The sequence below is a fragment of the Cryptomeria japonica genome, chromosome 6 (genome assembly GCF_030272615.1).
Source record: "Cryptomeria japonica chromosome 6, Sugi_1.0, whole genome shotgun sequence".
Lineage (NCBI taxonomy): Eukaryota > Viridiplantae > Streptophyta > Pinopsida > Cupressales > Cupressaceae > Cryptomeria > Cryptomeria japonica.
Genome location: NC_081410.1, coordinates 657593012 through 657665100, shown reverse-complemented (window position 1 = coordinate 657665100; position 72089 = coordinate 657593012). Strand labels below are relative to the sequence as shown.

Genomic DNA, 72089 nt, shown 5'->3' with positions numbered 1-72089 from the left:
AATGACATCTGTCCCTATCCTTTTGATAGGAATCTTTATATGCCACCCTTTCCACGTGGGTTTGAAACACCCAAATTTGAAAAATATAGAGGAAAGGGGGATCCCCATGATCATGTCCGAGAATTTCATTCCGCTTGTCTTGAAGTGGCGTATGAAGACACCTACCTAATGCGCCTTTTTCCCCAAAGCTTGGGAGGAACAACCACATCATGGTTTTCCCGACTACCGGGTGGCATTAGAACATTTGAGGAACTCATCCAGAAGTTCCTATCTCATTACTCTCATAACATTGAACGCGACATCGCCATGGCTGATCTGTGCAACACCAAACAAAAACCAGGTGAACTATTCTCAATATTCCTGCAACGATGGCGCCAAATGTCTAGCAGACGTTCTCTTCAGTTACCTGAACGAGAACTAGTGGAAATTTTCATTTCCAACTTAAATGAAGAAATGGAATTTCACCTGGATGTCAAAGACACAGATTCTTTTAACGATATGATCACCAAGGGTATAAAATATGAACGGGCACTCATCAAAAAAGGACTCATCAAAATCTTTAATGAACCAAAAGATGGTCCTCGCCCACGCTTCAATAGCGATAAACCAAACTTCTGGAATAAAAACAAGAATATCGTCAACGATGGAGTTGTGGATGCTCGGACTATCCAAAATGCACAACCTGTGGTTCGATTTGCAGGACAAAATCCTCCACCTCAGAATAACACAAATGTTCCTTCCAATCAAGGTCGCATCACGTCTCATGATGAACCTAGACCTCGTCAGCAAAAACAAAAACGCACATACACTCCCTTAGGGGAACCCATTGAAACAGTGTTGCGACAACTCATTTCTCAAAATTTGATCACTCTACCTAAGCTATCAAACTATGAGCCTCAGGTCAAACCGGCATGGTGGAGAGATACTGAACACTATGAGTTCCATCAAGGAAGAGGACACAAGACAAGTAATTGTCACCGATTGAAAGATCTCATTCAGGATCTTATTGATCGAGGAGAAATTGAAGTTGAAGGACATGACCCAAAAACAACCAATAATGATCATCAGATGTTCAAGAATCCACTTCCATCACAAGATCAAAGGGATCCTTCCACTTCCAGATGAGGCACTGATACCACTGATTATACGCAGGCTGCGTATAACTACACTGTAAATCACCTGTATGATGCCAGTGAACAAATTGCAACTATCACCTTCAAAAATCCCACCTCAAATTGCAATGTTGTTACACGTCGTGGCAAGGTCACCATAAAGGCAGCTCCACAAGGCACCACCTCCATCCCAAAGCAATACAATCTTGTGGAATAATTAGACAAAACCCCTGCACTTATATCCATTTTGGAGCTTTTGCGTCTGTCACCCTCTCATAAAACAATCTTGGATCAAGCACTCCAAGAGGCGTCAGTCCCTGCAAACCTGAACACGGACCAATTTCAAGCCATGGTTGGAAATCTAAAGTCATCACCTTGTCTCACTTTTTCTTGAAAGTGACAACTCTTCCTTCCAACAACCTCATAATGCCTCGCTACACATTGAAGGATTTATCAACCAGCATAGGATTAAGCGAGTCTTGATAGATAATGGAGCAGGCCTAAACATTTGTACACTACAGTTGGTCACAGCATTGGGATATGTAATAGAATCAGTGGATCCTCGCAAGAAGATCACCATCAAGGCCTATGATGATGCAGAGCATTCATCCAAAGGAGCTGTGGTACTACCAATCCGAGTGGGCCCTATAGTAAAGCACATCATCTGTCAGGTTCTGGACCTTCCTCTGCCATACAATCTATTGTTAGGAAGACCTTGGATACATGCCATGCAAGTTGTTCCATCTACCTACCATCAATGTATCAAGTTCCCACATAACGGTACAGAGATCACAATCCTGGGCGATGCAAATCCCTTTGCATTTTGCCATAATATCAGCCATCAACCAGAAATTACTGTTCCTAATAATAGGGAAGCCATTTCCTCCACATCATATATAAGTCCAGCCTCTCTTGCCAGTTCAAACACCACTATACCCAAGCAAGAAAAGCTTAAGATGAAGATAGCAGAGGAAGGTCCTGGGGAATACAACTTGAGTCAACTCTTTTGTGTGGGACAAATACCCACTTCTCCTAGAACTCATGGTAAACCACAGCAGTTACTCCAGCAACCACTAAACATACCAGCATGTGCTTTGACACCTTTCATTCTTGGAAAGAGTCAAGAGGAAGAAACACAAGATGAGGACCTAGCGGACTGGATCTATAAAGATCCCATCACCACTGATAAACCGCGAGTTACACTTCCTACAGAACAGTATGGCAAAGGCCTCCTCATTATGCAAAGAATGGGATATGATGGTCAGAGTGCTTTGGGATACTGCAAACAAGGACGATATGAACCTCTGCTACCAGAATTCAAGCCCAAAGGTAATACAGGCCTAGGCTTTGAAAAAGAGATCCTTCCTAAACTCAGATTCAAAGGAAAACCCAGCAAACCATTTTGCCCACCTACTACAAAGAGGACACCTTTCATAATCAAAGCACCATCAAGCACTATCCCCACTGCCCCATCGAGGCTCACAACTCCACCGCAACCATCACCAATGCCAAACATCCCACCAATCGAATCAGTAATCCCATCCGCGACAGCCATCACATCAATAAAACCATTCGCAGCAACAACTGTATCCGAACCCACAGCAACATCTATGGCACCAATAGTTCCACCAGAAGCCACTGAGTCACCATTACCAATACTTCCAGTAACAAATCCTTTAATCCCCATCACAGTTCCTGTAGCACTGATCACTACAAAGATACATAAACCAATCACACCTATCGTGTTTAACTCTAAAGACATCCCAGTATGGTATAGCAATCGGATGTTGGAGAGTGATTCAGAGACCGACTCACATGAGTGGGAATTTGATTCTGTACAACTTAACACTTCAGATGAGGAAGACACATCACCACCTCCGCCACGCAAAGACATCCCTGTTTACGGAGAAGCACAGATAAAGACCACTTGGGTACCTGAGCTGGAAACATCTTCCACAGACCCTATGTCTCATCCTACACCTGATTCTGACAAGGAGAGTACCATTAACGACCTTCACCATAACGTCTTAACCCTCACTGATACATCTCCCGCACTTAACCTAATCGATGAAGTAATGCCCATTGTCCACCCTGAACTCATCGAATGGAACCAACCAAATCCCCCATGTCTTGACCTCTTCCAAAACGATGAGGCTATCATTGACTTTTTGGAATTACAGGATAATCTACCAAGCGGGGATCACAAAGCTGGATTCGCCATTGAACTTAATAGCGTAGCATACTTCGGGGCGGATGCCAAACCTTTTAGCTGCAAAAATATAACAATGAAACATGGATCTTCCAGTGAAAACCACACTGTGGCACTGTTTGATCCCACAAAAGTAAAAAGAAAGAGTGTATCCAACGGTGAAAACCTCTTTGAGGCACCTGAGGATGAAGGGTTTGACATTCTCCTTGCTAATGCACAACAGGAACAATCAACGATTCTCATCGAGGAAACCAAAGAATACAATGTGGGGACTCCTGAAAATCCTCATATCATACATCTGGCATCTCTTCTCACTCCAGAGGAACAACCTAAATTTATAGAGTTCTTCCAGAAGCATCAGATCAACTTTGCATGGTCATATGCAGACATGCCTGGGCTTGATCCTGATTTAGTCATGCATCACCTCACCGTAGCAGAAGGAGCCAAACCTGTCAAGCAGAAGCTTCGTAAGATGCATCCCCAGATTGCAGTGCTAGTCAAAACAGAACTCAAGAAACTCCTAGATGTTGGTTTCATTAGGCCAATTGATTATGCAGAATGGATCTCCAACATTGTGCCTGTCAGCAAACCAAAAGGGGGCATCCGCATTTGTACTGACTTCAGAGATCTGAATAAGGCATGTCCTAAGGATGACTTTCCCCTACCAAATATCGACATCATAGTAGATCTAACAGCAGGACATGCGATGCTTTCACTCATGGATGGCTTTTCCAGCTACAATCAGATAAAGATCGCACCCGAAGATCAACATAAGACAGCCTTCACATGTCCATGAGGCACATACTGCTGGAATGTAATGCCTTTTGGTCTAAAGAATGTAGGAGCGACCTATCAAAGAGCAATGACCACCATCTTCCATGACATGATGCATGACATGATGGAAGATTATGTTGATGACTTACTAGCAAAATCACTCACTAGAGAAGGGCATCTCCACATCTTAGATAAAATCTTTGATAGACTGGAACAATACCATGTTCGACTCAACCCAAAGAAATGTGTCTTTGGAGTAACCTCCGGGAAGCTTCTAGGATACATTGTCTCAAGCAAAGGTATTGAGGTTGACCCAGCAAAGGTTAAGGCAATAATGGACATGCCACCTCCAAAGAATATCAGTCAGCTAAGGACATTACAAGGGCGGCTTCAATCCATCCGAAGATTCATTGCACAATTGGCTGATAAGTGTCACCCATTCACACACTTGCTACACAAGAACATCCGCTTTCAGTGGGATGCCAGATGCCAACAAGCATTTCAGACGCTTAAAGACTATCTCATGAATCCACCATTGTTGATGCCACCAGATCCAAGTAGACCGTTGTTACTTTATATCTCAGCGACAAGTACAGCATTAGGTGTATTATTGGCACAACATAATGCAGAAGGCAAAGAATGTGCTATATACTACATCTCTCGCACACTGGTTGGCTATGAACTCAATTACACACCTATTGAGCGAGCTTGCCTAGCAGTAATCTTAGCAGCCACTAAATTGCGACACTATCTGTTGACACACAAGGTACAACTCATCGCAAAGATTGATCCACTCAAGTATTTACTCAGCAAAGTAGCATTGACAGGTTGCTTGGACAAATGGGTAATGATTCTAAGTGAATTTGACATCGAGTATGTGGACCGTAAAGCTATCAAAGGGCAGGTCATTGCAGATCAGTTGGCCGATGCACCACTCATAGGCGATCATCCCCTCATTTCCAATTTTCCAGATGAAGAGATATTCATGATCACAGAAGTACAACCATGGAAACTATATTTTGATGGTTCATACACTAGGCACGGCTCAGGGGCAGGCATTTTGTTTATCACACCTCAAGGTGACAGCATCCCGAAGTCTTACAGGCTCACATTTCCATGCACAAATAACATAGCAGAGTATGAGGCCTTGATCACAGGACTCAGGTTAGCCGTACAGTGGAAATTACAAGAACTACAAGTATATGGCGACTCCCAACTAGTCATTTGACAAGCAACAAATGAATATCAAACCAAGGATGATAAACTCATGCCATATAAGCAAATGGTGGACACTCTAAAGACATCATTTACTACTATCACTTTTGAGCAGATACCAAGAGATCAGAATCGAGCTGTTGACGCCATGGCTACCATCGCATCTCTACTAGATCTTCCACAGAATTCAACACGCTACGAGTTCTTGGTAGAACAGCTTTGGATCCCCGCTTATGATATCCCCGAATCCGAAATGATATGTCGCCTTGTTGGTTCCGAATCCCCATGGTACGGTGAGTTCTACACCTATCTTCGCGATCATACCCTTCCTCCCAACCAATCGAATAACCAACGAAAAACCTTCATTCGCCAAACTGCTCGATATACCATTATTGCCGAAACCCTATACCGACGCGGTCTTGATGGTACTCTCCTTCGATGTCTGGAACAAGGTGAGATAACAAAAGTTTTGGAAGAGGTACATGAAGGAATTTGTGGGACTCACTCAAGTGGTCCATCACTAGCCAAGAAGATCATGCGAGCTGGATACTATTGGCCAGCTATGGAAAAGGATTCCTACTACTTTGTCAGGAAATGCAAGAAATGTCAAGTTCACGGTGACCTGATACATGCACCAGCATAGGAACTGCAACCAATCACAACACCATGGCCTTTTTGTCAATGGGGCCTCGACCTTGTGGGTAAGATTCATCCATCTTCATCCAATGGCCATAAATTCATTATTACCGCCACTGAATATTTCACAAAGTGGATCGAAGCTGTTCCACTTACCCAAGTCACCGGCAAGCAGATCGCCTCATTCATCCTCAACTACATCATCTGCCGGTATGGTGTACCCATGTCCATCGTCACAGATAACGGTCTTCCTTTCAAAAATCAGGATGTCCGTGAACTTTGTGAGAAATTTCATATCCAACACCGCTTTTCCACTCCCTATTACCCACAAGGCAATGGTCAGGCCAAAGCATCCAATAAAAACATATTGAGAATCCTAAAGAAGACAGTCAATGATGTCGGTCGTGATTGGCATGTTCAATTGAATCCAGCATTATGGGCATATCAAACTAGCATTCGAACCCCTACAGGTGCAACTCCTTATTCATTGGTCTATGGTGCAGAAGTTATCTTACCTATTGAGGTTGAGATACCATCATTATGAGTTTCCTTGCATAATCTCATCGATGATGAAGCATACAGAGTCTCACGCCTTCAGGACTTAGAGTTACTTGATGAGAAGCGACAAGTTGCATACAATCACCTCAAAGCTTATCAGCAGCGCATGAGTAGAAGCTACAATCACCGAGTTAGACCTCGTACATTTGAGGTAGGTGATCTTGTTCTTCGAGAGAATCCTCGCAACCAACCAAACAGAGAACATCAAGGCAAGTTTGAATCAAATTGGCTCGGCCCATATGTTGTCACTGCTGTATTCGAGTCCGGGGCATATCAGTTGGCTACATCAGACGGAGAACCACTCGCAGATCCAATCAATAGCATGCACCTCAAACGGTTTTATACCTAAGGTGTACAAGGCATCAAGCTCCCCTGCATATTAGAAAATACCAAAAACATTCAGAAAAATGTCCTAAAGAAAATACCAAAAACATTCAGAAAAATGTCCTAAAGAAAATACAAAAACATTCAAAAAGGTAAAGAAAAATCATGCATCCAAACGGTGAACAACCACTCCAGTGGCACCTTGGGTAAGTACGATAGCGAAAACTTGGCAAATAGGCGCCACTCGTAAAGGCAATGGCTCCAATATCTTTCAGGCTCATTGCAATCACATTCATACATACACACATCCATCCATCTAACCATGGCTTGTTATTTGATCTGTAATCCAAGAAAGTACTTCATGCGTCTGGCATCCCGCTTTTTCATAAATCATGTCCAACTTGGGGGCAATGCCCTTACAATCTAGATGATGGAAGTGGATTCTACATTACTGGTGATTCATTGGCAAAAACATTCAAAAATGTCTCGCAAAATACAAAAACATTCAAAAATGTCTTGCAAAATACAAAAACATTCAAAAATGTCTCGCAAAATCTAAAAACATTCAAAAATTACTCACAAAATCCAAAAACATTAAAAAACTATTACACAAAATCCAAAAACATCGAAAAACCCATCAAAAATCACACAAAAACATGGCAACACCTTGTACATATTCATTCAAGCAGATGCAAAACCAACATTAACACAGTACTCACACAATGACCATTTATCAATCGACCACACAATCAACATCAACAATCAAACTGTCTTTAAAAACAAGGATGCATCCTTCCTTACCAAAACAAAGACAAAAGTGACGTTTTCTTTGACAAGAAAATTATGTTAAGCTATCAAATGCTTGGTTGATTCGTGAGTAATTCATTTGTTTATCTGTATCGGGATCTTTCAGCATTGTTTTGTATCGTTTGCGCATTATTTCCAATGAAGTTTTGGGGCATGTACTAATGGTGTCTACGTGGGAAGTTCACTAAGCTACGTAATCTTATGCCAAATACAGTCATAGATCATTACGGCTTGCTGACTACAGCGTATACCTCGACCATATGAGCATGAACCATTACCAAGGATCTTTATTCTTTATTCTTTATGTATATACTGTTTGTTTGCAGGTACAGTGCTCTTCCTTTGGTTCTTCCTACCTCATCCAAACTGGATAAAGGTTTTTATCTCTTAGTATGGTATGCACTTGTCTCGGGATATGATCAGCCTAAGATCAAGGAGGATGATCCAAGTCATGCATGAACAGGGATAATCTTTGTCTGTTCCGCAAGCAATACTCAGGTCAACTTGATCCATTATATCAAGTTGCTTGTATTAACTTGCTATATAAAATCCATGTAAGAAATACTCTGGTCATCTTGAATCTTTATGTCAAGTTGCTTGTATTTTCTTACAACATTTTAAAGCTCAATGATGAAAATAGAGCACTATGGATCGTCATTCCATCTCATCTGTATATATTGCATTTCATTGCATTCCACCCATCCATACATTCATAATAGCTGCATATCATGCATACATAGTCATAATAATGCATACTCTATTTTACTCATCTTCTTCCATAGGACTCGGTCGTAGTCCTCCATATCTTCTATCTAACATCAAATCCCCCCTCACCCTCCCTATCTTGATCATCAACATCATCCTAATCCCTTCATCGCTTCCCATCCTCACTCATCCACAAAATTAAGCCAGTTACTCTATCTACACAGATACATCGACTCCCACACACCTAGACTATCAACAGATACTCTGATCAAGTATCTTTGGGTCTCAACAGGTAATCGATTATGGTAATCCTAGACTACATCAGGCATTTATCATAATGACCTAGTCTCAACGGGGTTGCCATGATTCCCCACAACCATCCATCACACGCACACATTATCAATTGATCAAACCAATCAAACACAATCCAACTGACAATTACATCAATTGTCTAAGTCTCAACGAGTATTTTGCTTCATATACCTTGACTTCATCGGGCAATTACATCAATTGTCTAAGTCACCATCAGGTCACTTTGATTCACTTACTCAGACTTTATCATGTCCAAGCGACCAATTGACATCAACTGTCACGCTTTGACTTGACTGGGGCAATTAAACCGATTACACCAGATTGTCCAACCAATTTTGATCAATTGTATAGCATCAATCCAAACCCCACACTACATCTGCTATGCATCTCTTGCATGACCTCAGGGTACTCGTTGGCTTGTTGTTTCTTCATATTCACTCCATTTTCTCCCATTCTTTCATCATTAGTTCTAATTTCTTCTATTCTACCTCCCCTCCGCTTTTCATTCTTTTTCGAGAGATCGCTCGATTTTTCAAAAAAAATCGGCCCATCCCTCGAGGGGGCATACCACCCATTAAATTTACATTTTATGGGGCATTTCTTCACACCTATTTTTCTTTCTTTGAAACGACGCGATAAACTGCACCGTCTCAAAGAGGGGCAAATGTAGTCACATAAATCTGTCCACTTAATTAAATGAATACTTAGTATTTATTTGATTATTTAACCATCAATTAATAATTAATTAAATTAATATTTAATTAATTCATCTTAACCCTCTTCTCCTATTAATTAAATAAATTATTCAATTTATTTGATTTAATTCACTTAACCAAATTCATACCATTAATTAAATAAATAAATCATATTTGTTTAATTAAATCTTCTCTCACATTTAAATAAATTAATATTTATTTAAATCCCCCAAAATCCCACCTCTCAAATTTAAATAAATTAATATTTATTTAAATCCCCCAAAATCCCACCTCTCACATTTAAATAAATAAATCATTTATTTAAATCACCTTTATCCTCCACCCACTTGTATTTTCCTACAAAAACAAGTTGCACAATTATTTTAAATAAATAATTTATTTAAATCACCTTTATCCTCCACCCACTTGTATTTTCCTACAAAAGCAAGTTGCACAACTATTTTAAATAAATTATTTATTTAAAATCCTATTTATCCTCACCCACTTGAAACCTTTAATGGTTTCCCTTAAAGTATTCAAACTTGATGGCTTCCTTCTATAGTCTTCTTAAGACTTTAATGGTTTTCCTTAAAGTCTTCAAGCCTTTAATGGTTCCCCTCAAAGTCTTTAAGCATTTTAATGCTTTATCTTCCTTTTTCTCATTTAAATAAATTAATATTTATTTGAATATTTATCCAAATACAGCTTGCACACATTTATTGAAATAAATGAATTTTTATTTTAATAAAATCCTATTTTCCCTCACCCACCAAATCCACTTGCAAAATCTAATCCCCTTCTAGATTCTCCTAACCCCTTCCTAATTAACTTAATCCATCCCCTAATTATTGTCACATTCCTAAGCAAAATGGAGTCACTTCTCAAAGCCTAAAAGTCTTTGATAACCATTAAAGGCTTTCAACCTTCAACCACTAAATGTCTCAAAGTCTTGGATAACCTTTGAAAGCTTCCAACCTTCAACCACTAAATGGCTCAAAGTCTTTGATAACCATTGAAGGCTTTCAACCTTCAACCACTTAATCCCCGAAGTCTCCAATAACCATTAATGGTTACCTCAAACCCTCCCACATGGTTAAAACATTTGTTTTGACTCAACCTCTACCCAACCCAAAGGTCTCATCAAGCCTTTAATGCTTTGACCATGATTATCTCTTAATCATTTGCACAAAGGTTTATCCTTGCATTAACTCCTAATCCAGTGGGTAATCCTAATTTAGGCTTGACCCTTACCTTCTAGATAACCATGAGGTCTCCTCAGGCATTTAATGTCTCCAACCTCTTCTCTCAACCCAATCTTATGTTGACACTTGTCACCATTTCATTGGTGCAAATTATGCACATGGATCCCCAACTTTCAAGCTTGACCCTTGATTAAACCTTTCAATCCTGGCCATCCATTGCTCCATTTTTCCTATAAATAGAGCCCATTCCTTCATAATCCAGATCCTGAAAACTTGTATGCATTTAGGCTATAGACATTTTTAGAGAGCATTTAGCATAGCATAACTAAAATCTTGTCTTTTTGGTAAAATCAATCATTTTAGCATCAATAGCATAGTATTTAGCTTTTCATTTCATATTTGAAGCTTAATATTAAATCTCAATCCTCCATAAGCATCCATAGTGCAAAAAGCTGCCGAGAGCTACACTCATTTGGGACTTGGAGAGGAGAGGAACAAGGGAGGAGCAACTATGAGCATCTTGATTAGCTATTTTATTATATGTTTATATGCTTTCTATTTCATGCTTAATATCTCTCTTGATATGCCTGTTTAGGATAATCTTTTGTTGCTAACACTAACGTTTGTTTCTTGTGCTCTTGTGTGTGTTGCCATCAAACAGATTTTCTAATCCTTTTTACAGAGCATCAATGTTTATTTTAAGAGATTGGATAATGACAATTATATTATCTTGTTACTTTATGTTGATGACATGCTTGTTGTTGGGTCTAACATGCATCATATATATGAACTTAAACAAAAATTAGCAAGGTCATTTTGCATGAAGGATTTGGGTGCAACTAAGAAAATCATTGGTATGAGGATTTCATGGGATAGGAAAAAATAAACATTAACTTTGTCCCAAATTGAGTATATAAAGAAGGTGTTGAAAAGATTTAACATGCAAAATGCAAAAGCAGTTAGTACACCTTTAGCTAGTCGTTTTAAATTGACTAAGGAGTTGTGTCCAAAGACACAAGAAGAGGTAAATAAAATGTCTAACATTTTGTATTCACCAATTGTTGGCAGCCTAATGTATGCGATGGTATGCACACAACTAGATATTACACATGTAGTGGGAGTTGTGAGTAGGTATATGAGCAATCCAAGAATGGAAAATTGAAATGTTGTCAAATGTATTCTTGGGTATTTGAGAGGTGTTGGTTGAAAATTTTGGAAACCAGATGAGTTTATAAAATTGTGGTTTCAAGCACAGTGTGTGAGATTAAATCTCTTCTATTCTTCTAAGGGGAGGCTCCTCGTTTAACTTACTACTCTATTTATTTGGAATAAAATATAATTTATGGTTTCTAATCTAACTTGGGTGGTACGTCATCCTATTCTCTTTCTCCAGAATTGATGTTACTCTCTCCTCTTTCTTCAAGAAAGAATTTTTAATATAAAGCAGTAATAATTCTTACACTTTCAATGTTACAAATTAACCCAAAATGTAGGAATGATCAAATACAAATAAGTAAAGAAGCAAAGTTTCCATGAAGGCACAAAGTCCCCCATTTCTTCTCTAGAATGGGAAAAAAATGTTCAATCCCAAAGTCTTGTAGTCACTATAATCCTATCAACCTTTTGCAAATAACTTCTGTAGCCCACAGTTGTGTACTAAGACAACAAAGTAAAGCACGAAGTCTTTATCTTGATATCCTATTACAAGTTTTGATAATATTTTCTTGGAATAACAATATGAAGCTCAAAGTCTTCAGGTTATTATCTCCTTCTACCAAGATGACAAAACAAAGCACAAAGTCTTTGAAATTCTATCTTACTACAATTCAACTAACTTTATCTCAAAAAAACAAGATGAATCTCAAAGTCTTCAAAATGTTACCTCTTGCACTAATTACTATTAAACGAGAGTTGAAATATGACACAAAGTCCACAAACCAACAATTGTTTCTACTCTTTAACAATATTTCCTCAACAACACCTTTACTTGCGCAAAATAAGAATTTACAACAAGAATGACATAAGAACACTCTCACCACAAATCACAATGAATCCAACACAAAGTCTGAATGCCAAAGCTTTCTTCTTATTTGATCAAGTTTGTTAAACAACAATAAGAACACAAAGTTTCACTTTTGCTCTTCACTTCGGCAGAGTTTCGACATATAGATTAAAGATAATAGATGGATCTAAGATTATAATGAGCAACCTCATATATATATATATATATAGAGAGAGAGAGAGAGAGAGAGAGAGAGAGAGAGAGAGAGAGAGGTGCAACATGCCACTAGGAAAATTACAACTAATTTGTGACCAAGTCAAAGGTAGAGTTCGATTTGACTTAGGACACATGGAAGTTCTAGATGTAAAAATATGAATACAAAATGACACTTAAAGTGTCGAAGTCTTATTACAAAAAAACACTAGGCTAGAGATGCATAAAAGTGACTAAGTGTCTGGAGCTTGTCTTGTTTCCAACATTTTTCACCAATGGAGTCTTCATGTCCTCGTTTGGTATCCTATATTTCACAGTCATCTGGTCCCACTGTGTTGAATCTGGCATTTGGAGTGGACTTGCAGAAATGGATTTGAAGAAATCCCAAATTTGGACAAAAATGACCAAAAGGGGTCATGAAGTGCATTTCAGACTTATAAGTCCGATTTGCATTTGCGAAGAGTCAACAGTGATAAATGTGCATATCGGACTTACAAGTTCGATTTGCACTTATGCAAAAACAAAGGGAAGAAAAACTAACTCTTGGTGCAAATAGGGGTTATAACTCCGATGTACACCTGGGAAAGGATCATGGTGCAAGTCGGGGTTACAACCCCGATTTTAACCAACACTTGGCAAAAAGAAGCAAAGGAAACGGTGTAGGTTGGGGTTATAACACCGACTTACACCGTTGGGAAAGGACTCGGTGTAGATCGGGGTTATGAACCCAATCTGCACCATTAGGTAAGACCTCGGTGTAGGTCGGGGTTATGGCTCTGATCTACACCATTTTGGGTAGACTTGGTGCAGGTCGGGGTTATAACCCCGCCTTGCACTTGAAAAGGAGAACTTCGTGTAAGTGGGGTTATAACCCCGACTTGCACCAAAATAGGAGGACTTGGTGTAGGTTGGGGTTATAACCCCAACTTACACCGGAAACATGAAGGCTATAGAGTGGTGTAAATAGGGGTTACAAAAGCGATTTGCACCAGACAATTTTTTGAAGAGAAGTGTAATTCGGGGTTGTAACCCCGATTTACACCAAAACACAAAACTAACTTAAAAGGCCTAAAAAGGGAACAGAACCTTCGAATCAAGAATCGAGGGTCCTAAATCACATGCGAGGGGGAAAAAAATTACCTCAAAAAGCATGCGTAGAGTGCGTGGACTACAAATTGGGCAAAATTTGTAGGGGTTGTCCTGTTTTTGTGACAACCAAAAATGAGGACAACAAGAGGTACTACTACGAAGGCATTATGTTTTAGAGGATAAAACTTTTCTTTACGAGGATATGTTGACTCTGATTTGGTAGGTGATATTGATACAAAGAGGAGTACCACAGAGTATATTTTTACTGTAGGGGGAATTACATTTAGTTGGATTTCTAGACTGCAAAAGGTTGTTGCACTTTCAACCACCGAAGTTGAGTATGTGGTTGCTATTGAAGCTAGCAAGGAGATGATTTGGTTACAACATTTTCTAGAGGAATTGGGCAAGATGTAGGAGGATAGCCTATTTTACTCTGATAGCCAAAGTGTCATTCATCTTGAAAAGAATTATGCTCTTCATTCAAGGACAAAAGACATTCATCTCAGGTACCACTTCATACGGTCTATTTTGGAGGATGACCAGTTACGGCTTGAAAAGATTCACACAAATGACAATCCTGTAGATATGTTCACAAAGGTAGTCACACGGGAGAAGTTGATTTTCTTATCAGTTTCTATTGACCTTCTTGACTAAAAATCATGGAATTAAGGAATAGCCAAGTCCAGGTGTTTTATCTAGTGGGAGTTGCAAGTGTAGCAATTATCCAAGATCAATCTCCAAGTGGGAGATTGTTTGGTGTGGAGCCCGATCAATCTCCAAGTGGAAGATTGTTGGTATGTGGTGACTAGTCATGCAAGTACTGTACACTCATAATGTATCCTCGTTGGAGTTTGGGGTTAGGTTAGGCCCTGAGCTAGGGCTCGGGGGTGCAACATGTATGTTACCGACATTGAAAAACCCTAGAAAATGATGACTTTGTATGTTGTCCTAAAAATTGCATGTTATAAGCAACTAGAACAAAAAAAGACATTGTAATGGTGTATTGTTTTACTGGATAATAAGAAAAGGTTGGACGATTGTGTTTTGTGGATGCAGCCCATCTTGGGTGAACCACGTTAAATCTTTGTGTTACTTGTGTGGTGTATGATTCTTCATCTTTGTGTATTCAAATCTGCATATAATTATTAATTTGTATTTTTCTCTGTATCTTCCTAAACCCTAATAGTTTGTATTATGTTGTTCGAGCAGGAAAACATCCATGTCAAGGCAAGTGGTTTACTAGTGAACAGATTGCCACATGCTTGAACCCTCATTTGTTGCAACGGGCTAGTGCGATGGGGCCCATTGCCTTTGAAGGGGGGAGGAATTATCTAGAGGCTTTTGAGGATGATCTAGAACAATTTGGAGGTGATAAAATTGAGAAATACCAAATATCGAATTTTTTGATATTTTTTACATTTTAGTAAATCGCATTTTCAGAGATCTTCAAAGCAGAATTTGGGGTTGAAAGTGTCACCAGTCCCTTAACTTGATAAGCTAAAGACCATCATGTTAAGGGACTGAAATTAGTTTTCTTCAATACCTTTCCAATGGTGTAAGTTGTTTCAAATTTCGAGTTACAAGCTGAAAGTTATAGCCCCACCAAGTTGGGGTACCTAAATTCCTAGTTTTTTTGAAAATTTGTAATTTGTTGTTATTTTATTTTGCAAAGACTCTTCATTTCGAATCTTTTGGATTCCAGAGACTATTGGAATTCCATGTTGTTGAAAACTAAGTTTTGGATGAGATAATGTGACTTTTTATGCATACAACTCTAGCTTTTTGAGTTCTTGCTATTGTCTATCTTGTTGAACAATACTTGTAGGTTTCCGCTTACCTTGTATTGTTAACAAAATCCTTATTGAATTTAGATCATTTTATCATGCATTTTGCACATGTTATCATTTAAAAATCAAATTATTGTCATTTTGTTTTCATTTTATTAGTTCCATGATGCATTTATTTCATAGACCTGATAGTGGATTAGCCTCCCTTGTTTCACTCTATCCTTGTCTTAAGGATCCTCCTACCCATAAGGACATTTTAGTGCAAAAAGAGACTATTAACACTTATTTCAAAAATTTCCCTTCTAAGGATGGAGTTTTGATTAATGATGTTGACATTTCTCCTAAAATGTGCCTCTCCCATAATGATATCCTAGAGGAAGAGGATGATATCATAAACACCTTACTTAATGTTACTTTACCTTCCATACATAGTACCTCTCCTAGAGAAAAAGTATTGATGGAGATTGCTAATACCTTGGAGCAAGAAGAGGAAATTATTAGCACCTTCCATGATGCTCTCCTTCCTAAAGATGAATCCTTGGAGAACAAAGAGCTTAATCAAGTCAATACTATTCACGTTTCTAATTATGAGAAGCCTTAGCCCAAGAAACCTCCCAATATCCTAAAAGTTGCAAAATACATATGTGAAAGAGGTGATATGGAAAGACAACTAGAACAAACATATGGTTATGAAATACATCACAAATTTAATGCTTGCGTAAAAAAGGAATATCCCATTGTTCTTATCACTTCCCTTCCTTCTACCTAATCTTGTTGAGAAACTCCATGATATCTTAGCTAATATTTCCCTTTGGGACTTGATTCAAACTTCACCTTCATACCATAAGCTGATCCAAGAAGCCTTACAAAGGGTGGTTCTTCATCCTTCTTCTAAACCAAATGATATTACATTCTCACAAGATGATTTGCTTGCTATAGAGGTTAAAAGTAGAGATGATCCCCTTATGGTTACTCCTTGTATACTTTATGAACAAAAGTAAGAGGTACCTTAATTGCTGATGGGTCATCACTTAACATTTGTTATATTGACTTATTAGATAAGATAAAATTGGAATTATTCTTCTATTAAACCCGATCCTCTTTGTGTTCATGGCTTTGATAATGTTCCTATAGAGTCACTTGGTATGGTCATATTACCTATGAAAGTAGGACATGTGACTTTGCCTACTCCTATTCATGTCATGCCCAACAATATTAGTTATAACCTTCTTCCAAGTACACCATGGATCCATGCTATAAAAGCAATCCCTTCTACTCTTCATCACGCAATCAAATCTATATATAACAATGGACTACACACAATCAAGGCCGATCCTAATCCTTATGGTTTCATTCATGATGAAGTGGGATGCACTTCCCCCTTTAATGCTATGATTCCTTCAACAACATAATCTCCTATCAACGATGCTTCTTCAACAAGGAACTGGGGTACATTAAACTCTACACCCTCCTTCAATGGGTATAAGATCCCTCTATCTAAGAATGAAGCCTCAAAAAATCCTTGTGTGTCATTTGTCCAATATTCTTCTAAATCAATTCCCACCTCTCCTTCCAACACATGTATTGATTATGATGGGGGCTCTTTAGACTTTGACACTAATAACGAACCCTCTCCTCTAGACATTTCAACACATATATCTAATTCTACACATGGATACAATGGACATGGTTTATGATGTGTACAACAAAGTTTTGACGGTTACACGAAATCTACACCACACTTTTCCAAATAAGGTCTAGGTTTCCAAAGTTGTATTTTCAATTATCAACATGGGATTGTTGCATGCTCATGTTTCATCCCCATTCTCCTTGGAATTATTGTTCATCCCAATGATGAATCACAGAGTGTGATTCAAAATATTGATGATAAAAACTGCATACACAATCGAATCTAGAAGAAATAAGAGAATTATAGGTTGTTGCATTCCTAAAACTAGACATTTTCTATCATGCGTCTTATATAGGTTGTTGCATGCTCGAAGCTAGACCAAAGTCTTAGACGAGTTGCCTCATTCCTGAAACTAGACAATGACATATATAGAAAGATGAGTTGACTAGCAACTTGTTAATGGATCCTTGAGGGTTAATCCTTCTGCTATGCTAGCAAGACTATCTTGTTGGTCCTCCCCAGATTTGAGTTGGACTAAAGTCAATTTTGATGGTGCTTCCCACGGTAATTTGGACCTTCAAGTTTAAGATGTGTAGTCAAAGATTATAATGGAAGGATCATTACTAGGTGCATGCAACGCTTGAATTTGGGAACTAATAATGAAGTTGAGGTTAAAGATGCATCATTGGCAATTCAAGTAGCTAAAAAATTAAAGTTGACATAATCTATTTGGAAGGAGACTCCTAAATAATTACTCAAGCTATTATTTGAGGAGAAGCTCATAACTGGAAGATAGACAAATAGATCAAAGGGATCAAAGACCTTCTCCATGCTTTCCAAGAATTCAGGATATCTCACATCTTAAGGGAAAGAAATATGGATGTCGATGAGTGTGCTAATCGAGGCTTTGAATTGCAAGTTGGAGATGTTAGGTGGGAAGAATCCCCCCCTAATGGTGTGACCATGTAGATAATTTAAAACATGTCTTGCAATGGTAAGAATGAGGTTTACTACACAGGAAGGGCGCGCAGAGGCATTAAGTGCAGACCTTTCCAATTACGAAGTCCAACATATTTCAAAAAGCATGATGATCAGGAAATCTTCACAAATTGTGAGAAGATGAGATAGGTTCAAACCAAGGCTCTTAGTGGACAAAGGTGGCAACGAGTATTGTCATTTCAAGCATGCGAGCTTTGAAAATGTCCTTTCTATTTATTTTGGCCACCCTTGAAAGAACAATGCATTAATGAATCTATTGTAAGGACATTGAGGTAGGTGTTGGCTTCATTGGCAAGTTTGAGTTTTAAGGTGGTACAGATAACCAAAAGAGCATACTGATGCTTAACGTTTTATCTATCGAGATGAGTTGTAGGGAGTGAACATGGAGTCAAATTTCTCCTTTCAAGCCATGCGACCGATGATGGCATTCTGGGGCCAGATCTTTGATGAGAGATTAGCGAACATATTTATGTTCAAGGAGAAAATATTTCTCACAAGGGTCAAGATAGTTCTCGGGGATGAATACATGCGAGGAGGCTTCAAATATCCCATAAATGCTGAAGTCACCTCCATGTTCGCTGCTTGGTGCTTCAAATTGGAGAGCAAAGAATAGGCAGAGTGGATCATGTGAGGCTGCCTCCGTGAAGAATGGTGTGGAGGCCTAGACAATTTCCTGTGTATGTCAAGGGCTAGTGTTGGGTTTATGTGCACAAACGGAACATGGATACATGTTAGTGACTTCAAACCTCCCTTGCACTCTTACCTCCTATGGAGCACAAATTGCAATAAGGAGGTAACGCACGCCTCTGCATAAATAGGGATGCATGGGGTTAAGGAATTCTTGAACATGTGGGAAAAACATGAAATACAAGTGGAGATGGAGAAGTGGGGTGATTATGAGGCGAAATATTCTTAGTCGGGAGGCTCTACATCCTCAAAATGCAAGTGAGGACGATCGAGGAAGTCAAGAAAGAGATAGTGTCATCACACATTATGGATAGGCTTTGCTCCTGAAGATAATGATGATATTGAAGATCCAGAGGAGCGGATGGAGCATGTCGAAGCTTCCGGTGGGAAAGGCAAGGAAATTGTCTTGGTGACTTAGTGCAAAAAATTTATGATCTTTTTGCTATTGTTTGTTTTAAACGCATAAATGTATAAACAACTGTAATATTCGTAGCTTATGGGGTGGGAGACTGTTCTTCTTTTCTGCATATTTAATGTGGGGGTATTTTCTCAGACCTAGTAGGTCGGCATATACTTTATTTATTTATGATGTTGAATACTTCGATGATGTAAGTTTTGTTGCTTAATCAATACAAAAAAAATTATTGATAAAAAAAAAGATGAGTTGACTAACATAACACAAATTGCTAGACCTTTCAACTCTTCCTTTTTTTTAACTTTTTTAAGGTAGGTTGACTAACATAACACAACTTGCTAGACCTTTCAATCCTCCTTGTGCTGCATTTTTTAGGACAAGTGGAACTAGCATAACATAACTTGCTAGAATATTCTGACTCTTCTTTCCTCCATGGATCACCTAGCATAACACAAATTGCTAGCCTGTTTAATCCATGTTCCTTCTTTCTACAAGTCCACTTGTGCTCTTGCAATAACATGCCGAGAATGATATTAGTGGTTAAGACATACTGATTATCGAGGTCTCTTCAACTAGTTGACTTGGAACATTGTGTTTTTGTACTAACATTGTTTGGTTTTGTTTATATTTGAAGGTTACTTTCATAGATTTATAGGATCCTATGCTTGGGAGCTTGGCCATCCCTTAGTATTATCCAGTCCCTCGTTTGTCTTGTTCTCAAATGCTCTAAATCTTCATTTCTACTTTATCGAGATCACAATCATACTCTGCTAAAGTGGGGGCTAAATGTGGTGTCATAAATTGTACACCTTTATTAGTGTGTCTAATTTTACACTCTCCTAGCACCCGTTTTAGTATTTCCCTTTCCTCTAGGTGCATAATAAGACTTCTTTAGGCATTTAATTAACAATTAGATTAAACTTAAGTTAATTTTAATCAATTCACATTCCATAAATTGGGCACTTGATCTTAGGTGTGCCCCTTTTTATTATTTCATCCTAATTTAGTCTTAATCTTACCTTGATTTCAACTTACAAGACATATTTCACATATATTCACTATAGATTTATTATTCAATTTACATCCTTTCAATTGCATTTTCAACTCAAATGAAAAGGGAATAAAATCCAATTTGCATTCAACCCTCTTCCTAATAGAATTGAGGTCGGATCTTTTGATTCACTGATCCTTTTAATTTGATGCATGTGAAAGTTAGGTTATTTTTTAGTTTACAAAGCACAACATGTGAAACCCTAATTGTCCATCTATTACACATAACAATTCTTAATAATCTTTTTCCCACAAATTTGCCTTTTACTCTATAATATTTTGCTCTTTTATAGCTTAGTTAGGCACACTAGAGGTATTTTAAGGCTATTTAAGTGGCATATAATAGATATATGAGTTTAGAAATGACCCAAATGACATCTATGGTACTTGGCAACCCTATATCCTACCAACATAGGCTTGAGGAATGCCATTTATTGATGCAAGCATACCAATATAATAATAGTATCCATTATCGCAAGACCTTAATCGCATAAACTCTCTTTCAAAATGCTCTCCATTCTTAGTGTGCTTGAAGATATATGTATCATCAAAATCTTTTGTATGCCTTGGCTTAACTCAAAGTATGGAAAATTTAATTACCCCATCCCACACTTAATCTCGAAAGCATCTCCTTCACAAAATGAAAGCATAAAAATGAATTTGCATCGAGTCCCAATGTACTTAGGCACCCCTTGGCAGTGAGTTGATGTGGAGCCAACAAAGTGGCAATCCAACAAGCAAGCCCCCACCACATGTCATAAGAACTTCCCATTGGGCCACATGTGCCATTAGATTGAAACATCCCATTGTGATCAAGATGAAACCCACTTGAGTGTAAGGAACACCAAGGTATCGTGAGGGAACATTATTACTTTTTCCAACTCAACAAATATGGTCTAATAGCCACATCAATAATCACATTGGCCAATGGGTTAGCCTCTTTATTGTCTTCCTTGAAAAAGTGGCTAACCTTGTACTCATCATATTCCTTTAATAAATTGATGTGTCTTATTAGTAGTTTATCGAGTTTCCAATTGCATGCTTTCTCCTTCGAATGAAATTGATTGTGAGTAGGGAGTCACCTTCTACCATGATGTTTTTAATCTCGTCTTGCATTTTCATTTAGCTCATAACTTTGGGCTAACATCTCAACTTCATTGTTTGTCCCAAGTGGCAAAAAAATACTCAATTTAGCAACAACCACACCATCATGACTTTTGAAAATGCAACTTGCCTCAGATTGTCTTTGATTACCCTTTGAGGTCCCATCCAAATCTAGCTTGATCCAACCTTCTTTAGGGTGCATCCAGACAATGTTTTCTCTATCCACAACTTTAGAATTAACTCTACGAGGCCCATAACGAGGGACACATATCCCAAGTAGTATAAAGAATAATAATAAGCAAATAGTGTGCCCATTTGCACACGAACATCTTGTTTTGTATGCTCTAACATGTTTGAAAATTATACATTATTTACCATCTACATAATTAAATTACAATTTACAAGATGAATGGTATGCCAAGTCCTAATAGATGAAGATCGTTGATTTTTAGGTAGCCAACCTAAAAAGGATTCCACAACTTACTGAGTTTTTCCATGTGAAATTATGAAGGTTTAATATATCTTTGAGTATTTGAATTCCTTTTGTTTAAAGAGTTTTGTACAATGATATTATTTAATGATAGCTAATAGTCAATTGTCCATTTAGATAAGAAGATTCCATGAGATACAGGAGTTGGGAAAAAACCCATGATGAAGAGATTGATCACGCTCTTCCATAAGGGAGAAACCAATTGCTAGGCCCTCTAAATGTTCATAAACTAAGTTAATGAATGCATTTTATATAATAGTGTCAAAATAACAACTTTTTATCCAACTATAGACCAAAAAGCCTTAGTATGGTTGTGACAACATGGTATCTAATTAGAATCTTCCACGAGTATACTATTGAGAGTTGATCCCAATCCATTTTGCTATGAGACCAGTTAATTGAATATACAAGTCAACAATACCCAATACATCCTTGTCCTTAGGTTGAATATAGCGAGATCGAGAGGATATACAAATCCCTTTCCTATTGCCTCATTTAGACTAAAGGAAATGGGCGAGTTGTTTATGACAAGAATTGCATGGCAACCAATAGTATGAGATGCAAACATGACTAACAAGGAAACCTTTGCCATTTGACTATAATAAGCTATAGAGTGGAATCTATGAGACCAAGAGAGAAATGTGTTCTATTTGCTAACGTATCACTTCTACATCCTAGCGAGACACATCTACGTTAGAAATAATATCAATATAGTTTAATGGAGGCCATTTAGATGAAATTTAAAATGAAAGGGTAGGTAAAAATACAATGTATCATATTTTGTACATAAATGGCTGATAACCCCAAAATCACACATAAAATATAAAATATAAAAACAAATTACAAAACACATTTAACAACATGGATTTATCTATGTGGATAACTTTTAAGATAAAATTTATGTTAAATTTGTTGACAAATAAAGTTTTACCTAGTCGGCATGGGATGGTTTTAAAATTTTCATAAATAAATCATTACCTAGTTTGGACCATTCGGTGACAACACCAAACTCCAAAACCTCAAAATATTTTTATTATTATATTAATTAATGACGTTCAAACGTTAAAAAGCTTCCACGTAAGCGCACCCGTATCTTTCTCATTCTATTTTTTGCCGTTTTAAAATTTCTTCTTTGCCCAACGTGCTCTATATATAAATAAATGAAGAGATAGAAGGGCGTGAGAGCGGACGCTAAAACATAATAAATTATTTCACAATCTTCCATTCCTATCAATCAAATTCTTTACATTACTTATTATTATTATTATTACCGAAAGATACAAGGGTCGAATCCTGCCCCTACTACGCGCAACATAAAATACACGCCATTTTCGCTCTGCTGTTTTGAGCAGACCAAACCAAACAGAACAGAGATGTTATTGCAGTTGGATAATTACAAGCTAAATTGAAGGAATACATAAAGAGCGGGGTGGATAATAATTTCAGTGCGCAAGCAATTTTGTTGTGGAAGTATTGACAGGGATGTTTTAGTTTGGTGACATGGGAATTTCAGAGGAAGAGGATTGGATACTATATTTGATAAGCAGGTTAGGGTTTTTTCGAAAATAGCAGGGGATATTGAACTTTTTAACATTATTGAGGGTTTCTATGACATGGCACCGGCTAAAAGGCGTGCAGGCAAAGCATCCGCCTGCCAGAAATGGAGTCTGGGTGATCTTGTGCTGGCGAAGGTCAAGGGTTTTCCCGCATGGCCCGCCAAGGTTTGTAAGCCAATAATATTTCCCTTTTCTTTTTAATGTAATTTGTTTTTGAGTTTTTTAATTTTAAATTTATTTTCTCGTTATATCTTTTTGTTTGGCTAAATTTGGTGTGGGGAAGTAATGAGCTCCGGTTTCTTTGAAGGTAAATTCCCTGCTCCGTTTTAGTCGACCCACGATCGATTTGCTTCATGAAATCATGTATTTGTACGTTTTTTAGTAATGCTCAATTGTTTCGTGGTTTTAAGCTTAGGGTTTCGGTTTGGTATGCCCTTTTGACAAATCGATGTCATCCGTATAATGTTATATGGCCGCCGGGGCGAGTATTTTTGGTACTAGTGTCAAATTACGTGTTTGTAGGTTTCATCATATAATGCGCAATTGTTTTTATGGCTTTGAGCTTAGGGTTTCGTCTCAGTATATTGGCTTTGATGGAGATTTATTTTTCTCTTGCAATTTGATGCCATCTGTCTAATTTTGACTCTGTTGTAATGGCTGTGGATGCGAGTATCAGTGGCACTAGCATGAAATTGTGTGGTTGAATGAATTTTTAATAATCACCAATAGTGTGCTATAGGTTTAAGCTTAGGTTATCGGATCAATACATTGGCTATTTCATTGATTTTGCTACCTTTTTTTTAACGATTTGATAAGTCGTCTGTCTTAATTTGATTGTGTTATAAAGCCTGTGTACGTTGGTATTTGTGGTTGTATGTTTGTAGTTCTTTTTGACAATGTACGATCGTTTAGTATGGCTTTAACTTTCAAGTTTAGGGTTTTTGATTATTATGTTTGCTGGGTCAGTTTTTTGTTTATTCTCTTCTGACAATTTAATATATCTGTCTAATTTTACAACGACTATGGCTGTGGGTATTTGCGGTACTAGCGTGTGTTTTTAGAAATTTAGACCAAATTTATGAAACTCAATAGCAAATGTGTCTAGTTTGAAAATTGAATTGGCCCTTAATAATTTTGGAAGAGCACATGCACCTCATAGGAGACTTGGAGATACAATAGGGAAAATTTCAGATTTTAAGAAATTGTGCGTTCTGATTGAAAATGATATGCTAGTGCTGCATTGTAATTGCTTATTGTTTGATTTTCCGGAGTCTTTATCATAGATGGCCTGCTAACTTATTGGAAGGACATTCAGTTTTTATTTGTAGTTTAGACCATCTGCTGGCTCATGACAACTTAATTGCGCCTATTTTGATTTATTGGGGTTTTGTGCTTGTTCGAGGTGGTTTTATTGAGTGATAGATATGCTGATTAGAAGGCATGGTTTAGGTAGCATGAACGGTGCAATTTAGGTTTATAGGTTCTTATATTTTTAGTTTGATGGGGAATGCAATGTGTTTATACTAACTGTTTGTGCTTCTCTTGTGTCTAGTAGGTGGGATCCTTCTTGTAAATTTATCAGTGTTTATAATGTGTGACTGTTTTGCAATTTCACTCATGTTTATATGGTGTGATACTTTTTTGTAAGCCTATGGGTGCTAATAAGGTGTGACCTTTGTTGTATGTTTACCTGTGTATATAAGGTGCTATAATTTTTGAATGTTCACCTTTGTTTACAAGGCGCGACCACTTTTGTATGTTCATCTGTGTTAATAAGGTGTGATCACTTTTGTATGTTCATCCGTGTTTATAAGGTATGACCACTTTTTTCCTTTTGGAATTTTGAAACTTCCTTATAACTTAGGCGATCTGCTTTCTTATAATCTTTAGTGGTTAATTGGATTCTCCTATTTGGTAGTCTCACTGAGATGGTTTGGTTGAGTGAAAGATAACCAGACTTAAAATAATAGAGTAACGAGATTGGTGGAAGTTTCTTAGAAATGTAGGACAGATTGGTGGAAGCTTCATAAAATGTAGGAGAGATTTTTGGAAGTTAGATAAGGTTGGGCCATCTTATTGATGAAGTTGTTTTATTTGTAGGTTTTAGTGGAAAATGCTGTGTTCACTTTGATTTAGATAGGGTAAAGTTTAGGTATTTTTGATTTTAGGTTATAATGTTTTAAGTAATGGGTTTTTTTTTGCATCATTTTAGATTTTTGTTTTTCTTATGTTTAGTTTGATTCAAATTTGGGTTGACTTGAAAATGATGTGCTGATGAGGCTTGTGGATAGGGAAAACATTTCTATTCTGGTTGCACATGATACAATTTAGGCAACTGAGGAAGAGATGTATTGGGGTCTAATAGGTTTTACAATATGTTGGGATCAGTTTCACATTGATTCTGGTTGCAAATTATGAGGCTTGACCTTTTTGATATATTTAATTTCTTCCTGTATATCGTTTTTGTACCTGTATTATTTTATTGGATGAATTGGTTTTGTTTAATATAAGTTGACAGGAGGGTGTGCTTTGTATGTAGAAAATTAGGAAAAGTTGGGGGTGATTTAGATTTTAGGGTATGATATATCTAGAGTGATTTTTTTTGGACTCTGGTTGAAAAGGGCCTGCGCATAACAGTAGCTTGTTTAAAACCTGCTTCTTAATTATCTGTTTAAAAAGTATATATTATTTTTTTGCATTCGTATTGATTCATTGATTTCTTCTTCTATTTGGTCTCATTGATGTATTGTTGTGACAGATAAGTAAACCAGAAGATTGGGGCCAGACGCATGATCCAAGGAAAGTTTTTGTGTATTTTTTTGGCACAAAGGAAATGTAAGTGTTACTTCATTTTAATTTTTTTTGAAATACAAAGAAAACATTGAGTCATTTATTGGAAAATTATTATGTTCTGTTATGCCTTTTTTGCGGGCATGGAAACTACTATCATGGATTATGTTCATTATAACACATTGATTGACATATGATGGTTGTTTCAAATTTATTTATTTTAATTTTATACGATGAAACTGAATATCACAATGACAAGGCAAAAAGGCCTCTGAATCAGGAGGGAAAAGATATTTTAAAGCTTTCCCATCCCAACCATCCTTGATAACATCAAAACAGTTGAGGCTTACGCGGTAGTTTAATATTTTGTAGTGTCATGCTGCTTCATGAATCACCATGTTAGAAACTTTGAGTGGGATCACCATGTGAGAGTCTTTAAAACCCTGTGTTATATATCACTGTTGGATTTTAAAGATTCTCACATGTTAATTACAGAAGCACCCAGTCAAAAAATATCAGAATAGCTGGTGACACTGTGCTTTGTCTGATAGCTCTTTAATTAGAACAATCCACTTTTTATATAAAATCAAACTGGAAAAGATATAATATTAACGGGTGAATATGCACATGGGATGCCACTGACAATTTTTGACCTAGTGTAAAGCTCTGGAATTTTTTTTTGCTTAGTTGCATCAATAGATATCTTTATTAATGCCATATTTTGGTATGTGATTTTACACGTTTTTCTTCACAGCTTGAGAAGATTTTATGGTTAAGGGACTTTTTTCCTTTGGAATGAACACTGGTAAATTGGAATTTGGGATATTAAGGAGTGCTGCTGTAGAATCCTTAGCTATTGCTTAAGAGGTATTCTTTCATTATGCCCTACAATGGTTAAACAAGATTAGCCAGAAACCTTTTCACGTTGGGGACATCTCATGTGACAAGTTTGCACCCAAGGTGATGATTCTGCAATATTTTATTGTAATATTGCATTGTGACCTTTCTTTGTTGCTCAATTAAGAGAGAATGGTCGTGGTCATCTTTTTACTTTTGAATGTTTTCAATGCAATCAAGTTTTCTCAAACTCCTGCTACCTGGAACCTTTTGAGTTATCTTGTTTATGTGTCTTTGCTGGATGGTTGTTTATGCCTCTCACTGGTAAGTTATGTTCAAGATTCTCTGTTTCTTCAAGGTTTTAGGAACAAATTATTAGATGATTGTGGTGGCAATTGTTTTTAAATTTTTCCACTCAGATAGTATAGGTGCTTGAGGCTATTATATTTATCCCAAAATTATGGTGAATATCATTGTTCTTCACTTTAGCATTTAGATTCTGTTTGGTGTTTGAAGGGATAATCTAACAAGTTGTTGGGTGTTTATCTTGTATCTTGTTTACTAATGATGCAAGGCAATTTAGGGTTGTGCATTTCTCATTTAAATGTGAGTGTTTGCCTATTATTTAAAGGTTACAAACTATTTCTACATTGCATTTGTTTGCTAATTTCCATTTTCTCTTTGAAATGTGTTAATTGAAATTTTTTTATGTTCCTGCAAAATAAGAGCATTGTTCATTTAAATGTTAGCAGGCTTCTATTATCCAAACTATTTCCGCTTTGTTGTTGTAAATATTATTTTGTATATATATATATATATATATACAAAAGAGTATTTTCTATATATATAAGATTATTTCTGCTTTGTTGTTCTAAATATCATTTTCTATATAACGCGTTATTGTTTCTTGCAGTGGCTTCTGTTTTCCAACTGATATCCAGACATTCACCTTAGATTTGAAAAATAAATTGACAGCTAAATGTTATGGAAGAACTGCATCTGACTTTACTCGAGCAGTGGAGGAAATTTGTGAAGAATATGATGATTTAGAAACAGAAAAGAGGGATGTAACCCCAGAGATTCATAAAATGAAGGCTAGAACATGCATTGACAGTTCAAATGATTCTGCAGAAAAGATGTCATTTAAAGATTTAAAAATGCATGCTCCAACTCATGAATTAGAGGAAGTGTTGAAAGTTCAAATTAATGATCGCATTCAAAAACATCGTGAGACAACAGTAAAGAAAAATGACCTATATACAGAAGTACATAGACAAGTAGATGGCCAAAAGAAACGAGTAAATATGGGTGCAGGTGAGAGTAAGGAAAAAGATGCATCCCTCATAAAACCCTCTGATAAGAAAGAGGAGAAAATTTTCAGTGAGTTAACAATGGGTGTTAAAATGCAAAACTCTGTTGCTACACCTAAAACAAATCATATGAGGTCATATTTGAGGGAAGAGAAGGCTACAAGTCATGCTGAGTACCATGCAAAGAATGATCTTTCTTGTCCAGCATCTGCAATAGGTGAGTCAGAGATTAAGAAAGTAAAAAGTGGTTTCAGGAGAACATTGGAAAGTGAAAGTTATGTATACGATCATAAAGAGAAAATGGCTGTCACTTGCCCTCTGCTTAAAGAAAATGGTACGTCCTCTCCAGATAAAGCACCCACTTTGGGGTGCTCTATGACTGAACATCAGTTTGAGCAGAAAGGAAAAATCACTCCACAAGAATTCCGAGATGCTCATTTGGCAACTCAAAGTGATCATCTAGAAGAGAGAAAAATGGTAACAAATATACTTGCCAACAATTTTGAATATTTTAATTATGATGACACTGAAGGGAACAGTCAATTTTCAGGCATAAATGATAATGCCAAAGAAGAGCAGGATTTTGAAGACATTAATGCCAGCCCAATTCTTAATGATAAAAAGCCCACTCATTTTCCATTTGTAAGTACAGAAGAGGGTGAGAAAGAAGTGACAGATGGTGTCTTACAACATAATTCCATTTTGAAGAAGAAACGGAACCTTCTAAAGAAACATAATCCTGGGACATCAGTGCTAAATGTTAACCAGGAAAAAATGAATGTTCTCACAGAAGAGGAAAATGTGTTTGAATTACTATCAGGGACAGATCATCGGAAGAAAAGGACACAACTTCTTAAAGGGAGAAAGCATAAACTTAAGCTTGATGAAACTCTTCATTTGCTAAAAAGAGCAAGATCTCATTCGGAAGATGAAATTGCTGTAATGACAGAAGGCTTAAATACAGAAAACATATCAAGTACCATCAACAATGCTGGGAAAAATGCTATAGTGGATAATGATTTGTACTCACATCATATGCCATTCAAGTCTAATGATAGAATGGGCTCTAGTAGTCCTCAAATTGAAGCAAATTCATCACATGGTGAGAAGTCCTCATTTGTGCTTGGGAAGGCTATGTGTCTGCCACCAAAGGCTGATAAGTATCGTTTGAGAAGCAGCTTACCAGGTGATGAAGCTGCCTTGCCTCCCTCTAAACGGCGTCATCGAGCTCAGGAAGCTATGTCAGCATGTGTTGCAGAAGCTGCTACTGCCTCGAACATGACAAATGGTTCAGATGGACAGGAAGATGCATGGGGAATTTCTTCACATGAAAAACCATTTACGGAATGCTTTGATAGTGAAAGGAAGTTAGTGCATGGAAATGAGGATTGTATGAAAAGAAGCCACTCTTCATTTCCAGTAGAAGTAACTGGTACTGTAGTGAAGAAATCTGTGATGTTTCCAGATCTGCATCAATCTTATGGAAGCTTACTGTCAGAACCTTCTAACTGCTTAGAGAAGAAGCAGGTGAATTCAAAGTTTGAAGATTTAATGACTCCTATCCAGAGGGGTAAATGGCAGACACTGGAGAATGGTGATTTGAATGTGCAGCCCAAAATTTCAGATAGATTGTCTTTGTCATCTCATAAAAAGGATGAATGGAAGCACAATGGCATGATTGCATCAAAGCTACCTTCTCCAAAGAAGCAAGATGGATCAGAGATTATTTTAAGAAGAGGTAATTCACCTCACCAATCTCCAATTAAGGTTCATGGTGCAGTAAGGGTTGATGCTGATGAACATGAGAACAAATCTAAGAGCATCAAGGTAAAAAGGTCTTGTGTAACTCCAGGAAAGAAAAATGGTGGAGGTTTGAGGAAAGATCAAGGGCCATCAGGATCAGATAAACATAATCAAGTGTCTTCTGGATTAGATAAACATAATCAAGTGCCTTTTGGATCAGATAAACATAGTCAAGGGCATTTACCTAAGCACTTGGCTGTGCGCAAGAATGAACAAACTTCCCCTTCAAGAAGTGTGGTTGAACCTGCAGTAGATAGGATGGTAGCATCTTCAAAATCTAACTTGAAAATAAATGGTCCTCTAATGGTCAAGTCTGAGCGTGTTTCATATTCTGCAGAGTTGCATCTAGAGAAAGGAAGCAAACTTAGAGACACGTAAGTCTTATTTCATCCTTAAGTTTACATATGCATTAATGTTTCTTTCTGTTTAGATTATTTTACATATCTTTTTGGCTTATGCTACAGGCATGATTCTGCAAGGGAACTTAAACTCAAAACAATGTCAAAGGACTCTGACATTGCTCTCTCATCTACATCTATGAAGCATCTTATAGCTGCTGCACAGGCTAAGAGAGATCAGGCACGATCTGCAACTATGCCACAGTTTGTTGCAAATGAAGAAACTGTGAATTCTATTCCTGTTTTTATGTCAAGCCCTTCACCAATCCGAGAAACTAGTTCACATCGCTGTTCACCTCTTCAATTACATTCTGCCAGTGTGCCACACGAGGATGCTAAGAATGCCTTTGCTGGTGTGGAATCTGGAAGCCCTCGAGGAAATGTTGATCAGTGGGGTTTAACAGATACAATGAATCTGAGATCAAGTGAAGAGGGTAAAATTAGCTCTGAACAGAAATCTGTTGGAGGAATGCTTAGTGGAGACACAGAAGCAGCTGTTGCCAGGGACACTTTTGAAGGAATGCTTGAAACATTATCAAGAACAAAGGAAAGTATTGGACGAGCAACTCGCCATGCCATTGATTGTGCTAAGTATTGCATTGCCACTGAGGTAAGCTTGATGTCTTATGAACACCAGTTTCGTAACTCAGTAGTTTGTTTAGTTACTTCAGATGCGGTTTTCTGTTGGAATAATAGTTGGAATCTTTCGATGGTAGTGATGTAATGATATATTGTTTGTTGAGTTCCTCATCTACTGAATGTTATACACATTTGATAATACAGAACTATTTAATGAAATTCTTGTTCAATTGAATAAAATTTCCATAACAAAATGTTTTTCAGCCTATCTATGGTTATATGAATCAATGTGTGTGCATTTGTGCATGTGTGTGTTATGTGCATGTTACATGTATTCATCATGAGATATGCACACAAATGAGAAACATCGTGTGAAATTGGTCATGATGTTTAGGTTGCATGTTTTTTGGATTGAAATTGTGAGTTATATTGTGGGTTTGCAAATCATATTTGCACAGAAAATGAGTAGTGATATCGATGCTTCATTTCCCCCTTTCTGTATATCTTGCATTTTGAGAAACTGGTCTGACCTATAGTGTTGTATTTCCTTTCAGAGAAACTATGAGATTAGTAATTGTCTTGTTTAACCATTATGTAAAACTGTAACAGCCTTTTAGCCTTTAAATATTCTGATGCGGTGGTTGGTGGTCTGTGCAGATTGTAGAACTTCTTGTTCAGAGGCTGGAAAATGAATCGAGTTTCCATCGGAGAATTGATCTGTTCTTTCTAGTAGATTCAATTACACAATGTTCGCACAGCCAGAAGGGTAATGGCTTTTATTGATGCTTGTTTCCTTATGAAATTTAGAGATAAATGTTTTGAAGACTTATACAGTGATAATGTTCTGTAGGTAAAAAATTCAGGTCAGGTTTATTGAATTATGTCGACCCACAATGTTTTCATGCTATTTTATATGTAGGTATTGCTGGATCTTCATATATTCCTGCTGTGCAAGGTGCTCTCCCACGGTTGTTAGCTGCAGCTGCTCCAACAGAAGGTGCTGCACGGGAAAATCGTCGTCAATGCCTTAAAGTAAATTGCTCTTTTTGTCAGAGTTAGTCTGTAATATGTATCATTCCTTATAAGTTTTCGTGATTTCTGTACACTGATGTAATAATTTTTCTTCTCAGGTTTTAAGAATCTGGTTGGAACGCAAAATTCTTCCTGAATCTATTCTGCGTCAATACATGAATGATATTGGATCTTCAAATGATGATAGAGCTGGTGGCATTTTACCAAGACGCCCACGAGTAGAGCGGGCTGTGGATGACCCAATGAGGGAAATAGAAGGCAATCTTGATGAGTATGGCAGGTAAATTTAGCTAGGTTTATCCTTCAAATTTTCATCAATTCATCCACAAAAAGAGTATAATGACTATTGTTTTGTTTCTGCAGCAATGCAAATTTTCACTTGGCAGGCTTCTCTATGTCAAATGTCTTTGAAGATGAAGAGGAACCATGTGCAAGTGACTGGAAGAAGAGTGATGATGATTTGTCAGTTGAACCCGCTGAGGCCCAAGAAGATCAAACCAAGAGTTCTACTGATCCCATTGATAGACATCGGCACATTTTGGAGGACGTTGACGGGGAACTTGAAATGGAAGATGTCTCTCCGACATCAGAGTATGATCCAAGTTCCTCCAAAGATTATATGGTTCAACCAATTTCACAGGACATTCCTCATTGTTCTTTATCAGATCAGAGCAATACTTGTCCTCCTTTGCCTCCAGGTTCTCCTCCATTGCCTGAAGATCCACCTCCTTCTCCTCCACCCTTACCTCCATCGCCACCTCCGCCGCCTCCTAGTTCACCTCCTCCTCCGCCACCTTCCTCTCCTCCTTTTGTCTGCCAGCCATTATTGCCTCAGCCTTATGTGGCACCTTTAAATGTAAGTAACTTATCTTTTTGCATATATCTTATTTAGGTTATTAGATTTTGTATTTATATGATTGGAGTTGCATTTTCAGTGGCAATTTTATCAGAGATATAATTCTTCTTTGTGGATGTGAGCAGGATACTCAAGCTCATGTATTTAGTAGCCAGCAGCCTAGCCATATTGTCAGTAATGCAACTATGCTTGATTCAGTTTGTCACAGCTCCTCAGGCATTCCATTATCTCAGATACATCCTGGACAAAATGTTACATCATTTAATTCTCCAATATCTTTTGAGAGGTTGCATGGTGCAGCCTTCACACAGCAGATGCAAATGAATAATATTAATATGTCTGCATCTCAGCAATCTTATCGTCCCCCTCCACCCGCAATAGCACTATCTAATCAGTTCTCATATGTTAGGGCTGAAATACCTGTCCAACGTGTTTGGTTGGATTCATTATCAGCTCGTGCACCTGAATGTGAGAAACAATCTGCTCAAGAGGACCAATGGAAGCTTGTCAATAATGATAGAAGCACAAGACCTGAAAATCAGGCATCCATCCACCAAGCAGGAGGTTGCATGACAACCTTATGTACAGGCTCATCTTTTATGCAAGAAGGTATTTGTTAAAATAAATTTAATATTAAGTATTTTTTAATGATAACTTTTTGTAAATTTCTATTTTCTTTTGTTGACCGAACTTAGTATATTTGTAAATGGTTGCTATTTTTTATTGTTTTGTTTTGTGATTAATTTCTTCAGCTACTCCTGGAATGTTTTGGCAATCTGGAGGTGCACAGTATCCTTGTGGTGCACAAATTCCAGCACAAAACCTTATGATCAGAGCACCTGTGTGTCCAATGCCAAATATGGATCTAGGTTTTAATGCTTATTCGGATCAGGTAGCAGTGTTAACAGGTGGCATGGTTGCAGGTAGTGTATTATACCCTCCCTTTTTACTGATATTTCTCAATTTGACATGGAATTCAATTTTCAAGGCTTTTGTTGTACTTAGTATGGAGGCTAAAAGAATAAACTTGCTTATCTGCGTGTGTAGCACCTACAGATCAAGTTTTGATCCAGATGTTGACGTCAAGATCCGGTATTTCTGCAGCAAACACTTGGAGGCCTACTTGATACTTCATACAGTAAGTCACATGCATGCTTTTAATTTGAAATTTATTCTTCTGTTGTTACAGCATGTTTATTTCTTAAAGACTATAATTAAATTCAAGGCTATCAATGAATTCTTTACATGTAAATTTTGCAGACGCCTTAATTTTTTGTCAGAGCATGTAAGCTGTTCTCTGGTCATGATTATTCTTCAAATGAACTGGTGAGAGAAGATTCTTTATTTTGGACACATCTGTAGTTGACTGCATCTCATGAACTTTTAATAGGCGTTGGATATGGCCAGCAAATAGTTGTTATCAATTGTATATACTGTAACTTGTTTTTCCATCTGCATTTCGCAGATGCATAAAAATCAGGTTTCTCTCATTTTTTCCAATATCATAATTTTCCAGATAATGATGAATGAGTGTATATCATGTGTGATTGGATCAACTGAATGTAGTTTCTTTCTTGTTTCTCTTTATCGCTAAATTATATTGTTCAAAGTAAAGGATATTGTACATGTCAATTGAGGATTATTCAGTATACAGTGCAATTGTAAAAATTGGTCCTATTTCAAGGAGTCATTTCTGTATTGCATTCCTAAAGGAATGCATCAATTGGAATCAAGTATTATATTTGCATCATGGTTTGTTTCCATACTATAACTCTGCACCTTTACATATTACTCTTCTAAAAATTTAGATTATTTTTGTTTTATGTATAATGTGTTTCAAAATTGCTACCAATTACTATGCTAAATTGTTTCGAAATATTTGTTGTGTGATGAAAAAGAAATGATCAGGTACCAGTGATAGATATAAATAATAACCATTTTGCTTGGATATGTGCACTGTATCAATACAATTTTAGCAAACTCAACGGTACAATCAGTGTATGACACATACATGAATACCCCATTCAGACCAGACAGAGAACATGCATTGGAATAGGATTGGTATGGTTTGTTCCTTGAGAAAATACAGAACCCTGTACCCAAAAGCACAATTTTCACTTACAAGAATCAACTCTGGATTCCCTCAATATTCCCCAAAGAATCACTCTCCAGAATAAAACAGCCATAAGCCTTCTGCTAATGGCATGTGTGAGGAGAGAGCCATTTTATGCATATTTCAAATTTTTTTTTTCTCTATTATGGTTATTTTTTTTGATTTTTGTTGGAATCAACTTGAATTTTGTACCAGCTATACCTGACATACCTCAAGAGATTACCAGGGTTTTATGTGGATTGCAATTCATGATTAGTATACATAGGACTATAAATGATTTCCAATCAGATGATAGGAGACACATATCTTGGATGGTGGAATGCAGTAGCTGCTATTATAGCATGATATGAGTTCAGAACATTGTTCTTTGCTATTGTGCCAGTTCAGAATTAGGCTCATGTCAAGCTAGGGGGATGTTAGAGAATTAATCAATCAGTCAGGTTAGATGTTACAGTCACAGCCACAGCCAGACAACTGTCCAGCATTCCTGTTTTGGGGCAGATTCTGGATGTTATTGTCGCAATAGTCAATCATAAACTTTTATTAGTGGCTATAATAATAAGATATGTGTCTTAGAACTATAGGGATTTTTCTTATGTGTCTGCTCAATCATCTTAGATATCATATCAAGGGAATTTAAGTTTGCTCTATTTGAGATAATGGCAAAGTGTCTGTGTGTTGGAACACATACTAAGACTTTATTCAACTTTGTAGGAGTCATAATTGATATCAAGGGAATTTAAGTTTGCTCTATTTGAGATAATGGCAAAGTGTCTGTGTGTTGGAACACATACTATGACTTTATTCAACTTTGTAGGAGTAATAATTGATACCTTGAAAAGTTCTTTCTTATTAAACTTTTATTTAGTTTGTCACTTTTTCATTAGGGTTTGTTCTCAATTAGCCAATGATTTTATCCATGGTATGTGAGTTTACTGTTTATAGTATATACGATCAGTGAATTATGACCTAAACTTGAAAATAGTCTTTTAATGATCATCATTTGAGGCTGATATCTAATTTTGAAATTATAAAGTTTAATATTTGAGTTGAGTAAATAATGCATATTTTTTTTATTTCTTATGTTTGTTTAGAAATTTAGTTTTACTTGTCTAGAACATATTTTAAAACTTTGCACCTTTTCTCTTCAGAAATCAATTGCAGGAAATAATACATATCCCCTCCCGCAAAATCATATCCTGATGTTTGAAAGCTTTTAAAATGGAGTTGCCTGCTAAATTGATATATAATTGATGTGGGTATAATGTTACTACTTCAACAAGAATAATACACAACCTTCTTGCTGTCAGTAACTTCTGCTCAAATCATGACAAGTTTCTTCCAAGAATGAGGCAATGCTTTGTTTGAAAATGATGAGCTAGGTGAGAATACAAAACTCAACAAATATTTTGTCCGTGTTCATGCTCGGTTTTGCCAGAGTTTCCTTTGTTTTGAAAAATCCTCATTTTCATCTCCTCAACCTTTCCTCTTTTCATTTTGTGTACTCTCGTTGTTTACTAGACTTTGTCTATTATCACTAGGAAGGTGGGTTGCTGTACTGCCTGGCATTCTGGATTGTTTCAAGGAAGGTGATTTGCTGTGCTTCTTGGCCTTCCTTTGATCTTTTTTAGTTGTTGCCCAAAGGCTCGTAAGTGCAAGTACGAGGTATGTCTGGTAGGTAGAGTAGTGTTTCTTGCTTATTGCTGTGCTCTTTTGCTTAGCTGACTATCTGTTCTAAGGAAGGTTGTTTTTTGTGCTTCCCAGCCTTCAAATTTTGTCTGTTAGTTGTTACTGAGGAGCTCCCAAGTGTGAGTATGGCCTGTGTTTTAGTCACTGCTCTCCTCTGGTTTTTCTGTTTAACGTATTGGTTGTTGCTGTGCTTCTCTGATTCTATCTATTGGTTGATGGTATAAGATAGTCTGTGTAAAATTGAACATAAATAAATTCCTGGCGAGTTTTCAAAATGTATGGTACTTTTTAATTTTCAAGGGGGTAAATAGAATTTCAATGGGCAACTCTTTACCATTTTCAACCTCTAAAAGAACATTGTGTCAAGTTACTCCGCAAAAATGCTAAATTAACTCTTGGCCTGTGCTGTTAGGTCACATGCAAGAAGATCAAATCACAACCACTATGAACAGTCTTTAGAGAAGCACACTGGAATAATTGCTTATTTGAGTAATGTTGTATCTTATGTTAGATGGCTTAGGGTGGATATTTATAACTCTTGATTTCAAACAGATGATTGAGACATGTTTAGAAGCTTGGAGGGTTATATGGAAACGTGGAGGTTTGAGTGGATGGCAAGGCTTGGATTCTCAATTGTCCCGACCAAGTTTGATCTTGCCGTATTTGAAAATTAGTACAATGTGGATTAAAAAATTAGGACGTATTGAATGGTGTGCATACTATAAAGAAGTGGATTTTGGTCTCCATGTTTAATACAACTAGATTGGTAGCTGTAGAAGTCAGCTCAGAATGGCATGCGATCATAGTTAGCATTCAACCTGAACTGGTCTGGCAGATGAGGACAAGAAGGAAATGAATCTAGAACATGTGGAGTGTTTTATTTTGCCAAATCTGACTCTGGTAATGATGATACTAAATTGGAAATTGAAGCTAGAACAGCCTCACATACTACAAAAGAAGTTCATGATTACATTTGAGTTGGTTGAGCTATTAATTGAAGGAGGTCAAGGCTGACTTTATGCCACTGTAAAGTAAGATGCTAATTTGAAATTTGAGACCCCCTTTGTGTATGCACTATGCCCACATGGGGGTTTCGTTTTGAAGTATCTAGGATTTTCCTAGATTTGCTAAGAGAAGTGAGTTGGCAAGCCTCAGTTTATACTAAGCTCGTCCTGTGGTTGAAACCCAAGTGCACAAATTTTGATACACACATAAATATACACACCTGGAGTGCTCTGTAGGTGAAACTCAAGATGTTGCATTTGCCTTCGAAGGGGAAATCGATTTAATGTTTCTGTTCATTGTCCAAAATATGGTAAAAAGATATATCAAGTTTTTAGAGCATTTGTCTAAAGGTGGTGCGAAGAAATGTTTTCAAAAACCATGCAAGAAGGCGCTAGCCATAAGTATTTTTTTTTTCTGTTACGTACAGGACAATCTATGCATGGCATGGCTGTTGCATCACTTTGCCATGTTCATAGGTGGCAGGACTGTTTGCCCCATTTGCTTGGTACGGTTTCCTCTAGCACATGCTATTTAATGCCTTAAGTAATCTTCATAAGGAGAAACAAATTGAGTATGAACTCTTATTATGTAGCTATATCCAGAAACCTGTGCGTCTTTTATAGCACATCATAGGAAAAACACAATCCATGTGTTGATTGGTGAAATATAACAATCATTGTTTTTTTTTGCTGATGAACGTTGTCGATATTATAATCTACTAATCATGGACCATGCTATTTTTGAGTGACAGGTAGTACTTTATAGTATAATTTGATCAAATATGATAGGATCTAAACTTCATAAAATGGGTGCAATGAGAAGTATACGTTTCGTTACCAGTGTTGTTAATTTTGACTAGGGACATTATTGCTGTATAAATTCAGTCTTGACATTATTGCTGTATAAATTATGAATCTCTCATAGGTTAATTAATGCAAATTATAATTTATGTTAATGTCCACATAAAAAATATTGTAAATAAAATCGGATTGCCAATGGTAGAAAAGACATCCAAGTTCTCCGAACAACTTGAGGAGAATATCTTAGAATAATGAAGCAAGAGAAACATCACAATCGATGGGCGTGGAAGTAATCAAGGAAAATTTGGTTGTAGAACATGGATAGAAAAAGACAACTGAGTTATTCGAAGTCGAATAACTTAATGACAATATAATTGAATAATAGAAGCAGCAATGACCTTTGCAATGAACAGAAATTTTTTACTTGTAGAGCAATTATAACCGAAATGACATGTTAAGCTTTTAATATTCAAAAGCAGTAAGCTATTGATGGGAGTAGGTTGGTGTCATGGCTCAAGCAATGCGTAGAGAAGCATACATATGTGATGCTTATATTATTTCTTTTAAGCCTGTTGGTTTCAAGGTGAAAAGGGCCTCTCGGGTTTTTTCATCTCAAGATCTTATATTGAAGTATAAGAAATTAAGGGATTTGCAATTGGCAATTTCATCGAAAGATTTGTTATATGTGGTCTAGAAATAAACCAATTTTGTTTGCAGAATGACTTTTTGAGGATGTGGAATGGATGCTAAATAAAGTTTTAGTAATCTCCTATTCACTGTCTCCGTTTATGGTCCCTAAATAACAAATGGTAAATGTAAACCAGTAGATAATCGTTGACTGCTTTACATTTGAGCCGAATATATCCTTTCAATGCCCTGGAGATCAAATTGGTGTATATGACGGATCAAAACTGGGCATATGCTTGCTATTGAATTCGGTGATTATATATCTTTTAGCTTTTTCTAGTTTTTGTTCATTCTACTTGATTTGGAGTTAGGAGGGTGAATAATAATGTATATATAATATCAAACTAATAAACAAAATTGAGGGAGGACATTTAACATTCCTTGTGTGGAACTTGGTTTATAAGATTAATGTTAACCATCTATTTGTTCTAGGTATCTCTGTTTCTGTGTTTCATTTTGACCTAAGAAGTTTATGGAGACAATTTATGATATGTATGGGCCATTCAGGAGGTTATCGCTAAAGAGAAAAAAAAAGATACGCTAACCGTTCTTTTGTTTTAGGGATTATAATTGCGGGTCTTCCATTTAACTTGTTTTTCTAATATCATTGTCGATAAGGTAGGATCTAGGAATCTTCAAGAGGTGGGTGGAGTATGATAATAATGCTTATTTTACTTATGAGCAACATTCAGCATAATATAGGCAGACTTATGTGGATTACTGCCAAAATGCCAGGGGTTAATGCCGAAAAGATGTGGTATGGCTTATGCAGGAGGATAGTTTATATTGTCTTCATGGAGGATGATAATTAGGAGGTTACGGAGCTTACAATTATCTCTTACTAAATTATTGATTATGTAAGTTATATTTGATAAACAATTTTGTTGTGATTTGTAATGATAAGCTTCCTAGGGAGCTGAAATACAGGTTACATGTAATATACGAAAGTTTGTAACTATGGATTGAAGCAAACCTTGTGTTCATGATGGGAAGGTGCTTTTTGTTGCTGACATATTAAATCTGTAATTTTATCTTGGAATTTTGTTGGATCTAAAGTTTGTAACATGATTTTTTTTAAGAGTGTTGAAGAAGGTTGCACTCAAGCGCAGCAATTGTGAGGGGATGTATGAAGCACAAGAGTGGTCAATCTTACCTTTCGTAATGAAGAAAGGTTAGTCTTACACATTCCTTATAATTGATTTATGATTTGTGTAAAAAGAGGAGGCTACACCATAATGCAATAAAATTATACTTTAGAAGGAATAACTAAGATTGTGTACTTCAATCCATAACTGTAGGGAAATTGTTATGCAATCATGAATTGTGTTATTTCTTGTTGACAATTTTTTTAATGCTATATTGATATGTAACCTAGCCTATGGTGTATAAGTGTAGTGGGAAAAAATGGATAAGATGAGGGGGAAGTGATAGTGTGTATAAGGATTGATGGGGTTAGCTAGTATCGACGTAACATTAGTATCGACGTAACATGTGCAAATGTTTGTTGGATTTGATGAGCAATGTTGCATGAGGAATTTGGGACCTCTTAGCCTTGTTTATAGGTGACTCTCTTTTTGTTAGAAGAGTCCCACTCTTTGCCCTTTGAAAGCACGTCTTGCTCCCCATTTAGAGGAATTTGATTGTTCATGAAGGCAACCTCTAGTCGGTGAACTTTGTTAAAACTTCAACAAAAGCATGACCAGGGGGCAATAATTCCTTAATCACTTTAATTGGAAGCCTTGCCACTTGGTAGAACCGATGATTCAAGTCTTATAATTCTTGAATTTCGTTGGTAGTACATTGTTAAAATTATTGCATAAAAACTATGCTATTTATATATGCTTATCTATTTTTAGGTGCTCATTTTTATAGAATTAATGTTTGCACAACATGAAAACTGAAAAATAAATTGAATGAATGATTCTATAACTGGATGATTACATTGAACGATATACACACATATATATAGAGGTTACAAGATGATGTTCTATAATTAGAACATAACGTTAAAGTAAAAGACTAAAGAGCTAAACGCTAAATTAAGCGTGAAAGCTAAATTAAGCTTAAAAGCTAAATAAAGCTTAAAAGCTAATTAACTAAAAAGCTAAATGAGTTCCAACTAAAAATAGAAGATGACCATTATAGAAGATATTAATAATATTTTAACACCCTCCCTAATGGTCATTGTACTCAATACCTTACAAAAAACATTGTAGGTGTTATGATCATAGATGCAAAGAGCACTTTGCCGTTATGGAGACCCTCCCAGGATCTACAGAATGTAAATGACCAAGAGTACCAAAAGCCATCCAAGCGAATGTAGCCTTCACACGCGAATTAGAGATCTGGCACACGAATTACTGAAGCCTGAAACAATGATTTTGAGGAAAAAATCAGCAAACCCTTTTGCAGAAGAGTACTAACTCCAAAATTGACTGCAAGATAACACCGTTGCAGATGTTCGCCTTGACAAGTGCGACCCAAACTGACTGCAACAAAGCTCGATTTTTGAGTAGAAAAATCAATCAAAACCAGAAAACTTTCGAAATCACAAATCCTATGCGAACTTCGTTATTACAGATGATTTTTGAGGAAAAAATCGTAAATACCAGCAAACAGTTTTTGAAGAAAAAATCGTGAAAACCTAGAAATTCCACGCAAGCTTTGCGGATGACAGATAACTAAAATCTTACGCGAATATCACAAATTAAAGATGAGATAATTTTTAAGGGAAGATTGCAAACAATTTTTGAGGAAAAAATTGTGAAAACCTTCCCATGATTTTTTTTGGAATAAATCAGAAAATCGACATACAATTTTTCAAAAAAAATCGTGAAAACTTTGGGACTTGTAAGACGAGTTCTGGACTAAATCAATCTGATAAAGGTAACGATATTCAAATATCGTGAACATGCGCTGTTCCTAGGTGTTATAGTTGAGGCCGTTGAACTTCTAATTGTGTTCCAACATGATGTTGGTCAAAGATGCCATCACAGAAATTGAGGTTGAATGTGGTCAACCTAGTGAAGGCACAAAAAATGAGAGAGAAGATTATGATTAGAAATCATAATAGAAGAAGCTGCACAAAAAAATTAAAACCTGAAATTTTTCTTGAAAATAATAATAATAAAATTTTTTTTTGCAGAAAATAAAAAATACCTCTGATTTTTTTGTTAAAAAAAAGCAAAAAAAATATTGAAATAAAAAAAAGGGGTAGAAACCCTAGGTCCGATGTACAACATAAACGACGCCCAGAAGACACCAAAATTTTCGACATCCACAGAGTTGGCAGAAATCGCCGACTGTTTTTTAAATTCCAAGGAAAATTTGCTGGCACAAAATTCGAGGCACAGAAAACGAGGCACAAAAAAATCTGAGACCAACCTAACAAACTTGAAAAACCCACCAAGAATTTGAAATCAAAATGCAGATTTGACAGCTCAAAAATTGAGGCACAAAAAACGATGCACCCAAAAAATTTGATGACGACCTAGTTGAGGTCTCGAAAAACCCACCAAGAATCTGCAACCAGAATAAAATTTTGACTTGAACTGAAGGGTCAAAACCCTGGCCGAAATTGCAGAAACCTTAGGAAAATTTTCAATCTGAAAAAAAAACAACTCCAGGTTGCAGGTCCGAAAATCTTCAGAACCCTAAAAAAACATGAACTGCTGCCCACCACAAAGAAATTTCCCCACGAACCAGAGACCCTCAAAAAGACTTAAAAAAGCAAAATCGTTTTTAATAAAAAACAATTAAAAAAAAATCTGGAAAATATTCCAGAAAGAAGGCCATGAATTTTTATTAAAAAATTTGCCAAAATTTAAAGAATCCCATCGACCCGCTCTGATACCATGAAAAATAAATTGAATGAATGTTTCAATAATCGGATGATTACATATACACACGTATATATAGAGGTTACAAGACGATGTTCTATAATTAGAACATAACATTAAAGTAAAATACTAAAGAGCTAAACGCTAAATTAAGCGTGAAAGCTAAATTAAGCTTGAAAGCTAATTAACTAAAAAGCTAAATGAGTTCACAACTAAAAATAGAAGATGACCACTAAAAATAGAAGATATTAATATTATTTTAATAAAAACACATTTTCTTTAATGCATTGGAGAGACCTTGAGGTTTTGAAGTTTTTGTGTAGAGGGGGATTCTTATTTTCAATCATTTATACTCTTATTTCTTGAATGAACATGCTAATTATAAGTGAGTTTACAAGAATTGTCCAAACAAGGAAAAGGAGGTTCTCATTTGCCTATTGTGTTTGCTCAAGTATATACATCATTTGTTGGAATGGCAAGAAATGATCCTTTGTGCCTTATAACAAATTAATGGAATGAGCTTTGTGTCTTTTCCTTAAGGTGTTGGTTACATTATTACCATAGAGCTCATGTAAGGTATGACAAACGTGTAGCGTACCATATTGTAGAGCCAAAAATAGCCCTTAGATCGCTAGCATCTGCATTTGAGGGAAAGGCTTTAGACTAGTCCTAAAAAATTGCCCTTGGTTCCATTCTTCATTGGGATACTTAGGGTCATATCTATGAATGCTTCAAGGAGTAGGATGGTGACCTCTCCATTGTAGCAACTTAGGCATGTGTCCTTGTGGATGTTGAGCAAACATTAGACATGCAAGGTGACATTTGAACAAACATTTGGCATGGTAGCAAGGGTTAAGAGCAACATGATAAATGTGAAGAAGATTTAATTGTATCTCTTGTTTTTTTGTTTGGGAAAATGCTACGAAGGGGGTAGACTAAAAAAAAGAGTACATAGATTAGCAAAGGAAGAACATCAAGATCCTAATGGCCTCTATGACCTCTTGAGCCCTTCCCAACTGCTTAGTAGGAAACAAGTGCTCATTTACACTTATCACATATTTAGGTCTCTAGATTGTCTCCCTTGAGACCATTTCTCATAATAGCAATTGTGTCAACCTTGTCCGGGTTCTTGATCAACTCCTCGATCTTGAACCCGTTCGCCACCAAACCAAAAAAAGAGTTAACCCTTAAACTCTTCAAAGTTTTCAAAGCAAGCTCCTGTAAGCTATGGATCAACATTTTGTCAGTGGCTTTCTTTGTGATTGCGTGGTCCCTAGTGGTCCATTGTAGACGAATCACTTGAGAAGCACATCTTTGTGTGAGTGTGTATCGCCTAGAAGCTTGTCCCTAATGATCCTGCTAACAACATCCTTCTCCACGTCGCCACCAATGACAAACAACTACTTCAATTGTTCTTCGACTAACCCCTATTCACAGTTGCATTTGCATTCAAGGATGGAGACGATCTTCAACTCCCTCATTTTGAAGCAAATGAACTAGCCATGTCTCACCAATCTGCTAAATTGTGAGTCGATATAGATACAAAGCCTCAATATACAATCAAGGCTCGAGGCCTTTGCCGTTAATATGTCCATTCACATCATTTTCTAAGCAGTAAGCACATGCTTTCCATAGCCTTGCAAACATCTATTTAATTGTTCCCACTGCTAAATTAAACCTATCTAATGCTTGTAGGTCACAGGAGATGATTGACGACTCAGACTACTCACTTGCGTGATTAGAAATTAAATCTGCATCTGTATTAGCTTCCTTGAACACGTGTACACACCAAAATCCTTCAAAATTTATCAAATTCCTTCTAGCCACATGCTCGATTTCTAGCTAGGAGCATTTCTCCTACAATATCCAGGTTCAATAACCCTTTCTCTTTGCACAACTTCAAGCTTGCTATCAAGCTAATGAACTTCACACTGTTGTTTGTTTCGTTCAACATTTTCACTGAATTGCCCCAGACCAAATCACCTTGTCTCATTTTTGATTATGAATCTTGCAACAAACAAACTAAGATTCACTCATGAAGTGCCATTGAAACTGAGTTTTAGATGACCACAAGGAGGGAGGCACCACCTTGCCTTCTTTTGGTCATTTTTGTTTTTGATTGTGTCGCCCTTGGGGGGATAAGATGCAACCAAATTTTAGACATTTGCTCGTCCCAAGATACAATTTTATGGTTATTTTGATTGCCATCTTGGCATTCACATGTTCGCACAACCATCTCAATTTTATGTAAAATTGGCGCCACATTTGATATCTTATTGTAAAATAAGCGTGAGTTACTTTGTTTTCAAAGGTGCCAAATCAGTGTGGCAAGGATGGCAAACCACGACCCACCCAAAACCGCCGTTTTGTGGAGAATATGCCAACATTTAAAAATCTTCTTCAAGGTTCGTGGCAAAGGACCGTGGTAGTTTAACTTCCCCATGAAAAACTGCCAACATTCTTAGCCACCTTGCATTGCACCACTAGACGATCCAGGGTTTCTTTGTGATTGTAGCACATCAGACACTTGTATGGCCTCGAGAAATTGAGCTTCATCAAGCGGTCACCGGTAAGGATCTGGTTTTGCATTGCCAGCCAGACAAAAGCCCCAACCTTTGGGAGAATGTGGGGTTCCCAACAAAGTTCTGTTTGCCATTTACACCACTCCCACATCCTACTTGTCACTTCATAGCCAAGATTACAAGAGTAGTTACTAGACTTTGTTGCACACCATAATATTTTGTCCTCCCTCGACATAGGAACAGGATGCCTCGATGCCAATTTATCCATAAGAACTTTCATATAGTCGACATCCAACATAACCATCTCCTTTCGTTTGAAAGAAGTGATACCATCGTTTCACTCAATCAAAATGTAATCCAAACCTTCTTCTCGAATTTTGGTATTGTACTCTCTTTCGCATTGATCATGTTGGGAAGATCAATTAATGGTTTGTGTCGATTCAAGGAGTTAGTCTAGAAGTTGGCTATGCTCCCATCTTTGATTCTCTAGGATAAGTGCTTTGTGATAATTTCTCTTCATTAATTCATCAAATTCGAAATGGCAAATCCATGAGGTGGGTTGGCTATAGTCAAAATCCGTTTTGGGTTGGTGATAAACAAAAATAATCTCTATTGATTAGTTATTTCTTGTGCTGATTTTTTTGTGATCCCCATCGCAGAGAGCATGTATATTTGTATTGCAACAAGCACAAATTTGATCATTGTTATGTGTCCAGTCATGGTTAGCTATTTCTTCCCACACTTCTACAACACCCCTCAAAATTTTTCTTTTCATAGAGCCACAAAAAAGTGGTACCCCAAGTATGTCCTTGGTAGCTTTTCAATCCCAAATCCCAGTATCGTAGCGATTCTTCTTTGCATTGTTTGCCCTGTATAGAAGTAGAATATCCTAGATTTCTTGTTGTTGATCTGTTGTTTAGTGGCCTCACAATAATCCTTCAAAACCAATCTAATACTTGTGGCCTCATCCAGGAAGGCTTGTCCATACAAGATTGTATCATCCACAAATAATTGGTGGGTAAATGAGGTGAGTGAAGGAACCACTTTTATTTCACTCCATGATCCCGATCTGGTGACAGTTGTGATCTTTCTACTTAAAGCATCCACCATGTTCACGAATAAGAAAGGTTATAGGGGATCTTCTTGCTATAGCCCACGTCCACCTTTGGAAGAAACCACACAGGGAGCTATAGATTAGGATTAAATATTGGGGGGATGATATGCATGTGAACACCCATTCAATCCACTTATCACAAAATCCAATTTTCTTCATAATCAACATAAGAATCTCCATTGCATGTGATCATATGCTTTCTTCACATCTAATTTCAAGAACATTCCTCCCCCAGTGACAATCCCATATGCAATGTTTTTGTTAGGCACAAAGCTGCTTTGTTCCACCAAGATGATTCTTGGAAGGACTAGTTTTAACCTATTTGCCATTACGTTTGCCACAAATTTGTATATCTTGTTGCATAGTGAGATAGATTGGAAATTAAAAAAGATTGCACATCCCATCTCTTAGGGATCAAAGCAATGCTAGTCATTTCTTTTAAAATAATACCTTTCTTGATTCTTCCACAACCTCCAAGATATCTCTCGCCATGAAGTACCAACACTTTTGAAACATTAGGGCTGATAAAGCCATCAGGGCCTGGGGCCTTGTTTGGGTTCATTTGGAATGTGGTAGCTTTGACTTCTTTAAGGAGCCATGCACAATTAACATTTGATTGTCTTCATTATTGATTAATGTGGAGATTTCATTTATAAAATCACTATTCAAGGCCTTGGCATGACCATCACTTCCCAAAAGATTGTTGTAGAAGTACAATCCTTCGTTTTGAATGTTTGTTGCTTCTGTTAGAATTTTGCCATCTTTGTGAACGATCTGGGTGATTCTATTCCAACTTCTCTTCATTTTTGTTTTGTGAATTTTTGTAGTGTTGCAACATCCATCCTTTAGCCAAGATTCTTTGGATTTCAATCTCCAATAACTTCCTCTCTGGCTAAGACTTCATCATACTCGCTTACCAATTCTTTTTCTTTGTTGAATTCCAATTGAGAGATCCCATATTGAATGACATGCTCCCAACTTAGACTTAAAGTTGGTGAATTGCCCAACTTAGACTTAAGCTTAAGTTGGTGAATTACCCAACTTAGGTAAGCTCCCAACTTAGATTTAATCTTCAACCCCATGAAATTGACTAGGTATTTCCTTAAGTTGATGGAAATCACATCTTCAATCAATTCTTTTGCATAGACATCAAACATTCTCCCATTTGTAGGGCAATTGGTGTTGGTTGTAAATTTGAAAGTTTTAATAGATGAAACCTTTTTTTAGTCATTACCAATCAAGTAGGATCAAAGTACTTGGATGGTACAATTATGCCAAGCTTGAGATTATTCAAGTGTACTATGATTTGGATAGTTTTGGGATCTTTGCACTTCCAACCATTCTTCTTTAGACAAAGTTCTCTTATTGCGTTTGAATAAATATTTTAATCCCCAGTGGCTTGAATAATGGGATTTTGTATGTTCTTTAATTCTCCCATAAAATCAAATTTGGATCTTTTGTATCTAACTCTTGGGAAAATGAGTTATTAGAGGAGTCAATTTCTTTTTTATGTTTTCATAAACCTTGGATAGTTTTGTTTCTTGTTATGGATTTGTTGGTGAAGAATCCTAACCATATTTTGGATCCTTTATAATTGGGGCTTAATGAATTGAAAGAATCATTTTGGAGTAGAGCTACATCTTGTTTATATCTAATGGATACGTTAGGTAATTCACCATCTCATTATTATATACTACTTGAGCAGTCTTGCTATCATGGTTTAAAGTAGGTTTTGTAGTTATTTGAGGATTTCTCAAGGGTGGTGTACTAGGATTAATATTAGGGTTTGAAGAGGAAAGGGTTAACAATAGACCTTGGGATGAGGGATCCAATAGCCATCATTAAGATCACTAGCTTCTCCATGGTTGGGTTCAAAATTGCTAAAGATTCCTAGGTTACTATGGCTATTGGTTAGCTCATTATTGGGTTGGTACTTGTTGAGATGGCATTGGCCAGAGTGTAGGTGGATACCAATTTAGTGGAGGATGTGACCTATGACCCATTTGATTATGCTAAAAGGAATTCAAATATGATGAATCATTTTGAATACCTAATACCATGGTATGGAGGCCTTGGTTTTCATGACTATTGTTGTTTTATAAACTACACAAGTCTTTGTTTTGGTCCATCCATTTATAAATGTGTTTTACTTCAAGGTGCTAGTAATCTCTATTTTATTTAATGGGATTTACCATTTCGATGCTTCTTTTGATAATGGGACAATGGATGGCTATAACTTCTTTTGCCTCTTCTTTTCCGCTTGTATGTAATGTGTCTAATTGTATAGCCATTATATTCACAATACATATTAACTCCGCCAATACCTCATTAGGTTCTTCTTTTGTGACATTACCAAAATTTCCAATAGTATTGACAACCTGAGACAATACATAAAATGATCTTTGGCTCTTGCCATAAATGTCATTGAAACCCAGTTGAGAAACATTTTATCCCATTAAATATAGGGCTTCTATTTAATTGCATGACTTAATATTTACTTCGACATTGCCTAGATCTTTGAAGATTTGAAGCATGTTTTGGCAATGTAATTTTCTAATGCTTCATGTTCCATTTGTAAGATACAAAAGATTTTGTGTCACAAGTAATCTCATGCTTCATAAAATTGTGATATTTCCTTAAGAACCTTTCTTTCAATTGTGCCCCCATTTTAGTTCAATTATTCTCGAGTTACATTAATGGTTACCATACAATGTGGTAAACAACTTTAACATTCATATAATCTGTTAGGACAACATCTCATCTTGAATGAAATAATCTAAACACTTACTTCTATCCACCATAACCGGTTCCTTACAAGCTTTCCAAGGTTCTGCAAAATCCGAGTCATCCTTATACAAGTTCTTCAATTTTTCAAAACCTATTATCTCCACTCGCATCTCTGTCAACAAATTCCTTCTACTCAAACCATCAACAACTCTATTTGACTTCCCACTTCTATGCTTTAACACAAAGGTATAACTCTGCAAGAATTCCACCCATCTCATGTGTCTCCGAGTCAACTTACTCTGATTGTTCAAATACTACAAAGCTTGGTGATTGGTATACAACATAAACTCCTTAGGCAACAAATAATGTCTCCACTTCTTCAATGTTTGAATTATCGCATAAAGCTCTTGATCATACACAAAATATCTTCTTGCATCATTCAACTTTTCATTGAAATATGCTACGAGTCTTCCTTCCTGACTTAACACTGCTCCAATTGCATTCCCACTTGCATCACAATCCACTGGAAACCGGTAAAGCCAAGACAGGCTGCTCTGTCACCTTTTGCTTCAACAATTCAAAACTTGTATTTGCTCCAGTTGTCCACTTGAAATCCTTCATATCCCCTCTCATTGCTTCTGTCATAGGGCTACAAATTGAACTGAAATTTTCGATAAACTTTCGGTAGAGCTAGCTGATCCATGAAATGATCTTACCTCTCCAATGCTTTCTGGTGTAGGTCATTCAACAATTGCTCTTACTTTCTCAGGATCCATCTTCAATCCATCTTTAGATATCACAAATCCCAAATAGACTAACTTTTCCTTCATGAAACTGTACTTCTTAATGTTTATCAACAACTTTTCTTCTCTCAACCTTTGCAAAACTTCTCACAAATACAACGTATGTTCTTCTATGGTCTTATTGAATATCAAAATGTCATCCAAATATACAATAAAAAACTTACCCAAAAATTTCTTCAATACCTCGTTCATCAACCTCATGAAAGTACTCGGTGCATTAGTCAATCCAAAAGGCATCACCAACCATTCATACAATCCTTCATTTGTCTTGTATGCTGTCTTCTTTCATCTCCTTCTCTGATTCTGATATGATGGTATCCACTTTTCAAATCTATCTTTGTGTCGTATTTGGCTCCACTCAAACAATCCATTATGTCATCCATCCCAGGCAAGGGAAATCTGTACTTTATTGTGATCTTGTTTATCGTTCTAGAGTCGGTACACATCCTCCATTCTCCATTCTTCTTAGGTGCTAACACTATTGGTACTGCACAAGGACTCAAACTTTCTTTGATCAAACATTTCCTCAACAATTCCTGTACTTTGTCTATTCAACTCCTCATTTTCTGCCAGTGTCATCCAGTGTGCTGCTTTATTAGGCAAACTAGCTTTGGGAATCAGGTCCATGCAATGACTGATACTTCTCATAGGGGGTAATCCATCAGGCACATTATCCGAAATGATATCTCCATACTCTGCCAACATCTCGTTTATCTCCTCTGGTTGTTCTTCTTCATGCTTCAGATCTTTATTCTTCTTAGGCACTATCGAAAATCATACATTCTCATGTCTCATCCCATTCACCAAACATATTCTAGCACTTGTACAAACTTCACTCTTCAAAGGCTCTTCCAAGGGCAACAAGGTCGGCTTCATCCATTTGCAACAATTGTGTATATGTTCTTCCTCCCATCATGTATTGCCTGTCTATCAAACTGTCAAGGTCTACCCAACAATATATGACATATATCCATAGGCATAATATCACACAAAACTTCATTATGATAAGATCTAATCTTCAATTTCACCAAACTTTGTTCACTTACTAGTATCTTATGATCATTTCGAATCCATGCTATCTGATAAAGCTTAGGGTGCTTCAATCTCTCCAAATTCAGCTTATTCACAATCTCCTCCGAAATAAGATTATCCGAACTACGACTATCAATAATAACTTTACAACACTTAACAGATACCTGACATCTGGTTTTGAACAAATTCCTCCTTTGGAAGGGCTCCTCATCATCTCCGGTATGACACAAAGCTCTCCTTATCACCAACATTTCTCCATCTTCCGGTTTATTAACTGATTTGGTATAGTCTTCTTCCAACAATGCTGTCCTTCCAGTGTTCTCGTTCTTCTTACATTCAAAAGCATGATGTCCTTCTCCTCCACACTAGTAAGCAAGTTCCTCTAAACACTCTTTGATCTTGTCTTCTGTCATCTTTCCTGTAACCCTCATTCCGATAACCATCAAGTTCTCTTCTCTGGTAAAAATTTCTATCATTCTTCCGATATGAACTTCCATATTTGCTAACTTCTTTATTTTTATTTTGATCTGTACAGGGTCCTCTTCCTCTAGAATAGCTTCTCCCTCTACCTCTTTGCTTTTGCTCATGTCTTTTGTTCAACATCTCCTCTGCTTTTAGGCCATATTGATAAGGCTCTTCAACACTTTGCAACTTGATTAGACTGAGTTCATCTTGTATAGACATCTGCAACCCATTTAGGTACCAAGCAGCTTGTTCATTCTCGTCATCAATATATTCGGATTTGATATTCAACTTGTAGAATGCTTTGGTATATTAATTCACACTAGATTCCTTCTGTTTCAGGTTTTGCAACTTCCGGAACAGATTCACCCGATGATCGGCATGCATAAACTTTATTTTCAACTTGTTGACCATCCGTTCCCAAGATTTGATCTTCTCTTTACCTCTTCTCTATCTATCTACCTTTAAATGTTTCCACCAAAGAGATGCACGACCTTTCAACTTATTGCAAGCATATCTTACCTTCTTATCTACTGCGGTGCCTTCAAAATCAAAATACTTTTCCATCTTCGTGATCCAATCTAACAATTCATCCAAGTCCAACTTGCCATCATAATCTGGTGGGGTAAAATGTGGTCTGGTATTCACTCTTGACAATGCTCTTATAAACCTCTCTTCATCCGGATCATTCGCTGGTGGATTTGCTCCTTCCTCTTCAGCTACTTGCGGACTTAGGATAAAGTAGATGAAAATGTCCACGAACAAAATCCGGCTCTCCAAGATCCGATGAGAAAACTTCAAGAAACGCAGAAAGAAATGTTGTTACTACAAAACAGGTAACAAACTGAGAAGAAAATATTTTTGGTTGATGCAAGATTGCCATGAACCAGGGATGCTCTTGCATCACAAAGGATTTGAGGTCAATGCTTGTAGGCCCATTTGGGCACTCAATCACTAGTAAAATTTGTTCAATGTTAATATGATAACATAAGCTTTATAAAGATGAATGTATACAATGCATAGACCATTAACTTTTGTGGCTATATCATAAATGCACATAACTTGAGTAGGTAAAAGTTAGAAATAATCGTGTTGACGATAAATTAACTCCTAGCTTAATCCTCTGGGAAGTGGGAAGTCTACTTGCAAAAGGTGAAATTAATTAGCTTTAGAAAGATGAATGTACAATATGCATAAACAACTAAAGTTTGCGAAAAAAACCCTTATTACATAATCAATTCATATAATGGGTGACGAAGAAAGAAATATGATGAATGATATTGAGGACATAAATTCTTAGCTTAAACCAATAGAAGTCTACATATAAAAAATAAATAAATTTAATAAAAGTAAGAAAATGTTGATACATAACATGAAAGATACATTACCAATTTGTAATGGTATTTCATAGCTTCCCACTCATTTCTATTCATTCAATATTATAGATCCAAATATCTATGAATCTAACAATAAATATTTCACAAAAATGAACTCATCAAACAAAAGTTTGCGACAACGAAGAAATAAAATCTTTTATAATTAGAAGGAGATTTATTCCTTTTGCTTATATTATTGTGCTAGCCCGAATTGGTATAGACATTTAATTTTTTTTTTTAATGTTGACTTTGTTTAGTAAAAATACATTAAAGTTAAAAAATGAAACCACTTAGATTGATTCGATTATAAAATCACATGTAGCTTTAGTCTCATACATTCATTGCAACCCTTGTTCCATTAATTAGCATTAGTTTCAAGCTTGTTTTCACTTAATTATGCATGTTGTATCTCCACACATAATTCTCTTGCACCCTTGTGTAATAATGCTCATAGTAGAGCAACTTTGTTCATCATTGTTTTGAGTACTTATGCATTGTTGTGTATTATTGCTTTCTAATATAATGTGATCCTACTTAGGGTTGCACATGTTCTCACCCAATTATTAATAAGTGTCACCTATTTTGTGTCACATAGTCTTGTGTTCTAAATGGCATACAATTGACAAGCCTATGGTACAATTGACACCAAATAGGTTTGACATCTAGCACCGACCCAACATGTAAAGAGCACCAAATACACAAACCTTGTGTGTTTTATTGTTGAAGCGATTCATTTGTATAGATACCTATATTGTACAAGGTAACCAAAAAAATTGTTCAATACATTGTACAAATCTCCCATGCAATATATTTTCCTTCAAATTTTTCTGTGCACAGTGAATGTAACTTTGCATTGTTTATGATTTCATGTGCATTAGTTTTAAATCATGTAGATTACAAGCTACTCTACAAATTTGTCCTTTGATTCACTTAGGAATTGAATCATACATATCTTGTTTTTAACTAATGTTAAAATCGTTAGATTATAGGTCTCATCGTTTAGGTTGATTTGTAAATCAAAATTAGACAATGGTTATTGCACACTTTATTAATGAGAAATGACAAACATTTATAGTCAATTACATTGACAATGTTTCTAAAAGAAATCGAGAAAAATAGAAATAGAAAGATTCTAACTAAACTGAACTAAAAGAATCTAAAGTAATATGATATAATATCGACCATTAGTAATATAGATATTTATTGTAACACCCTCCCTTAATGGTCAATTTGTCAACAACACCAAGTTGCCCCCTAAATTTAACAAACTTATCTGGGCAGACTTGGTGAGAATATTTGTAGTTTGTTCCTCTGTCGAAACGTACTACATTTGAACTGATCCTTCTTCTACCAGCTTGCGGATGTAGTGACAATGAAACTCAACATGTTTGGTACGCTCATGGAAGACTGAATTTTTGGCTAGTTTGATCACCACTTGATTATCAGTGTACACGAGAAGACTTGATTGAGTCATTTGCATATCGGAAAGCATCCTTCATAGCCAAATTGCCTCACACACTACCTTAATTGTTCCCCAATATTTTGCGTTAATCGAGGAAAGAGCCACTGCCTGTTGCCTCTTGCTGGTCCATGTTATAGCATCTATACGCAAACCGAATACGTACCCAAAAGCGGATTTTCTGTCATCCATTAAATCAACCCAATCAGCTTTGGATCCTTGCACTTGTTATACAAAATGCCAAAATCTGAAGTGCCCTTCACATATCGTAGCACATGCTTCGTTGCAACCCAATGATCAACTTTTGAGGCAGTCATGAAGCGAGAAATGTAGCTCACGACAAAACTGAGATCAATTCTAGTAATAGTGAGGTAGATGAGGTTGCCCACTAGTTGCTTGAATGATGTTTCATCCACCTTAGGTGAATTAGATTTGACAATGTCAAAAGCTTGACACAAAATCATGAAAAAGCAATAAAGAAAATGATTTTTATTCTCCGAACATCTTAGTTTCAAAACAAGTACAAAATAAGCAAGATTGTAACCATAACATCATTCACACATCATGTGAACAATTATCTATGTAACCATGACAACACAATGCACAAACCTCATGGATGCAGTATGAGTCCTACATGAGTGTGTGGTGTATACCGTCATACATATTATTGCCAAATGGGCAAGACATTTCTACCTCATATAAGTTCTCGTCTTCAACATATATCTGCACTCACTTCCACTTAGATCCACATCAGTAGGTTAGTCCCATAAATCATAGTTGAAGCACACAAAATTAAACTTAGAATCATAACATGATAATTTAACAACATTTCCATTCAATTACATCTCTATGCATTTGAATTAACCATTTATTGTACCAATCACACATATAACTAACCATATAATTAACCATAAGGTGATGTTCAATAGTCTTATCAAATTCATACCAAATAATAAATGTAGCAAAGGTTGAGATATGAGATAGAAACATATATTGTAGTTTCTTTACTATACTTGAAAGTTTGTATAAAAAGGACACTACATTAACTATATTTTATTTAGTTACAATAATTCATATAAAAGATAAAACTAGGTTTTTGTGACATGTGATTTATGTTAATGTGATAGGAAATTCAACTTTCAAAGGAAACATTTTCCTTTTGTAAAGCTTAATTTATTACCCCACACATGCAAGCCTAGGGGAAAAGAAGGTGCAATGAAAAGAACAACTCCCACACCAATCCCTCATTGCCAAAATCAGACTGAACAAAATCGACACCCACCATTAATTTTTTAACCTCAACAGCTCCCTGAGAAACACAAGCACCATCTGGTCGTCAAATTCTTCCGGAACAAGAGCCACGAGCTCCATCTTATCCTCATTATTATTGAATGAAACCATTGAGGGGTGGAGAAAGCCTTCTCTTAGTAGATCTCCTTTAAACACTATTGCATTTGTCTTGTCAACATCTTCACTCCCTTGCGCCTTCAGATGAGCTTGCAATAGTATTTCAAGGAGCAATTCATCCTCCTCAACCCAATCACTTGTCCAAACATTTGCCATAGGGAGAACATCATGAAAATCGCCATCGTTTGCTTCTAAATTGTCGTCATCTCTGCTTGAAACATTACTAGAGGGCAATCCCCTTGTAGTCACGACTAGGGTTTGTGCCGTTGCTACACCCATCTTTGGGAAAAATATATATTTTGCCACAAGAAGCACAACATGAAAATCATCATCTTTTAGCTTTTGAATCAGTACCATCTTCGCCTGAATCAATATCGTTAGAGGAAAATGACCTTAGGGTTTGTTCCACTATCACACTTGTCACACCCATCTCTTAGGATTCTTATGTTGTTTTGTCTTTTAATAGAAAAAATAATGCTAAGGACAAAAAGTTTCACAAAAAATGAAATAGCTATTTAGTTGGCTTTTATAATAATTGCAATTATCATCTTTCCATTGTAACTATAGAAAATCAGGTGAAGAATGACTTACTAATTCTCATGTCTTGGCATCTCATATTATCCAATGGGATAGTTTTGCAATCACATCATCTATTGTGTTTAAAAAATCATGAAAAATAAACAATTTACAAGGAGGCCTTTTTACTTATTATTGTACTATTTATGAATAAAGTCAAGTTGTGAATTTTTATTTTAATATTTATTCATGATCAATTTGCCATTTCAGATATAAATTTATGATTATGATTATATTTTACTTTCTTTGACAATACTAAGACTTATGTGTCCTTGTGTATATAGATGCATTTACAAACACCAAGCATAGACGAGGATAATGCAAGAGGACCGACAACCTTCAATTGTATTGAAAGTGAGATAATCCACACACCACTTTTATATTGGGGTATTATATGCGAAGTATATTTTATCGATTTATGAATTTGGTTTGTTCTTTGTTTATTGTAAAGTCCATCGAAAACTACGTTAATGAAGTCTAAATATAGGTTCAATTTTTTTATAGTTGATTACAAGATTAATTATAAGTTTAAGTAGCTAGACTTCAATAGACATTGATAGCACCCAATGATAAATATATTGAATATTTATAACTCCATGATGTCTGCATGAGCTCTACGCATGGAGACATGTGTCCTTAAACATTGTCAAGTAAATTGATTCGTTAATTTAATTTATTATCCACAATAATATAATTCCATGGGTAAGAATAGTTCCGTAGGCTTATTACTAAGTCCTTCATGGCATCCATTGTGTGGGACAACATTTCCATCTAAGGTCTACGAGAGTACCAATTAATTAATTGATTAATCATTAAAGATTTATTTTTCGTTTAATAAAATTCTAAGGTCCCAATGGTTCACAATAGGTCTAATATATTAAACACTTATATTGCCCAATGAACAAAAATGTCTCTTTTAAGAATGATTAGTTTCAAACTCTCAAACCTAGTCCTAGCCACCAAGGGTATCACAACAAAATCTTGGAGGAGAGAAAAAATATAGACACATAGATCATGGCGTTAACTGATTCATTTAAATATTAATTCGTGAACACATACACCCTTTACATGTAGACTATGCTTTACCATAAATCACCTAGCTTCTAATTGTCCACTCTTTTGGCACAAGGGTGTGACGATGTGGTTGAGGAATACATGCGAAGATTACTTGACTATTCATGCTTTAAATGTTCTAGTTGATGGTTTTTATATTGACAAGTTTTCTTAGGATGTTTTATATTTTGTTCCAACTTCAACTTCTCATTTGACCAATGCAAGTTTTGGTGATTTCTATTCATGCTCTTCCTTTGACTCCTATTGGTTAGCCTGACCTACCTTCTTCTTTAGTTGCTTGGTTTTCTATTAAATTGGCTTTGAATCACCTTCAACTTTCCCTTTGTGGCATTTGCTTGACATTCATTGGTTCTTGTTATTCCTATGGAGGGGCTTTTCATGGGGTAATCGCCTCGCTTGTAGATGCAAGAGCATCCAGTGGTGTAAGGGCAATATTGCATCACCTAAAAATGCTGAAGGTGGGTTTGAATTTTGAGTAGGCAAAAATAATCACCTAATAATTTTAGTAGGTTGGCATATATGGACATGAAAACTTATACCATGGAGCAAAATTGGAAAAAAAATAAATGGTGAAAGAATTCTCAATATCATGTATCGTTTAGGAGATATTAAAGTTTTCATCCTAGATTTGTTTTTCTATAAAGTTTCAAACTTAAATTTGAAAACTGTAGAAGCCTCTTAAAAGTTGGAAAAATGGGTGAAATGATCTTCAAATGATTTTGTAATCGTAGATATCTTCATGACCTTTCCAATGATATATTACAATAGCAAATTAGATGCTCGAGTCAAAATTTATGGCTCTTGGAAGTTGTGCTAGTGAAATTCAAATTTTAAATGAAAATTCTTCCTAGGCAAGAAAATGAATAGTTATAGCTACTGAAACATTCTAAGGTGTTTATTGGTGCCAAATAAAGAGGGGAGGAAAAGTTATAGAGGATGGCCCCATCATTGTAGATTGTGGCTTCAAATTGTAGAGTTTTCTTAGAGAGTTGATTTTTTTTTTTTTTTTTTTTCTAATGTTTTAAGCCCATGTTGTAACATTGCAATTTTGTAAATCTATAATTCCATTTTATTGAAGAAATTGAAAGTGGGCTATTTTTCTTTTTGCTCTTTTGTGTTATTATATGTTGTGCTATGTGTTAGTGTTGGGTGTAATAGCCCTTCATCCTGTGGTATCAGAGTGAGAGTTCTTGACCATGTAAATAGATTGTCGAACATGAGGCAATTTGCACCAACACCTGTGGTTGTGGATTTGTGAGAAAAGTTGATCAAAATGGCTCCACAAAGAAATCGTGGTGGTGGAAGAAATGTTGTCATAATAGGTGAGGGTTTTGGAGCCCTATAGAGACAAGTTCAATCATTGCATGAGGAGCTGTGCATAGGGTTTGAGCCAAGAGGAAGAGATGAATGTGAAGATGAAGTTGAAGAAGAGGGACATTTAGAAGATGAGAAAGAGGCAATAGATCTTAAGCAAGTTAGATTGTTGAAGGCCATCTCCAAGATTGGAAAAAAGGCCAAAGATTGAAGTTTCCACATTTGATGGAAATTGTAATCTAAAAGAGTTGATTGATTGGACTAATGATATGGACGAATGTTGGAGTAATTAGGACACATTTATCTAATTATTAATTAATTAGGTCCTTTAATTACTATTTCACTTAAGTTAAACTTAGGTTTTTTTTTGTTATCTAGAGTTTGCTTTTCTAGGTGTAGTTGGGCTAATTTAGCTCCTACTTTGCATTGCTTTAGCTCTCCTAATTTTAGCATAAGGGTTTGCACTTAGGGTTTCATTCATCCTTTATAAGGATTCATTCATTCATTGTAATAGTATCTCCAATATTGTTTTTTGCAATAATATAGCATTCTGTGGTTGTTATAGAGCATATAATCTTTGCTTGATCTCTTTTGTGTGATAGGTGTTTTATTTATAGATGAATCTTGGCTCCTATGGTTGATCATCAACTTTTACATGGTGTCAGAGATCAATCTTTTCTCTTACATGATATTAGAGCTTCAAATTTGTCAAGTTCCTATCTGTATGCTTGGGGGATCCAACATAGGGTGAATTCTTTGTGCATATTGGGATCAAATAGAGGTTGCCATTGTGTTTGCAGCGTCAAAAAACCCTAAGATCTTCTATTGTTTCATCAAAATCTAAGCAGTTGAAAGTTCGGGTCAAATAGGTTGAGGGCACAAAAATTGAGGGGCAATAGAAAAATTTGAGCACTTTGGTTGACAACTTATGAAGCATTCACCCTCTGTTTTGACGCATTCACAACAGAGGCGTAGACACAACACATAACGACTTCGAAAAGATATAAAACCTGAAAAAACACAAATTAAATAAACTATAAAATAGAAATCTCATTCCACCAACATATAATCACCAAGACAACCTCAACAATAAGCAAAACAGAGTTTCATAAGAATCTATATAACAAATTAATCAAAACGAAAAACTGGAATTTTCCTAGAACATCAAAACATCGTGCAATCACTCAACAACGATCTCAAACTAAAAATTACTATCGCAAAACTTCTACAACAAACTGGCCTCAAAAGAAGCACACATAAATATTCATACACATTTAATGAACGAAATGCCAAGGCAAAGACTCAAATTTATTCTAGAGTTTTGAAGACAACATGCAAATGTTTAACGAGCAATCTTTCTTTTGAAAAAAAATACATAAAAGAAACATAGATACATAAGATCGCCAACTTGGAAGAAAGAAGTAGACAAAAGATTTGAAAAGAAAGGCGATCCCGCATGATCAATCAATCTACAACAACAAACAACTTCCTTCAATGCAAAGACAACTTACTAAGCAATCCCAACAACTCCTCAACCCATGCTTAAGCACATGCAAGAAAACTTCTTCGAAATCCAAGTTCAAAACTTCATTTTTGAAAACCAAATCTCGCAAATTCTCCAGAAAACACAACTTCTCCAATTCTTTCCAAAATCCCGCTACTTGAACAAAACCACCATCCAAAACCAAAAACCATTCCTAAAAGACCAAAACTCATGCAAGACTCAAAAATCCATCCTTTCCTCTCACACTAGGTATCCCAAATGGCAACTTCCCATGCAACACTAGTTCACTTCTTGTGTAGTCGAAAGAAAAAGGGAAACAAATATTAATTACCAAATCCCCGTCCAAAAATATCTAACAAATATAGAATAAACAAAATAATTAAATTTATAAATAAACATAAATTCAATAATAATATAATTCTATAAAATAATAATTAATATAATATTATATGTTCACAATAAGTGTGTGTGTGTATACAAAAGGGCTATGTAATATAATAAATTAATTAGTCACCACAACTCTATAAAATTAATCCAACACAAAGATTAAATAAAATACAACATACTTAAACCACATAACACCTAACAAGGTGACTTAAGCTAAACACTAGAATTGACAAGGCATCAAATATGTTTAGAATGTGATGGGAACTTATGTCACCTTTGATCAACTGCCAATGGGATTAGAGGTACGCTCAGAGCTGCGAGACCAGGTGGAGTCGATGCCTAGTACTTGCATCCCACATAACACCAAACGTCTATATATAGTATATATACATAAACAAAGTAAACAAATAGGTGAAAGCGAACCACAACATCACACCTTGCTCATAAATGAGTGATGTGACATCATCTCTTTTACGTTCACAGTAACAATGCAATCATGATAAAGACATAGCATCATCAATAACATCATCATATCTATTATAAACATGAAGTAGGATTATCACATAACAAAAAATCATGATCAATAAATATAAGCCTCATCACATGATAATGAGTAAACATATTGTTGGTTAACCAATTTGTCCTTCGTAAATACCTTTTAAAAATGACTCCCAAATGCCCAAATTGAAAGACAAAAAAAAGAACCAACAGTTGAGTCACTTGCAATGGTGAGTGCAAGTGCTCTCTGAATTTTGATACGAAGGTACAACTCCCTTCGTTGGATAAAATGTATATTTTCTGAATATGCTTTTAACCAGAAAGCAATAAAGGAAAACTAACATCTACCCATAACCATGAAAGTAGCTGTGAAAAACAGATTATAATGAAGTGAATGAAGATAAGTAAAACACAGTTTAATTACCCACACCCACGAAAATACCCTTTCCAATAAATCAAAATGCTTTGGACTTAGATCGAGTCTCTCTCATGCCTCAAAGGACAAAGGGGATCAAAATATCCAGACAAAGAGCTAACAACAAATTTCTTTCCAATATACAAATTATTTTTTAAATCAAAGTTTCAGAATCAAATGCATATACATAGTGTGATGTAACCGAAAAGACAATGAAATGTAATTACAAGAGAAACAAATCTCATTGTAATCAAAAGAAAATATTGACAAATGCATAGATCAACAAAATCTTCTTCATTCCATCAATGCCAAAATGTGAGCTCACAGAGTCAACACTTTTGAAAAATAAAACTATGCAGTCCAGAAAACAATGCTACCCCCTCTTTTTTACAACAAGAAGAGAAAAAAAATAAGCCCTTCTCTTTTCTTTCATTACATATATATAGCCTCTTTCAGTTATCAAGAACTGATTCAAGAAAAGATTATTAATTAATCTTTTCTTTTACCTTTTATCTTCTTCCCGACAACTCTTCTTCTTTATCAGCTTCAAAATTTTTATCCTCCATTCCTTTCTAAGAAATATTTGTAGAAAAATTAAATTAAACACATCTAATTATGTGTTGACAGGTGGACATATTTTTTATATCTCGAGGATAAATTATTATCTGGATCTCCATTTCAAAAGAGTCCCCACCGTGAGTTTCTCATAATATTTTTTTTCTCAGAATTTTTTATAGACCCGTACTCAGAGATCAATAACTTTTGAATGCAATAATGTTTTGCCAATCACTCCATTAAGGATTTAGAAAACTAGGTTTCTTAAAACATATCAAAAATTCAGTGCGATCCAACAGTTGAATTTAGAGTTATGCCCCCCGCACAGAGATTGATTTTTCTGTCTCAAAAAATTCATGGTTACAGGTTGCATTGAAAATTACAAACAATATGTTGGCAATTGACACTCATTGGATTCATATGTTGTCATTGATGGCAACAAGATTCTATAGAAAGCATACACCGACATATATCGACAGATACCGGCACCGACACCGACATTCAACACTTCAGTGAAGTCGACATCAGTCTAGGATCCGGGAAAAGTTTTATTTGTAAAATCATTTTGTAATTATTGTATAGAGCCGACATCAGTCTAGGATCTGCGAAAAGTTTTATTTGTAAAATCATTTTGTAATTATTGTATAGAGCCGACATTGAATATCTTTTGTAATGTGTTGTAAGCCGACATAAGACATATTGTTTGTAAAGGGTATATAAGTCAGTTTATTAGGTCATTTTGATATAGGACAATGAAAACAACGAATGTGGAGAGGAAAAGTGATGCAAATGATATGTATGTAGATCATTTGTATGCTAGATCATTTGCATGCGAAAGTAATATCATGCAATGGTAAGTAAATGACTTGTAAAGCTTTCTTAGAGTAAGGGAGATATTGATAAAAGGGTTTACGGTTTATAAACCGGTATTGAACAAAGCTATAACCGAAACTCTTTTTGGCATTGCAGATACATTTTGTGAGTTCACCATTATTGTTTTATCTCAACAGAAGCCTATAGTCAGTGAAGCTCTTTTGTGTTGAGAAGTGTGCTCTAAACAATGTACCTTCCTGCATGTGCAGGCCCCCATGCTATGTAATATATTTCATATAGCCAGTGAATTGATATTGTGGGTCACAAATCCCATCGTGGTTTTTCCTCTTTGAGGTTTTCCACGTATAAAATTCAGTGTGTTACGGTGTTCATTCATGTGGTTGGTTTATTTACTTCATGTTATATGTTTCTTCATTTACTGGTTTATATGTGTATGTTATAATAAGGTAAAATCTTATATCACCGACAGAACACTGACTCACCCCCCCTCTCAGTGTTCTTGGATTCCTTCTTTTCCAACACAATATACATGCCAATGCTATTGGATTATTGCACTTGCTGAATTTTGAACTCACACACTTTGAACCCGCATCTGTTTAATTTGATGAATCTCTGAATTCTAAATTCGAACCTCTGAAATTGAACCTGCGAACCTTGAACTTTGAACCTGCAGACCTTGAACTTTGAACCTTGAACCTGTGGGGTTCAATCAGAAGGTTCAAAATTACAGACTTTGTCCACAATACACTTCACTTATCACCTTGTCTTCACATTTAGTTGCGCGTTGAACTTTTGAACCTTGAACCTTGAACCAAAGAAGGTTCAAAGTTAAAGTTCAATGACCAAAAATTACAAAGACCTTACACTCATAAAAATTAAAGCTGCGATACAACCTGCTCCAGTTGAACTTCGAACTTTGAACTTTAACTTTGAACCCGAACTTTGAACTGTTGAAATTGTTTCAATGGTTCAATGTTAAACCTAAGGCATGACATTAATCCTTTGGGCTGCCATAGAAAAATTTGCATAACTTTTTACTGAGGGCTTCGTTTCTTGTGAAATTTTAAGTGTAGAATTAGTAAGCCAAGTAGAGCATAACCTAGAAATCATTTTTGCATATGACACATAAGACTTTGGGATTTAATTGTTTGGGCATATGGGTAACCCAAAAATAAAAGCATTAAAATCTCCTAGCCGACATGGAGTTTGACCATAAAAACTGGTCATTTTGGAGAAAAGGAGGTTAAAATTATCTCTAGAAAAGGATTTTTTGTCATCTTTCACATAATATGAAAAATAATGATTTTTTTTGTGACTGACAAGTAGGGGATGTCCATGAAGGTTCTTAAAAGTGTGAACAAAGGTGACCAACACTTTCAACATTAAAACATTAGCAATAACTAGTTTTTAGTTGATTATGAGGCTTTAGGCACGAGCAAAAATATAGGGGTAACACATATATAACCAAATACAACTCTAACATCATCATAGTCTTGAGTATATCATCTTCCAACATAGAAATATATTGTATCAAAGTCACCACATAATATCTCAATAGAAAAGAGTCTAAACAAGTCCATAAGTGTTCATAGTATACATCATAAAATAGTGTGTCATGGATGGGCACTATATCCTCCCCCCAGGTCTGGGCTTACTCTTGGAAGCCTAAGAACAACTAGGGAAAAAGCTCCCTCATCCACGTTGCATCCTCCCATGTCCTTGAAGATTCATCACTCGGGTCCCATTGGACCCTTACCTGCTCAATGTTGTGACCCTTGAGGGTCAGCCCCTAACCCTGAAGAATGCGCATGGGCTCCAAAGAAAGCTGCCTGTCCTCTACTTGCAAGGCATTCCAATGCAAAATATGGGTCACAATAGGGAAATAGGGCCCCAAAAATTAAACATGGAATACATCGTGGATGCGTGACAGGCTAGGCGAGTAGGCAAGACGATAAGCAGGGTACCAACTTAGAGCCTTTTCCATAATGAATAGGACTCTTTCATGGGCAAACTCTCAAAAACACCTAATCTCCTATGGAGAATTGTCGATCCACACGGTGAGCCCTCCAAGCCCTAAATACCAATAATTTATTTTTAACCCATAACTTCATCACACAAGCTCTAAATTGGGGAAACTGTATATCATTGGAAAGATGGTTTTGGTTTCCATTTGCTCGTGGCGGTGGCTTTCTTAGACCCTGTACCAATTTTCCATACCGAGCGTCCAAAGTCAACCTTCATTGATGCGCTTTCAGGGCCATATATTACACACCTGAGCTCTATTTTTTAAAAACTAGATATTGTTGGAAAGCTCTGGGAGTCCCTATCCAGAAAGTAGGTCTATTTTTCTAGATTTTGCCCTAGGTACATTTTATTGATTTTTTTTTGATTTTTTCACTATCTACTTAATTACTTAGATGTTTTAGCACATGGGATGGATCTGTTTGTTGGATAGGCTTCTATTTGATGTGCTTTACATGCTTTGAGAGTTTTGGGGTCTGGAAATTTCATTTGAGGAGGTATAATGGGTTCTGTTGTTCACCCTTCTATTAAACTAAACTTAGCTCCTTTAATTACCTTTTCACTTGAGCTAAACTTAGGTGATTAATTAGGTCCTTTAATCTTTTTCACTTAATCTAAACTTAGGTTCTTTTTTGTTATTTAGAGTTTTTTTTTTCTAGTTCTAGTTGAGCTTAATTTAACTCCTACTTTGCATTGCTTTAGTTCTCCTAATTTTAGCATTAGGGTTTTTACGTAGGGTTTCATTCATCCTTTATATGAATTCATTCATTCATTGTAATTATATCTCCAATATTGTTTTGTGTAATAATACATAACTCTTTAGTTGTTATAAAGCATATAATATTTGCTTGATCTCTTTTGTGTGATAGGTGTTTTGTTTGTAGATGAATCTTGGCTCCTATGCTTGATCATCAACTTCTACATGATATCAGAGATCAATCTTTGCTCCTACATGGTACTGTAGCTTCAAATTTGTTATGTTCTTATCCGCATCATTGAAAAGCCTTAAGATTGCTTGTCATTTCATCAAAATCCGATTAGTTGAAAAATTAGATCAAATTGGCCGAGGGCATGAAAATTGAGGGGTAACATAAAATTTGAGCACTTTGGCACAAAATGGAGGTCACCATTGCATAAGAGGTCCAAACACCCTAAAATTGCCTGTCAAATTGCTAAAATTAGTGTAGTTGAAATTGTTTGAATCCTTACAATTGTACGAAACTCATGCATAGGAAGGTCTACAAAATTTGGAAGTCGAAATTTTTCATTGCCTATTTTTTGATTAAATTTTTTTTTGATTAAATTTCATGAAGGGGTCAAATTTTTTAAAAGAGGGTTGATTTTCTTGAAAACAATTAAAGGAAAAGTCAAACGTTTTTTTTTGTAATCCTTTTTTAATAGCAAAAGTACGCTTATGACAACCTACGTAGTATGTACAATCATTGACATCAACGATTCTTCATTGATTTCGGTGGTTTTTTGGAGACCACTAAAAATAACAAATTTTCCCTAAATTTGACCTTTTTACTATTTTTAGTAGAGCTTTTCCAATTTGGAGATATGAATATTTTTGGAATATTTTGGCGAACTTTTTACGGTAGGGGGCTGGTATTTTTCGGTGATAGGAAATATTTTGCTAACATCAGCAGGTGACCAGTTTGTCCCTGTTTGCCCTCCAAGCCTTAATACATGCAATTGGTTTTTTGTCCATAACTTCATCATATGGGCTCTAAAGGTGGCAAACCATATATCATTTGAAAGATGACCGTATCACTGATTTGCTCATCGTGGTTGGTTTGTCAGATCCTGCACCAATTTTTCATAGGAAGCCTCCAAATTTAGCCTTTAGTGTTGCGCTTCTGGAGCCATATCTTGCACATCCAAACTCTATTTTTTAAAACTAGATATCGTTGGAAAGTTCTTAGAGTACCCTATCTAGAAAGTAGATCTATTGTTTTAGATTTTGCCCCAGGTATATTTTATTGAGTTTTCTATGTTTTCACTATCTACTTAATTACTTGGATGTTTTGGTTTTGGGATGGATTTGTTTGTTGGAGAGGCTTCTATTTGATGTGCTTGACATGCTCTGAGAGTTTTGGGGTCTATAAATTTGATTTGAGGAGGTATTATGGGTTGTTTTGTTCACCTTTCTATTATTAGACTAACAAACAACAATTATGAGTTTTGACAAAATGGCATCCTGACACGCCTGAGGTAGCTAGATATTTTGCCTTATTTGTATGGACTTATACCTATACCAGTTACTCTTGGAGGTAGATAAGGTTGGGATAATATTAGGAACCATGTTGTAGGTGTGATTTTCTAGTGTTGATTATGACATTATGTGTGCTATATTAAACCTTGAGTGTCCTCACACACTTTGGACTCGACTTTGAGAGATGCATGGAGACCCTCATATCGCTCTATTCCAAAGGATCCTAGAACAAATTGTCTTCTTCCCCTTAGAAAAACAGATTTCATACCCTTTGATGATGATAGTTTAGAGGAGCTTGAGTATATTAGAGGTCTTGCATGTTTTGATGGATCATGGGCCCATCTTTGTGTCCTACTACTTGCATTGAGATCCCATCTCAATCTTCATTATTCTCTGTTGTTCTTGATCAGATTGGCATTGGGTCATGTATTGCCCCCATTAGTTTAGTTCAACAAGTTGATTGTTCCCTTCCAGTTTCTATTTTGTGGGATGAGTACTTGCTAGATATTGTAGGGTTATATGATACATCACAGTCTCCATGCATTGGGGATATGATTGAGGATATTCCATCCCTCACTGATGACAGTTTGAGCATTCATGTCATCTCATCTTCAGTCCATTTAGAGGTTGTTAATTAGGTATCTTCAAAGTTGTTTGGATTTTCTTCAGTTGAATTGGCACATCATAATTTAGATAGGTGGATAGTTGAGTTGTCTTCAGTGACACACATCTTGAGACTATTCTTTCCATCTCCTTTCGTGGAGTTCCTTCTACCTTGACTAGTTGATTAATTTCTTCCTAAGGGGGGACATGTGGTTTGTCATTCTTGGATAATCTTCAACATTCATCGTCGAGCCTTCATCTTCAATATTGAAGCTTTTCTCTTATGAAAATATATTGTCTCATCTTTTCTCACTTTTGGAGAGGATTTTTGTCCCACTAGGTTTTCTCCTTTCTTTTTTTCTTTTTTTTCAATTATGAGAGTTTCATTGCTTTGCATTGGTTTGTACATAAGTACCTGATCAGGCCTAGTTGTCAAAACCCATTCATGCATACATTTTACATTCATCTATTAGCGCTTTAGCTTATCCCTAAGTTAATCTTAGGGAAGGTGTTGGAGTAATTAAGATGCATTTATCTAATTATTTATTAAGTAGGCCCTTTAATTACTTTTTCACTTAAGCTAAATTTAGGTGCTTTTTGTTATCTAGAATTTGCTTTTCTAGCTGTAGTTGAGCTTAATTTAGCTCCTACTTTGCATGTTTTAGTTCTCCTAATTTTTAGTATAATGGTTTGCACCTAGGGTTTCATCCATCATTTATAAGGATTCATTCATTCATTGTAATTGTATTTCTAATATTGTTTTGAGCAAAAATACAAAATTCTCGGGTTGTTATAGAGCATATAATCTTTGCTTGATCTCTTTTGTGTGAGAGATGTTTTTCTTGCAGGTGAATCTTGGCTCCCTTGGTTGATCATCAACTTCTACATAGTATTAGAGCTCAATCTTTATTCCTACAAGGAATACTTTGAGTATGGGGAAGTGTAAGATTATAAGGACATATAATTGGAAAGAAATAAAAGAGGAATATAAAAGGTAACAAGATGAGATTAGATGGTGGAAAAGTTGAAGAGATAGTTGATTACTGTTGATTATGAGTTAGAGTTGGTTGAAGAAGATGTAAGGTTTGGAGCAGGTAGGTAAGTGTCAAAGAATACATAGAAGAGTTCTATAGGGATTTGATTGAATAGGGTTAGATTTGGCATTGTTTAGGTTGAATCCCTAGGCACTCTTGTTTCATATATTTTGGTTGTATTTATGTTAGTTTGTGTTTGGTAGCTTGTTGTAGTTGGAGCTTACTTCTTTCTAGGAGGTTGTTGTATTTGTCTATATCTACAAGCTTTCTTTGTAGGTTAATTAGAACCCTTGTTTGCCATTTTAATCTAAGAAAAAAAATGCTCTTGCCTCATGTAAACTTCACCAAGATCCGTGGATAGAATTCTAGTACCAAATCAAGAAATGTATGTTAACTAATCACATGCTCCTACCTGTGAGACTAGAAACATAGAATGCAAGGAAAGAAAACATACTAAAATGGATAATTTAGCATGTATTAACCTGCAAGAATGAGTATACAAAGAGGAGATGGGAGGAATTGCCACCTTGAATATTGGAGCTAAATCTCACTAATTGGGACATCTAAGTAGGCTTAATGCCATGTGTAAATATCCAAGTGCAATATGCACGTGATAATATATACATTAACACCTCCTCTTAAGCATAGCTTAGGCAATAACAAATAAAATGAGTGTTGACAACACTTTGCTTTTTGCTTGACCAACTGATAAAACCACAACTTAGTGAGAAACTATAACCTAAAGTGGACTTCAATACTAAGCATCACCAATGCAATCTAAATATGTGTATCCAACCAAGTCAACCTTTGTGCCAAATTTGTAGTGAATCCCAAATTAGAGAGTACCTTGAAGGTAGTGAAGGATCCTCTTAGCTACTTTCTAGTGTAGCTCATGAAGCTCTCGCATAAATCTTGAAACCATGCTTAGTGCCTATGAAATGTTAGGCTTGGCACGAGTTAGATATATGAGAATGGAAAAATGTTGTTGATACAAGGCATCATCAACCAATGGTGTAGTATAGTTAGCCTCAAGCTCAATGTCGTATAGAACCATGCAAAATCAAGTAGATCAAGAGTATGCTTGGGAAATGCAAGAGTGATTCCCGAGTTAGACTATGAAATATGCCCTATTGAGTTGAGTTGACTACTATAATAGTGGATGTAAAGTCCCTAGTGATCAAACGATCATCAACATAAAGTATTAGTATCAAAGTGAATCATCCTATCACAAAAGATATACATTAGGATTTGAGTGGCACTGAGTGAAACATAAAGCTAGAAGGAAATAATCCATCTTGGTGTATCATTCTTAGAGGCCCTATTTGAGGCTATAAAGGGATTATCTAAGTTTGCAAACTAAGGAAAAATCCTCAACAAACCTTGGTATTTGTTCCATGTAGATCTCCTCCTCAAGGTCTATGTGAAGACAAGCACTCTTCAAATCGATCTGGTGCACATCCCAGCTATATGTAGTGATAACAACAAGTGAGACAAATTAAAGTCATCATAGCCATGGGTGTAAAGGTCTTTGTGTGGTTAATGCCATCAACTTGTGAAAACACCTAGGCAACCACACACAATGTTTACTTATCAATTGAACCAATTGCAACAAACTTGGTCTGATATATACACCTACATCAAACCACCATCCTTCCCTTAGGAAGTTAAGTGAAGTTCTAAGCACGATTTGTGACTAAGGAATAATATTCCTCATGCATAACATTATCCCATTCATGTATGGTTGATTCCTCTTAAAGTGTTTGTGGAAGTAGATCCATGTGTATTTGGAGAAGTCATGTATGAAAGTGAGAGCATACCTTGCCTTAATAAAATTCGTGTAGCCCACCATGATTTTCCTTTGTTAATTTTCCTTTTAAGGATGCTTCCCTTGGGTACAACCTTCACAAAGACCCTTAGAGATTCTAACTCTAAGTAGCCTATGACCATATCACATTGCCTTATCTACTCAAGATAGTAGTAGTTAAGGTGGCCAAACCACTCATGCCATAATTTGCCAACTCCATCAAAATGAGTAAACAATGCTTTAGGAAAAACATCAGGTGCAAAGTGTGAGGTGTATACCTTGGCTTGGTGATCTACCCTTCCCAATGCTAACACATTTTTGCTTTGCAACTCTCCAATGTCAACCAAGTTTGGAGAAAAATGAACTATCATGCTCTTTCCTATATGAGAAATCTAATACACTAATAGGATATTAGCTGAAAGAAATGATACACTTAAAACATTTATGAATGTTCCACTTTCAACTTCAACAAGGCCCCTCCCAACAATCGCTATTGGAGTGTCATAACCCAAAGTGACTGAAGAAAATAAAAATGAATTTGTGAATAACCCATTTGGTACGAGGCACATAAGTTAACGTTCAAAGGTAGAGTTGATGATGATGATCATTTTGTAGTAACTAAAGTCTCGCCCTTATATTTCTCCTTACCTTTTGTAGTTAATGATCCAAGGTAGAGTTGATGAAGATTGTTTGATAGATTCAACAACTCATATGTTGTGCTTCTCTAGAAGATATGAGAGGTGGCCAGTCTACTTCATACATTTGTGTTCATGATGCCTAAATTTCTTGTAATAAGAATATTGATTTTTATTTCTTAGATTACCTTTGATTTGAGGAAGTTTTAGTGTTGGTTTTGGAGGATTTCAATTTTTGATTTTGATCTTTTTTAGTCTCTTTGTTCTTTTGATTTTTCTATTAATTCCCCTTCTTGTTTCCCATTCACAACAATAACGACTTGAGGTTTTGAAGACTCCAATACACCCATTTGTATTAAGTTATCCTACTCCCTAGTCAAGTTTGTGATGAAGTTATCTAGAGAAGGC

The 72089-nt window shown here is 36.1% G+C and overlaps 1 protein-coding gene across 9 annotated transcripts; it reads left to right on the top strand.

Moving 5' to 3' along the window:
* The first annotated feature begins 23191 nt into the window (after positions 1-23191).
* LOC131033169 (uncharacterized) lies at positions 23192-57221 on the top strand. 9 transcript variants are annotated; one of them, XR_009103571.2, is made up of 15 exons: positions 23193-23736; positions 26330-26406; positions 28112-30685; positions 30776-31319; positions 31946-32054; positions 32208-32320; positions 32419-32600; positions 32684-33176; positions 33302-33785; positions 33929-34099; positions 34224-34314; positions 34437-34502; positions 40243-40327; positions 40550-40641; positions 57072-57221. XR_009103571.2 is itself a non-coding variant. In XM_057964314.2 (13 exons), exons 4-12 carry the CDS (start codon positions 28287-28289, stop codon positions 34301-34303), a joined length of 4575 nt encoding a protein of 1524 aa, XP_057820297.2. In that variant the 5' UTR covers positions 23700-23736; positions 26330-26406; positions 27116-27228; positions 28112-28286; the 3' UTR covers positions 34304-34314; positions 34437-34696. The 9 variants fall into 9 exon arrangements, 4 of the variants coding, with proteins under 4 accessions (XP_057820295.2, XP_057820294.2, XP_057820297.2 ...); XR_009103572.2 differs by lacking the exons at positions 40243-40327; positions 40550-40641 and having other exon boundaries at positions 57072-57218; XR_009103568.2 differs by lacking the exons at positions 40550-40641; positions 57072-57221 and having other exon boundaries at positions 40243-40519.
* The last annotated feature ends 14868 nt before the right edge of the window (positions 57222-72089 follow it).

Coding starts and splice junctions, on each gene's coding strand:
- LOC131033169 (XM_057964311.2), top strand. CDS start 23,629: ATGGCACCGGCTAAAAGGCGTGCAGGCAAAGCATCCGCCTGCCAGAAA. Junction 31,320..31,945: donor AGTATTGCATTGCCACTGAG/GTAAGCTTGATG, acceptor TGGTCTGTGCAG/ATTGTAGAACTTCTTGTTCA. Junction 33,786..33,928: donor CTCATCTTTTATGCAAGAAG/GTATTTGTTAAA, acceptor TAATTTCTTCAG/CTACTCCTGGAATGTTTTGG.